Source organism: Zychaea mexicana, assembly GCF_025766255.1.
Source record: "Zychaea mexicana strain RSA 1403 chromosome Unknown BDB00scaffold_86, whole genome shotgun sequence".
In the NCBI taxonomy this organism is placed as follows: Eukaryota; Fungi; Mucoromycota; class Mucoromycetes; order Mucorales; family Lichtheimiaceae; genus Zychaea; species Zychaea mexicana.
Genome location: NW_026516749.1, coordinates 72,576 through 124,320, shown reverse-complemented (window position 1 = coordinate 124,320; position 51,745 = coordinate 72,576). Strand labels below are relative to the sequence as shown.

Sequence of the window (51,745 nt, the reverse complement as noted above, 5' to 3'; positions counted from 1 at the left end):
AACTGTGCTTTAATCTTTTAACCATGCAATGACCCACATCTAAAAGAATGTTTACATTCTGTTTCTCTTATTCATTTTGAGATCGCTGTTCAATGTACAATAATAAACTATTCTTTTTTACTGCAGTATTCAAGTATACCGCGACATTTGAACACACACATCAGCTTTCATTTAAAGATACCGAATCTTGCCTTTTTTATATACATGATGGGTTCGGTTCTTCGATTCGATTCTTCGGTTCTACGGTTCTTGTCAGTTCTAGTCGGTTCAGTTCTTGCTTTAGACGGTTTGGTTCGGTTCCCTTCAAGAACCGAACCGAACCGAACCGGGTGGATCCCTAGTGATATGAATGATATGATTATTTATACTTCTAAAAGTGACTTTTGTTCTGATAGCTCAGATGGTAGCATGTTTTTAAACATGAAATTATTTAAATATATGCATCAGAATGACATAATGGCAGTTGATGGTGGATATACTTTATTTATCACGCAATTTACAGAGCTTGCTAATGAAAAAGGATATAATCATAGCCATGATAATTTTGTATACCCTATATGTAAAAATGTAAATGAGCCCTTAACGATTACTGAGGATCATTTTATTAAGACATTTGGAAGTTTTAGGACAAAAGTTGAGAATCAATTTTCAGAAATTGGGAATAAATTCTGCCGATTCAATAATAACAAGTCAGTTGTTAAAATGGATAACATAAAATACTATAATCTGCAATTTCGTGTAGCTTGCTTATTAAAAAATATTACAAAATTTGTAGAAATGTTTAATATTCCTATTTTACCAAACCATAAACTATGACACAGTAATGATTTTAATTTTCTAGTAGAGCATAAACTAATTGATATAGTGGTCAGTAATGATAAACAAAATAAAGATAAACTGGATAAAATGATCAGATTGCAAAATGACCTGCTATATCAAATGAAGAAATGATTGTTGATAATGAATCTGATAATAATTCAAATCGGAGTAATAGTGATAATGATGTTCCAAGATTTAATGAGCGTACTAAAAAAAGAAAGCAAAATAAAGGGAAACAACGAGCAATGGTATCATATGAAATAGAAGAGATTATTAGGTATAAAACTGAAAATGGTACATATTTGTTTGAAGTAAAATGGGTTGGATATAGTGCTGATGATAACAGTTGGTTATCAATTGATAAATTTAATCAAAAGGATTTATTGAAGGAATATATCAATAAGCATAATCTTGGTATATTATAAAATTACATACTCTGGGTAAGGGAATTAATCTATAACAATTAAATATAAGAGATAATTATTAATTATCCTTATATTATTGATTATAGTTAATTCTTTAGGGTGAAAAGAATATAAAAATATTATAATAGTTTAAAAAAATCAAGAATTTTACTTCTTAGATTTTTTAATTATTATAAATGTTTTTAATTCTTAGGAATTAAATTGGTTTATTATGATTAATCTAGAACAGGCTAGGAGGTACGACGACGCCCAGTTCAATAAAAAATCAATGAAGTTAGATTTTTTTAGAACGCTTGATATGAAATCCTTAACTAAAATTAATTTACTGTTTACAGTAAAATTAATTGTTATGGATTGAATCTCTAATATATTATTGATACTATATTATTAATAAATATTGATTGTATTTTAGGAATGATTGAATTGAAACATAAATAAAATGGGTTTCCTATAATAACTTTAATAGGTTTAGTTTTTTTCTTTTTCTTGTTTTCTTTTTTTTCAATTTTCTCATCTTCAGTGTTATTAGATTTATAAACAACAAGTTTTTTATTTTTAGGAATATGAAGCTTACTATGTTGACAGCAAAGGTAATCCTTTTTACCATCAGGTAAATTTGTTCTGATTTTTCTACCACAAAACTGACCATCACGTTTTCCTTTTTTAAATTTATGGGTGCAAAAATCATTATTCATGCTCAAGTATAAAAAGTAGTCTGTTGAAAACAATGACTTTATTTTATTTTGTAATTTCATTTTTAATTTCTCTACAATATTTTTACTAATGTAAGAATCCAATTCATTTTCCATAAATACATCTAATTCTTTGTTAAGATTATTACGTAATTGGATATGGTTGATTGGGAGGAATTCATTTAATGCAACCATTTTTATTGAATCTTTGAAACAATTTCTTTTTTCAAATATAAAAATTCAATTTTTGTCAAAAAAGTAATTGAGTTTGAAATTTATTTCTTGGTATAAATTATTTATTTCTTGGTATAAATTAATAGTTTTCTGATAACATTTCTATTAAGAAGAATAAACAATATCTATAAATTTTGTTTTAAATAACAAATTTATGATATCTTATTATTCTGTCAAGCGTTCTAATAAAAATCTAACTTCGTTGATTTTTTATTGAACTAGGCATCGTCATTCCTCCTAGCCCGTTTTTCCCCAAACCTAATAGTTGAGATTAACCCTAATGGTTGAGAATCTTATAGTGTTTGAGAAATTATTTTTTTAATTAAAAAAATTAATTTCATGATTTATTATAAACACTTGTAAAATTATATTACTTATAATTTTTTACATGGTATTGCAATCAACCCAAAAGTCGTCAATTGCAATTTTAGAGTGTTCAGATATCAGTCAAGGTAAACTTATAAAAGTATTCACACTGTCATTTTCTACTTACTAAAAATAATTCAATCGTCAAACTTTCAAAACACTTCAGATAATCGCAAACTGGGTACTCCAAGCAAAAGTATGTATCCATAGTCATTTTACTCTTTTACAATCTCTAATTTTTTACATCTACATAGTCTTTAAAAGACGTCCAGCTCCTACCATCTCATCTACACCACTTTCCGCCCAGGCATCTCATCGCCAATCAGCTCTGCCTTCATCAACATCGTCATGTACCCACCGTCTACACTAAAAAATTATCGATGCAAACATACATGATAGCGGCAGTAACTATAACCCTAGTCGTTCAGCACATTCCTCAACATCTAGTGGTTCAGAAAGTGAATCTAGCAACAACAGCGGTACTGAAAGCGACAGTACAGAGCCGGGTACATCGCAACCTACACAGCATTCAGGTGTTCTTTGTGGAATTGAAGAGTGTAATTTATATTTTTCTTCAAAATCTGCTCGTAAGCGACACATTCGCAAAACACACCAGAAAAAAGTAAATGTCAAGTATCCCAACAATAACGGTATGTATCCTTCCTATGATGTTTACCTTTTATATTACATTGAAATATTGATGACTTTATAGGAAACGTAACTGCACTTCTTGTCGATGCTAAGCGATATGTCCAATGCCATTGTGGGTTCAAAACTACCCACTTTCAAGTAATGCAGCGCCACTGTCAAAACTATGATTTGCCAGTAGCTGCACCAACTGAGCAACCAACTGTTACTGTACCTGCACCAGATGTTTCATTATTAAGCAACCATGAAATCATTGCCAATGCTTTTACTCGTCTGGAACCTGCCTTTGGCCAAACGTCAAACATTGATACCGACTGTAAGCTGATCCCATGGTTTTTTGTTCACACAAAGTGGTATGACATTGTCGAACAGTGGAAAACAGGTACTTTCTTTTTACTTTGATAGCTATTCTACATTTATAGCATTGTCAACTTGCTCACTATTCTCTTTATAGCATACAACCAACACCAACAACAACATCCTAATCGCACATCAAGAAACATCCCTGTCACTATCTATGATTTAACAAAGAAAATCCATGCAGAGGAAAATGTACTAAAAGTTGTAGCAAAAGTTAATAAGTAGCTTTTTGTCCGCCTGCACAACTCTATTCACGAAAAAGACTATACCCTTCGTCGTTATCTTAAACAGAAAAAGTAAGTGTCGAAACTATCTACTATGTTTCAGTCATCCACTCTAACTTATTTGCTTTTCTTTAGGCTCTCCGAACCACTCCCTGATCATGGATTCAATCAACTTGAGCGGCCCACTATCCAACGGTATACCCAAACTGGCGCCAATCTATTAACCTTCTTACTTCGCATCTGTCGTTCTCCTCACTGGTCTTTTGTTTTGGGTACCTGGTCTTCCACTATTTCTACCATACTCACCAATAGCGCAACACTGTCCGCAAATGTCAATCCAGCCCAATTGTCATCACACACCGCCGCACAGATTGAATCAGAAATCTGTAAATTGTGGATAGCATTATTGAAAGAAGAAAAACGTTTCGATGTCGCAACCAATGGATATACTATTGCTCGTTTCATCATTGCTTCATCCTTGTAGTTTAATGGGCAATTTAAAGACGTAACCTCTATTGCACCTTTAATCTCCCAAGTCAAGTACTGGTTCCGCTTACTTTTACTTAACGATATTTACACACGCCATACAAATCAAAACTTAATTACAGTGTAAGTTCTTTGCTTTTTCCATTCTACATTAAACCTTCCACACTTGCATAACAAACTCTTTTTTAGCTTTACCACAAATTACCAAGATTACTTGATCGATGGTAAGTCGTCTGCATATGCTGCTATTGCCGAATACAGCTGGATTGCATCAATCTCTGACTCGTCAGAGTTTGTCACTGACAAAATAATATGGACACCACACACAAACCATCTGTCACTTGCTATGGTCGAAACAAACGAGCGCATTCATGTACATGATTTGCGTCTCCTAGTCACCAACTTAAGAACCAGTATACAGCAAAACATCAACAAACTCACCTTTAACATCGACCTTGACAATCTCCTTCAATTCCGCAACAACAAACCAATCCATTTATACGACGATTTCAACAATCGAACCATCAACTATTCATTTTTCATTTTTCACCGACCCAAAGAACAACCTCCGGCAGCAATTCGGCCACATCCTCCATCACATACACACGACCCCACACTTATCCCGTCATTATATTCAACATATAACAAACAACAAAACAACATACAATATATCCGCCATTAAAACATCACAACAGCTGAACAAATCCAACGTGATTTGTTTATGCTCATGCACCTCACATATGGCCAAACAGCTCGGGCCACAGAGCTAGAAGGCACTTTACTACAAAACACGACACACGCAACACGCAACTTATACTGGTCAAATGAACATCAAACATTGATGCTTCTTACAACATACCAAAAAACTCGTAATATTAAACAACGTGACCAAGCAATTGCCCGTTTTATCCCTCACTCTCTTATCCGCTTGTTTCTTAAGTATATCACCTTCATCCGTCCCATAGAAAGGTATTTACATTTTAAAAGTCTACCATGCAATGTCTAACTCTATTTATTTCACTAGCCTCTTCATTTATGAATGCTCAAATTCCGACCAAAAAATGCTTGATACGATGGCATACTTCTTTGTGCGCAATGGCGTAAAAATGTCAGCCGACCTTCTCCGCACATATTTTCAAGCCCGCTGGCATCAACTCCTTCCTTCTCGTCTGAGTTTCCAAGATTACCGCCATGTATCAGTCGCATTTTCAAGATATCACATCCAACATTTGCTGGCTCATCATGGCTCAAATTATACAGTGGACCTGCAGGCAGGCCACTCGTCCAGAACTCCCGCACATAACTACGCACAAGCATCGACCGACTCAAAAGCACTTTCTTCAGTAGCAATAGAAGAGTATTTTATTGCTTCTGAAATGTGGCATGATTTTCTTGGTATGTTATCTACGTCCTTATAATTTCACAACCATTCATTGATATATTCACCATTCTTCTATTGCAGGTGTCCGCCCTGGGCGTCATCTCTTTCCAGGTGCTATTCTGCAGGCAGAGCAGGATAGAGTTGCTGTCCAACACGGACAATTTCTGGCAAATGTTGCTGCTGCTGAGAACGTTGCATTGCTCGAGATGCAACACCGTTTGTAAGTGCAAAATGACTTGGATAGGCGCCAGTCAACAACCACTTCCGCATCACCAGCACCTCAGCAAGGTATATCTTTTTTTTTATCAACCTTACATGTAAAATCATAATTAATATTGATCTCTACATAGGCACATTTATCACACCACAGCTGCTTAACGCACTTGGTAAAGCCACCAACTCGCTGTCGCCTTCCTTCCGCTCCTTTGAACAGGCACAGCTCATTACCACCGTCATCTCCCGCAAATCTAGCATACTTGCTATCCAACCAACTGGCTCTGGTAAGTCCCTGCTATTCCTCGTTCCTGCCCTAGTAGAGCCGCACTTGACTACTGTCGTCGTTGTCCCACTTGTCGCACTTTTGGCTGATATGAAACGCCGGATTCAGCAAGCTGGGTTGTCTGTAATAGAATATACTCCAGATATCACTATACAGCACCCCTTGCCTAACATCATCATCGTCCAAGTTGAACATGCTAGCAGTCAACGGTTCCTCAACCTTGTGCAGCAAATCAACGACCATAACCAGCTAGCCCGAGTCGTAATTGATGAGGTGCATACAGCAATCACATGGCGTTCATTCCGTCCGGCATTATATACACTCATTTTCCTCCGTTCACTCACCGTACCATTCCTTCTTTTATCTGTAACAATTCCACTATCATTCGAATCCGACTTACATGACATGTTTGGCGCAGACCTTTCAATCATACGACAGCCGTCAATGCGACCAAACCTCTGTTATCAAATCATCAACACCACTACTCCGCAAGCTGCGGCAATATCACACCTACAAGCTCAGTATTTACCATCATCATCACCATCTTCAACGATCATCTACTGCTCTGCAGTAGATGCAACAACATCCATCAGCAACAAGCTTAAACAAGCACTACCACACCAAGCCAGAAAAATATCATACTTCCATCGTAATCTTTCAGTGGAAGAAAAACATGAAAGAACCACTGCCTTTGTTTCCGGCGATCTAAAGACTATGGTTGCAACAAGTGCATTTGGCGCCGGTATCGATTGCTCTACCATCTCGATGGTAATTCACCTTGGCGGCTCTGCATCAATCCTTGATTATGCTCAAGAAACTGATCGCGCTGGTCGCAATGGTTCTCCTGCTCGGTGTCTGTACTTTGTTGACGTTGAACGCCAACAAAGACAAATACAAAGTCTGAAAAGAGTAAGGCGGCACCTATCCCCGTGGCAAGCATTCAACGATGTCATTTTAGCATCAAAGTGCATCCGGCAGATACTTGCAGAGTCTTTAGACTCTCAAGTTACTAACTGCTTTGGGTACGGTAATGTCGAGCTTTGCTCTTATTGCCAAAAAATCAAAGGTATATACACATTTCTTTTCAGTACTTGAATCATTAATGCTCTCAATGATACTTAAGCTTCTAAGAGCACCTGCAGCAGTCGCTGTTACGAAACTGTTAAATTTCAGAGTTTAACAGCCCGCTTAACAGTGCGTAACAGCTTAACAGGGCATTTCATGCAGCGGTTACTGTTACGAAGTTGTTAACTTCACACGTCGTTGGTTTTAATGAAAGCTTTGCCCTTTCTCCTGAGCAGGGGGCAGCGGTAGAAACGTCAGACAGGCGAGTAGCGTTAGAAGTAGCGTTGTTCAATTTGAAGAATACAAACAAAGAATGAAGTGAGATATAGCTTTATTTTTCAAGTCCTTTTTCTCGATTCAAGAAACTGTTAAATTTAGATGAATAAATGGTTATTTATATATATTTTTTTAATTCTAATTTGAAGGAAGGTGTTGGTAATGTTAATTACCTATGGAAGGCTTGCCTCCCTCTGCAACCTTCCATCTCTAAATATCATTGTCAAGTTAGGCTGCGTCCAAGTTTTCCTTGCCTAAAGAAGGGATATGCTCATTACTATTCCGCCACCACTAATTAATATATTGTGTTTTATTTTTTACTAATTTAATATTATCCTACAAAACAAAATTATAATTATAAAACAAAAAACTTATTTTTTTAAATCTAAAAGAAAATTAAACATGAAGATAAATAATAAATAAATTATAATATTTTTTTCTAAGTATTTTTTTTTATCAACAATTTTAATATATAAATATAAATATATAAAATATCTATTTCAAATAATAAACTACATAATATTTTCTATATATAACTTATTTGGATATTTTACTATTACTGATTATCCATCTTAACAGTTTTTGTTCGGGCTGTTAAATTTAACAGGACGTTAACAGCAACCGCTGCAAGGTCTGGCTGTTAAATAAACTGTTAAATTTAACATAACAGGTTCTTAACAGCGACCACTGCAGGTGCTCTAACCTACATATAGATTCTCCTCTCCCTCCATCAACTACTGTCCGCCCTTCAACTGATTGGATTATCGATCACACACCACCATCGATTGTACGTATATACAAAGTCTTCTTTGTAATTACTCTGTCAGCATTAGTACTAATCAATACACCCTTCCTTAGCCAACCCCTACTGATGCATATCTTGGTCTTTCTCGAAAGAGAAAGTATATATCGGATGCTGACAATTTCAAGTCAGTTATGATGATAGCCAAGGATCACTGCATACCTTGCTTGTTTACTTTTGGCATAGCCGAAAGTGAGCATACAACCTCTCTCCAGTGCATTGCTCATATTGGTCAATGTTTCCGTTGCTTTGGTGACCACTATGTCTCTAACCCAGCATGTATAAAACCAGTAAGGGAGGGCTTTTGTAAGAAATGCCTTATGCCTAACCAGTGGAACCAAACCATCTTCCATGATGGTAACTAGTCGAACTGTAGTGGTTCATATGAGGACCTTTTGTACTGTCTCTGCTGGGCAGCCTATCGGCGTAAGCCCCAATTCATACGCCAAGCTGGCTATAGCAAAAACCACCTTACGGCAATCGAAATACAACAAGACTTTGCCTATTGGCTTATAGCTGCTGGGCCCCATACATATCCAAATAACGCTATGTATTTAGGCCATATAGTTTTATCACACTTCTTCATCACATAGAACCTTTACCTCTCTTCTCTCCTCTTTTCGATTTTTTATATATACTATTATTATATCTTCTTCTCTGCTCCCCTTTTTATCTTTTATATTAGATCTCTCTTGTCTCTTTTATCTTGTATCCCTTTCTCTCTTTTTGACTCTTATCCCTTTCTATTCTTATATTCTCAAATATATTTTACTTATCAAATGGATTTATACTTTATAAAAAACGTTGGGGTAGACCTAGGTCTACTAGGCATACTTAGTTGAGATTACCCTTTGCTCAATATTAAATGGCTTACATCTCTACAACGTATTAATGAAGTAGGACTTTTCATCATAGTAAATCGTGTTCCTGGACCATTTCTTTATCCAAAGATCAAATAAACAGTATGAGTATACCTGGGGTATACCTAGGGTATACTGGGCATACTTAGTACAGATTGCCTTTGCTCAATAATAAATGGCTTATATCTCCACAACCTATTAATTGAGTCGGACTTTTCATTATAATAAATTGTGTTCCTGGACCGTTTTGGTATCCAAATATCAAATAAAGATTTTGAGTATACCTGGGGTATACCTGGGTATACCAGGCATACTTAGTAGGGATTACCCTTTGCTCAATAGTAAATGGCTTATATCTCCACAACTTATTAATGAAGTAGAACTTTTCATCATAACAAATCGTGTTCCTGTACCATTTCTTTATCCAAAGATCAAATAAAAATTATGAGTATACCTGGGGTATACCTGGGGTATACTGGGCATACTTAGTACAGATTGCCTTTGCTCAATAATAAATGGCTTATATCTCCACAACCTATTAATTGAGTCGGACTTTTCATTATACAGGATTTTTCATCTCCTAGCGGACGTTTGAACTTTTATTTAGGCAGAGTGGATATGAATGTTAATCTGAGTGGACATGAATGAAAATCGAACTGGACATGAATGAAAATCGAGCTGGACATGAATGAAAATCGAGCTGGACATGAATGAAAATCGAGCTGGACATGAATGAAAATCGATCTAGACATGAATAAAAATCGAGCTGGACATGAATGAAAATCGAGCTGGACATGAATAAAGATTGATCTGGACATGAATAAGGATCGACCTGGACATGAATTAAAATCAATCTGGACATGAGTAAAATCAATCTGGACAAGATAATAATCAATCTGTACATTAATGAAAATCAATCTGGACAAGAATAATAATCAATCCAAACACAAATAATAGACAACCTAGACATAATAACAGTCAGCCTGGACATAGTTTTAGTCAACTAAGACTTCAAAAAAGTTGAAGAAGTAGATAATATATTAAGTGTAGCAGAGCAGATCAGCAGAATTTGTAAGTACTTAAGATTTTAAATTCAAGTCAAGACATAATAAAAGTTAAGTAGTACAAAGCCAAAGTCAAGTAAGATATAGTATGGCTGTTTCACTCGTGATAGGAAGCTTTCAGGCTAACGTACAGGAAATGGCAAGAGTGCGTTAGAGACTCACTGTGTGCACAAGCCTACTATTTTACTGTGGGAACAGCGTCTGAACGTTAAATTGGAGGGTGGTGGCTGAGGTAGGTGGAAAGTGTGGGGTTTGTTAGCGGAAGCAGGGAGGAAAAAACAACAACAACCAAAGATCCGTTTTTTTTTTCTCATTACCATTCGCCTTGCAAATCAACAGCTGCGACGCACACTTGTAAATGGCTCCTACTCTCTTCACGATGAATAGAAACAAAACGGCACAATCCACAGATTTCTTGAAAAACGAAATGAAGGTAATTGTTTTCTTAAAAAAAGCACGTGCTCAAGATTTGTAAGGAGTAGACCGCCGTTACTGCTCAAAAAACGCCGGGTAAGTGAACAAGGGAAGGAAAAGGTTATCGGTTGTGCTTGGGGTATAGCTTTAGTGGACATATGCTCATTCAGAATTACTGTTTCTTTCTCTTTTTCTCTGTATATACTTGATGCACCATCTTGCACCATTCCAACTTAAAACTTACGTGCGTAATACAACATCGTCTTCGACTCGCATAATCGATTCGTACTCACAACAACAACGACGCAACAATCTTTTTCTCCATTACTCAAACACAATTATATACAACATGACGCTGATCCGCCATTGGCTTGCAAAACATACAACCTGACGCGATTACTTTGCTCCTTTTGCATATACCAACATTAACATCGCCGGTCTTGATGGATAAATGAGCTGTAGATAGCTGGAAGGATAACTGACGGGTTTCTTTCCTTTTGTGTTGATGTGGATTGGATGAAAATAAAGTATGATGACCGTTATATAAGAAAGATAACAAAGAAGGTTTTACAAGAGTTATACAAGTGCGAAGGATGTTGTTTCGTGGATACGGATGGTTATTGTAATTTTTGACATTGCGTGGCAGAGCGTCTGGTGCCATTCACAGTCTCGCGTTTGTGAGCCCATTTGTATCCACACAATTCCGAGATGCGATCCTTGAAGATCTGCCATTGAGCAGCAGGAACGCACACGATTTCATCAGGAATGAGTGCAAGAACGCCAGGTACAGTCGAGTGAGAGAGAGCGTTGCGAATGTTGTCAAGGGTAGTAACTTGTCGCTTGTTCATAGTTGTTGTAATAGCAAAGAAACTTCCTCCTTCAAAACAACATACGCCTTTTCTTTTCTGTCCCTGCCATATAATCATCGCCGTTCCCAACCATATCTATAGGTTCTAAGAAGCACTTGTAATGACATTCAATCCCATCTTACACCCGTAATGCAGACAACTGAGATATGATGACGGCATAATGTATGATCTTTTACTTTTTTTTAGCAACCATAACATCTGCAATAACAATAATATAATCACATTCCATCCATCAATATATATAACTACTTTATCAATCAGGACCGGCAATGTTGTTGGTATATGCAAAAGGAAAAAGGTAATCGTCGTTGCCATCGTGTGTGTGCAAGTACAGTGAATTGCAGAGGAGGATTATTCCTGTGGTGGTTTGTATGCATCATAAGAAATATAATTATTATCGCATTAATGTATGTACACACAGTAAAAAAAGAGGTGACCATCATTATGATGATGATGATGATGATGTGCGTGTGCATACAAGTATGAAAACAAATGACCGGCGTCATAGTCGTCATCATGTAATGTGGGTGTAGATGATAGTAAAAGGAAAAGGATGCCTGCGTATTACAGCTTTTATATGCATGTGATTTCCGATAAAATTTTTGTTTGCCTCTTTCTCCCAAAGTCCATCCGTGCTCTATAATGGCAAAGGTCAAGAAGCAATCATCTCCAAAACAGCAGCAACAGCAAAAGAGAAAGGCTTCGGCAAGGAAAGGATCTGTGACAAAACCGAGGCCGACTAAGGAGCAAATCGAAGAAGCTGCACGTGGACTGAAGTCCTTGAAAAAATATATCGCTAAGCAACAAGCCAAAACATCCACCGCTCTTAACGATGAAGACCGAGCTCCTAGTCCAATTGCCCTTGTAACTGAAGCGATACGGAGCCTAACTTTGGAAACTGGTACTATGATTGATATACTGGCCAATTTTATAATGCTCTATGTTTTCTGATATTCTCTGTAGCCCCCAACATCTGTGAAGAAGTTCCCGTTGCAAGCACGCATTTAGTGGATGCAGCATTAACAAAGGACAAAGAAGTAGTAGAGAAGGACAAAGAAGCAGTGGCGAAGGAGGAGATAACAGTGCTGAAGTACAGAGTTATTCCTTGGTCTTCGTTGGGACCACACGGAAGAGTAGTGTCAGAAGTTAGAAACAGAAGACCTGCGACAAGGACACATGCACAGAGGAGTGTGTACTATAGAGTTCTTTAGGCGTTTCTTTATTGGGCTACTCTATAATTGTATAAAAACACCTATCTCGTCAAAGCAAAGCGTCGTTTCTGTTTCTCTTTCTCCTGCTGCTGCTGTACAAACAACAAGAACCATATCTCTCCCGAACGCACTGGATTACTCTAACAGAAGAAGATAAACATTCAAAAAAATTGGATTATAAATGTGCGACAGTCACCTGTATAAGTTGAGCTGCTGGCGTTTCAGGTTCTGCGCCTACATGTTCCTTGTTTCGAGAGTTCCGCGACAAGGGCGTGATGAGCATGATGGAAAAGTAGAAAAGAGATGAAGATGGATAAGAGGAAATAGAATTACGAGAAGAAAAGGGCATATAGAGAGATAATAAAAGAGAAGCTCAGGAAATGAGGTATTTAATTAAAGGTTGTCTTCTTTTGCAAGGCAACGGGGAAAGAAAGTGGTGGAGTGCGTGATCCATGCAATATAATCTTTCACTGGGACGCGGCCGATTGCATTGATCAGACGTTTCTTCCAATCCGGAGTTTTCTCTTCTGTTGGCTGATCTTCTGTTGGCTGATCTTCTGTAGTCTGGCCTTCTGCTGGTGCGTCATTTTCGGCGTCATCCTTGATGATCGCCTGTTTGTAAAGGTTTTTTACCTTTGAAAAGAACTCTTCGATTGGGTTTAGAAAGGGAGAGTAGGGGGGAAGGAAGACAAGGTGGTATCCGCGCTCTTCTACTGCTTGCGTGATATATGCCGGTGTATGGATTGGCGCATTATCACAGACAAGGTAATACCCATGGTTTTCTTCCTTGTCAAGATTATCCATCACACTTCCGAGGAAAGCCAGAAAATCTACTGCCTTTGTTCCTCCTTTGCTGTTCTAATGGTAGCCTCGACAAGGCCAGTATGGCCGATGGCTGCGAGCAAGATTTTCGATGCAGTCCGCATTGCCGGAACGTTGACATATGCAGCTGTGCCACGAATCGACCAAGCTGAGTTTCTTGTCATCGTACCAGTAAAGGACGCTTCATCGATGAAAACACAGTTCGACAAGTAGTCAAGTTTACCATCTTGTATGTGTTCAAGCATATAGTTTTCCCACTTTTCCTTGGTCTCTGTGCTTGTGCGCGCTACTGGATAGCGCTGTGCCTGTTTCAGAGTCAAACTGCATTTGCGTAGAAGATGTCGGTAGATGGTGGCTGAAGAAAGAATGACATCATGCTTCTTTTGGTACGCCGTGCGCATTTGCTCAAGTGTGGCCGTGTTGTTGGTGGTTACAAAATCTTTCAAAAATATATGGCCCGCATCGGTAATGACTGACCGCCTTACTGGCCTTGCATCGTCTGCAGAAAATGTAAGTTCACCAGTATTGTATTTTTGCACGTACCCACCAACAGTTGATTTGGGCATGCCATACAAACGCCCAACTCGCGATAGCGACATTCCCCGTTTAGCACCTGGTTCACAGCTAGTAATATCTCCTTCTTTGTGTATCTCTGGCGTTTTTTGACCAAGCGAGTTTTCTTGCATGGGACGGGCTCACTGGCTGTTGGTGCGCTTGTGTTGCTGATATATCATCCTCAGTTGAGGGCGGTCGAAAAGTGATAAATGGTAAAAGAGACTTCAAAGTGGACAAGGTTGTGTTTTCAGTATCCACTTCCATTTCATCAGCGGATTGCTCGCTAATATTATCATCGCATTCTGATCATTAACGAAAAGCACAACCTCGCCTGAATCTAGATATCATATAATTTAGTAGTCGAAAAATAAGAAACAATTAAAACAGACTTACCCGGCTCTGGTGCGTTTGTATCTAGTAGCCATCTACTTGGCTCCTCTTCCATACAAGATTTGATGCAATATCTTCGTCATTCTCTATATTTTAAGGTTAGAATAGCCAAAAGTAGATGGTTTTGACATACTAACCAGATGTATTATTGTCACTATGCGTTTCAGACACGCTCAGCTCGTTTATCCCCTTAATAATGGTGGGGACGTCCACTTTCGTGGAGCGTGCTTTACTTCTCTTTTGCACTCTGTGCGATGAACGAGAAGCAGGTATATGCAATGAACGAGAAGCACGGGTTTTTGACTTATGTGGAGAGCTGTTCATGTTCAGGTCAAGGGTTCAGAGGGAGTATAAAGCGAGAGAGAATGCTATAGTTTCTGAAATAGGAGAAAGGTTTCAATTAAGCAATCGATCCACAAATCATGTGTTGTTCTACGGGACCCCACATATTACAACCTGGTTTGCATTTAGAATTAGAAGCGACCACACCAAAAAAGGGGAAGTGTCACCTCTAAACCTAGGCCAATACATTACCGTCATGTTTGTAAGCAAATAAGATCCAAGTACTTAATAAAGAAAACATAAGTAAACAAAACCCATAACAGCAGCAAATAAAGGATTAACATGTGCCATCTGTTGTCAGATCGACAGCTGCGTTTAGAGATAGAACCCATCAAATTCGAAATTTTAAGTAGTCAATATCACCTACTACAGTATATCACCATTCAACCTTCGTTTTTAAACTATATCATAGCTTGCTATATGCATGAAGTATATGGAGTATGAAAAAGTTTAAAAAAGGTGGAGGATAATAAATACATGTGTCTCAGCATTTGGGATGTTTGTAAACAAAGGACCCGGTCCAGATGATTGAATAGACACGTATCAGTTTGTAGTTGCTAAGTGTGTAAGTAGAAATGGGTTTTTTATAGATGCTTCTGTATACTAGGCTAACGTCGAGGTAGTTGAAATTTAACTATTGCAGTCGAGCCACTCTTAAAAAAACCGGATATGACTTCTTTATGATATCATTTACTCGAATTCACAAGAGTACTAGCAAATTTTACCATATATGAGCGTTTTGGTCTGCTACACAAGCTATAAATGCACCAAAATACTAACCAGGTTCATCACCACGAGCTTCACTCATTGCATCCATAACACGGATATAATGGTCCAACTGCTCGTTGAATTCTCTCATTATTTGAGCAGCAGTATCATCTGATATTCCAGAAGCCCGGGCTGCTTGTTCCCACGTCCTATCGTTGCTTCTATAGAAATACAGATTGATAAATTTGTCTCGCTGTTTCTGCGTACAAAAATCAATACTTGGAACAACAGCATCTCCACCTGAGAAAGACGTAGTGATGGTGGGAACAATTCTTGAAGACATAGTTCAAAATTAAGAGAAATGTGATGATAGTAATCTAGCTTTTAAAAGAATTCTCTCCATCCCCTTACCTTTGTATACGTGTACTACCCAATAAAAATTACTAGACCAACTGCAAAGCAAATATTGCTGCAGCCAACATATTTGTCTAAACGTGATATTTTTCGCCTGTAATACTGCATTCATAATTACGCCTGTTTGCGCCTGCACTATTTGTCGCCTATCGTTACATTTTGTGAATTTCAAGTACCTTTGATAGCTCCTGAGAGCATTACACATCCTTTTGGATACGTAAAGTGACCATGGAAAATTGAAAGATTTAAGCAACAAAAGGCAAAGCAATCTGATTTATGGAATCACCCTTTTTGATAATATTTCTGTCCTTAGGATTAAGAACTATCGCCTTTGGATTGTTAAATTATCAATCCTGAGATTATAGACTTTTGCTTCCAATGAGAATCCTATCTTGATTATGACTATTATTAATGATCGCTGCTGCTTACGAAGAATCTATTTTTCAAGTGTCGTGTGCCTAATGTACTCCATGTTATCTGTCATACCTTCCACATAGCAAAGGAATGAGAATAAGAACTCGATACATCAGACCTGTCATTGCTATATAGAACTACCCAAACATTTTATGCCATGTATTTAACGCCAACCTCTGATCAGCATGTGGTTTACAACTGGACGACAACCACAACTCACCAATGCTAGAACACAGCACGCACTTCATATACATACTCTCACTGCCCTACTACTTTTTAGGCGCTATATACAGAGTATAAGATTCCTTATTGAGTTGGTTCGCGCATCTGACTGCAACGTTTTTAATTGCCATGGCAACCATTATGCAATAAGCCAATACAGTTTGTTTTTTGTGATTGCCGCATCACTGTACTATGCTCTATACTGTAGAGCGCACTCCTGTGGAACGGTGCTTACATTTGAGCCAGCTTCTGTTATACAGCAATAGCATACGACGAGATGGTTCGCTCTTATGCGTTGCACATTGCGTAGTTCGAGTAAACGATTATATGGATCAAGTAAGTTACGCGTAGAAGCAGCGTACAGCTGCTCATAGTCACCCTAAGGAGTATAGACTGTGGTCATGCCGAAACAGCGAGCACCTTTTTTCTTCCTGATACCCCTTCCCCTAAGAACTTGAAAAGATACCTGCTTAGTTTTTACCCATTACCGACATGTCATATAGTCTTGCAGCCTTTTTGATACTTCAACTACTATAATAGAGAAGCTAGGGTTGATCGAGCAAGTTCATGCAAAAGCAAAAAGAAGCAGGTGAGAAAAAAGGATTGATAGTATGGAATGAAATGGGTAAAAAGAATCAAGGGGGAAAGTAAAAAGTTGCAGAGAAGAAAATTTTTAAGTGGTTTCTTCGTTTGCACTCAACATCCTGTACGTGTAGCCGATGGTTGCTTTTATATCTTCAGCTGACAGTCCACGAAGTACGTTACTGAGTCGTTCCGAAGCAGTATCCATATCGTTTAGCTCATCAAGACCTTGACGCGGGCAATCTCTTTGCGCAGTGTCGAACATGTCGTCCACCGGGTTCATCGATGATGAACAACAAGTAAGAAAAAACACGCGGTGGTTTCGCTCCATCACCTTCGTGGTTATCAAGGTCTTGAAGTCATCTGAAACCGCATCGAAAACTAGAACGCGGTTGAGCTGACGTTTTTCGTCAAGCCAGTCGAAAACCTTCTCAAGGAAGGAGACGACGTGTTGAGTAGTCGTTTTGCCATTCGTCACATGTTTCTCTATGGCTAAGAGACCCTTTGCTGAGACAGCAGCAAGTAAGCAGAAGGCGGGGAGGCAATCACCGTTATTCGTCATCATCCGCTCCTGTTCCTTCTCTTTCATCGGGTACATCCTTCTTGCACGGATGAAAAATGCCGCTTCACCAATGAAGATGCAGTTGCGCAAAGGGTCTACTACATCTCGAATCGACATTTCCTCACAAATTGCTCCAACCGACCCAGTTCCGCTGTCACTAGTTGCCTCTGGAAACGATTTGAACTTTTGCATAGTAATGCGCAAGTTCTTGCGCAAGTACCTGAGCAAAGTCCATGGTGCTACTTTGTCGACAAAGTGTCGCTTAATGGCATCGACGAGGTAGGATACCGTGGCATCGGGGTTGCCATCTATAAGCGCTCGGAGGTACTTGTAGTGGTCCTGTGTAAGGACCGTTACAGTCTTGCGGCCTCTTTGCTTGCGTTGCAGCTGGCCCTTGTTGTAGTGCGCAGTGATAGTGCGTATGCTGCCTTCTGGCACATTCAAACGCGTGCCCAGTTTCTTGGATGACATGCCCCTGTCTAAAGACAGAGACAGCAAGTGCTGGAGCTGAGCATCGGTTATCTTGTTATACTTCCGTCTTTTGACGGAAGTAGCCTTCCGACTGCCACTTGGCTAGACATCCCTGGTCTGGTTTGAGGGGGTGTCCACGTCGATGTCTTCCACAGAAACTTATAGGTACCTCAAGTTAACGCCATTCAGATTTATATTACAAGATGCAAGTAGTTTAAAATCCAAACATACCATCCTCATTCTCACCCATAGTGTTTGCACCTTAGTCATGGTGAGCATCGTCATCTTTATGATTTACCATAACATCGATGCATTGAGTCAAATATGAAGTGCATAATGTTAAAATAAATCAACTGATGAAACAATGTACATACTGATAGCAGCTGTTTCAGTCAGGCTGACATTGCTAAAGTTTCTTATGAGATTGCTCTCATTGTCTTGCTCGTAGTTGTTAGTAGCGCGACTGGATTCCATGGTGTATAACTTGAAGTTGATAAAACGGATTGGGGTACAAGCTTCTCTTATATTCATATATTTGCCTTTATATTTAGTATTTGTTTGCTAAAAATTAATTACGGAAGATTGTGAAACATTTTTTTTTGGTAGACTTCAAATCTCAGACCACCATTTGCACCTTTTTGGACCTCACAGGTTCTTGTAATTTGTATCTTTGTGTAGTGCAGACGACAACTGGCATTTTGGCTTTCATATGTTACATAACAGAATGCAAGATAATCACCTGCAGCGCAGCTTAAGGGAAGCTACAGATAGACTTTCACACAATAGTACTTCTCTTACGCACATATTCCAAGATTCAGTTAGTAATATTATGCGTTGCATATGTACTGAGTGCTATCGTAGCTTATACCGAGGTCAGTTTCAGCCAAGAACATCGATCCTCACTATCAATAATACGTCCGGGCGACGATATACATACTGGTTATACGAGGAGATAGAGGTAAAGAGGTGTATTCAAGCACAACCACATCCCTTATCCATTAGGACTGCATACGCACAGTGAACGTGTAGTACAACGCTTTTTTTGTTTACATTGCCGATTAACCAATGATTGCTCAGATAGTTCTTTCTTCCTTCCTTTTTTTACTCACAAGACGTCAGCTACGCGAAACTAATATGTAGCTCAATAAGAAAGGGGATGAAGCGCCAAAAGGAAAAGAGTTAGCAGCAACAAGTACAGGAAAAGAACGGCCTTGTGTTTTGTACAGTAACAGAAGGATTAGCATCACAGGTCTACAATTCAAAGTAACTTTTTGACAATGGGCCACAGCTAGCCGTAGCTAATGGAGCATCAAAATCAGCAGTTTGTTATGGTAGATGGCGAGTCAAGATTGACATATGGTATAGTACTGTGGAGCGTCAGGACTGGCCCGTAAAAAGTCGCAAACGTAGCTCTTGCTTTAAAAAAACGAAGTTCTTAGAGTATTGTCGGTCTTTATTTAATATAGTGGTACTTCTTGCTTTGCATGCACAATCTTCACTCAGAAAATGGGATTGACGGATGTACCCACAGTCGCTTTGCGAGGCGATAGAACGATAGAGACAGCTAGACTGCTGGATTGGGAGCGTGTTTGTTGTGTGCTTACCAAACGCACGTGGAAACAAAGGGAATACAGCCAGATGACTACTATCTGCAATGTTGGATATATAAAAGACTGATCATTGTTGGGAAGGTTGTATACTCAAGAACAGCACTCACTACGATATTGCTTCTTATTCACTAGTGCCTACATAGATTGCGCCATCAAGACAGACACGATGTCACTAACCATTAACTTTCCGCCAATACGACCACCACATTATTCGCTCAGTAAACGATCGGCACCCGTATTCTACAATCATCCTCTCTTTTCAGCAAATAGCACCACCAGATTCCGATAATTATACATAATCCAGAATGATTATTTGGTGCTGCTTATCGCGCTACCAGTGTTTATTGGAGGCAATAGGTTGAAAAGATAAATTTTTATGGATCAGGATACACATTGTGTACAACTAAGTTTAAAGGAATAAAGATAAAGAAGGGACAAATGATGGCTTCGACGTGGAAGCTTAGGCTCTAAGTAAACTTACAACCTGACACGATTTCCTTTTACTATCATCTACACCCACATTACATGATGACGACTATGACGCCGGTCATTTGTTTTCATACTTGTATGCACACGCACATCATCATCATCATCATCATAATGATGGTCACCTCTTTTTCTACTGTGTGTACATACATTAATGCGATAATAATTATATTTCTTATGATGCATACAAACCACCACAGGAATAATCCTCCTCTGCAATTCATTGTACTTGCACACACACGATGGCAACGACGATTACCTTTTTCCTTTTGCATATACCAACAACATTGCTGGTCCTGATTGATAAAGTAGTTATATATATTGATGGATGGAATGTAGATTTTATTATTGTTATTGCAGATGCTATGGTTGCTAAAAAAAAGTAAAAGATCATACATTATGCCGTCATCATATCTCAGTTGTCTGCATTACGGGTGTAAGATGGGATTGAATGTCATTACAAGTGCTTCTTAGAACCTATAGATATGGTTGGGAACGGCGATGATTATATGGCAGGGACAGAAAAGAAAAGGCGTATGTTGTTTTGAAGGAGGAAGTTTCTTTGCTATTACAACAACTATGAACAAGCGACAAGTTACTACCCTTGACAACATTCGCAACGCTCTCTCTCACTCGACTGTACCTGGCGTTCTTGCACTCATTCCTGATGAAATCGTGTGCGTTCCTGCTGCTCAATAGCAGATCTTCAAGGATCGCATCTCGGAATTGTGTGGATACAAATGGGCTCACAAACGCGAGACTGTGAATGGCACCAAACGCTCTGCCACGCAATGTCAAAAATTACAATAACCATCCGTATCCACGAAACAACATCCTTCGCACTTGTATAACTCTTGTAAAACCTTCTTTGTTATCTTTCTTATATAACGGTCATCATACTTTAATTTCATCCAATCCACATCAACACAAAAGGAAAGAAACCCGTCAGTTATCCTTCCAGCTATCTACAGCTCATTTATCCATCAAGACCGGCGATGTTAATGTTGGTATATGCAAAAGGAGCAAAGTAATCGCGTCAGGTTGTATGTTTTACAAGCCAATGGCGGATCAGCGTCATGTTGTATATAATTGTGTTTGAGTAATGGAGAAAAAGATTGTTGCGTCGTTGTTGTTGTGAGTACGAATCGATTATGCAAGTCGAAGACGATGTTGTATTACACACGTAAGTTTTAAGTTGGAATGGTGCAAGATGGTGCATCAAGTATATACAGAGAAAAAGAGAAAGAAACAGTAATTCTGAATGAGCATATGTCCACTAAAGCTATACCCCAAGCACAACCGATAACCTTTTCCTTCCCTTGTTCACTTACCCGGCGTTTTTTAAGCAGTAACGGCGGTCTACTCCTTACAAATCTTGAGCACGTGCTTTTTTTAAGAAAACAATTACCTTCATTTCGTTTTTCAAGAAATCTGTGGATTGTGCCGTTTTGTTTTCTTTTTTCTTCTATTCATCGTGAAGAGAGTAGGAGCCATTTACAAGTGTGCGTCGCAGCTGTTGATTTGCAAGGCGAATGGTAATGAGAAAAAAAAAACGGATCTTTGGTTGTTGTTGTTTTTTCCTCCCTGCTTCCGCTAACAAACCCCACACTTTCCACCTACCTCAGCCACCCCCCTCCAATTTAACGTTCAGACCCTGTTCCCACAGCAAAATAGTAGGCTTGTGCACACAGTGAGTCTCTAACGCACTCTTGCCATTTCCTGTACGTTAGCCTGAAAGCTTCCTATCACGAGTGAAACAGCCATACTATATCTTACTTGACTTTGGCTTTGTACTGCTTAACTTTTATTATGTCTTGACTTGATTTGAAAATCTTAAGTACTTACAAATTCTGCTGATCTACTCTGCTACACTTAATATATTATCTACTTCTTCAACTTTTTTGAAGTCTTAGTTGACTAAAACTATGTCCAGGCTGACTGTTATTATGTCCAGGTTGTCTATTATTTGTGTTTGGATTGATTATTATTCTTGTCCAGATTGATTTTCATTAATGTATAGATTGATTATTATCTTGTCCAGATTGATTATTATTCTTGTCCAGATTGATTTTCATTAATGTACAGATTGATTATTATCTTATCCAGATTGATTTTACTCATGTCCAGATTGATTTTAATTCATGTCCAGATTGATTTTCATTAATGTACAGATTGATTATTATCTTGTCCAGATTGATTTTACTCATGTCCAGATTGATTTTAATTCATGTCCAGGTCGATCCTTATTCATGTCCAGATCAATCTTTATTCATGTCCAGCTCGATTTTCATTCATGTCCAGCTCGATTTTTATTCATGTCTAGATCGATTTTCATTCATGTCCAGCTCGATTTTCATTCATGTCCAGATCAATTTTCATTCATGTCCAGTTCGATTTTCATTCATGTCCACTCAGATTAACATTCATGTCCACTCTGCCTAAATAAAAGTTCAAACGTCCGCTAGGAGATGAAAAATCCTGTAATAAATTGTGTTCCTGGACCGTTTTGCTATCCAAATATCAAATAAAGATTTTGAGTATACCTGGGGTATACCTGGGTATACTGGGCATACTTACTAGGGATTACCCTGTGCTCAATAGTAAATGGCTTATATTTTTTTTTTTTGTTTTTTTTATGGCCTGGAGGCAAAATTTTATTTCCAACAGAGTGTCCAGAGGAGTGACTGACTATTGGGTGTGAATACATGTATGAGAAAATGAGGAACAGAGAAGTGATGGAAAGAGAAAACTATTTATATGTGCGGTGATAGATGGCAGTGGTATGAGCAGCTACTACCTGTGGAATGAAAGGATGGTCGTCGAATATGAAAGACTAATGTGCTGACCAGATCGCTTGAATGATGGCGATGCAGAGAAGAGCGGTTTTGGGTTGGGAGCAAGAGCGGCGTGCGAAGATAGCAGTCTTCATCGCATGTGCGATAGCCGGTAGGTGTGGATCGGCATAGTGAAACGGTGCCCAAGCCAGTCGCCACACTAGTTCTTTTTTCAGGCAATAATACAGGAAGTGATTAGTATCTTCGATGGGCGCAAGGCACAAGCGACAGCTTGGTGAGGGAAGAAAAGCTGGTGCTATGCGGTGGACTCTCGAGGCTGTCGGTAGGTGGTTGTGAAGTAGGCGGTACCAAATGTTGCGGCCTTGGTGTTCTGTTGGGATCTGCCAGAAGTTGGACCACGCAATGTTGACGTCGGGTGATGTGGCTGGAGTGAGGAGGTTGCGGAAACCCTGTGTGGTCCAGCCTGCTGTTGCCATTCTGTTGCAGAAGTGGTAGGAAAGAGCCGTGAAGTCTGCACTGCTGGTTGAAGATGTTGGCGAGTGTGTTGCAGTGTCGGCTTCATGTGTTGGTTCGGTCAGTCGACGAAAGAAAGGTCGGAGACGGAGGCGGTGGTGATGCAAATGTTGTCGTAGCTTGGCAAGTAAGTAGCGGGAGGGCGTACCATCGTCACAGCGGCGAAGTCGGAGGTATCTAAGAGCAGGGTCGAGTATATAGAGGTTCTTCACGAGAATGTGTTTGAAGCCAGGTTGATGAGGTAGACGGGTCCCAGGGATTGGTTCCCAAGCTGCGTTGAAGGGTAATTCGAGACACGTAGTGGCAGAGAGGTTGGTCTGAGTCCAGTCTATGGGCATGCTGTCAAAGGCACGGAAGATCAATTTGGTGATGGACATTGTGCTTGTGCGGATGTCTTTACGGGCTGATGGACAAAACAACAGAGCAGGCAAATCGACTGTTGGGAAACGGCTGCATTTGAGCAAGTGCTCGGACAGACAGGCAATGTGATAGGGCGGATGTGGTGAAAGTTGCACCAAAGGCTCGATCCAACGAAGCTGAAGGACGTGTTGCTGCGTATGTGGATCAAGAATGCCGAGACCACCATGTTTGCGGGGTTGTCGAAGAGTAGCAAAAGCGATCGGTAGGAACATCCGGTGGTTGACAAAGTGGCTGATAATGGACGTGATGCGACTGAGAAACTTGGTGGTGGTCAGTGTCAGGCGAAGGACATGCCAAAGGGTTGCTAAGATGAGTGAGTTGGCGATGGTGGCGCAGCCACGAACCGAGAGTTGCCGGTGTGAATGTGCATCACAGCCTTTTTGGATGTTGTGTAGGAGCTGTTCCAGGAACCGATCAAGCTGTGCTTGAGAGGAGGCCAAAGGGAATCCCAGGTAGCTTACTGCTTCGTTGCTAGTGCGATCATGTGGTTGTGGGATGCCGTGAGCTGCCAGTGCTGAGGTCCAAGCTGGCAGCGGTGCACCAGATAGGCAGATAGCTTGCGTCTTGTGTCTGTTGAGTTTGGCGTTGGACGCTTGCTGATAGCAGTCGAGGTGAGCAAAAAGGCGAGTCAGATCAGTTTGATTATTCAAGAATACCATGACATCATCGGCATATGCCAGTACTTTCAAAGGAGCTAATAGAGTTGAGGTGGCCCTAGAGTAGTGCCATGGCGTGATTCCTTGGAACTGCTCGTCGGCTATAATCGCGCGTAAAAGTGGCTCGAGGGCAATATTGAATAATGTTGGCGAGAGCGGATCCCCTTGTCGTAAACCACGATTTTGCTGGATGGGACTTGCGATGTGGCCGTTGATATTCAGATGGATGCTAGTCGTTGAGAAAAGTTCAATGATGCTATGCGTAATCCTAGGAGGAAAGCCAAAAGTATCGAGTACTCGGGTTAGGTAAGTAAGATTGACTCTATCGAAACCTTTTTCGGCATCTAAGGCTAAGCAAAGACCGGAGCTGTCATCGATTTGAGCTTGTTCCATGACCAGGCGCGTCAAGAGTCCATTGTTGGCGATGAAGCGATTGGGCATGAAGCCGCTTTGAAAAGGCGTGATGACATCTTTGGCGGCAGCGAGCATGCGGCGGTTGAGGATCCAGGTGAAGATTTTGGCGTCGCAGTTGATCAAAGCGATTGGTCGCCAGTTTTTCAAAGTCGTTAAGTCCCCCTTTTTCGGGAGCAGGCACATGCTGGTGGCTGTCCAGGAACTAGGGTAGCGAGCATGGGTGAGAGCATCCCGGAAGACTTCTTTGGCTAGTGATTCATAAAGAGGATGTTTAAATACTAGGTACCACACACTATAGGGTAGCCCATCCGGTCCTGGACTGCTATGTTTAGATGTGCGTTGGGCGTTCATTTGTAGGTCCTCAATGTCAAATTCAGCGGTTAAAGCGTCTTGGGAGGCGGCGGAGAGCTTGGCAGTGTTGGGGATGGCAGCAAGCATTAATCCGACGCTTTCTTGATTGATGACGTCCGGGGTATAAAGGTCTTGGTAAAAGCTTCGTGCAGCGTCTTGAAGATCGGCTGTCTGGGTACAAAGTACGCCGGTGTGTGGATGTTGCAATGACGTGATGTTGCGGGCTTGCTGTCGTTGCGTGATGGTACGTTTCAGGTAGCTAGCTGAGACCTCCCCTTGTTCGCGCCATCGTTGGCCGGAGCGTAATGCGTCGATATCTGTGAGTTCTTCTTATAGCATGGAGATCTGTTTTTCCATCGCGGGCAGGCGCCAGTTGCGGATGCCCATTGGTGGGTTGGATCGAAGGAAAGCATTGCGGCGGGATTGGAGCTTGGCCAACTCGGCTTTTCGCCAGTTGGACTTCTTGCGGGAGTAGGACTTCATTTGGTGTTGTAGAACCAGCTTGAGCGCCTCCCATTTGCTTTGAGCGGATGGGAAGGTTTGCAGACGAGGGAAGTGGTCGGATAGTGCTGTCGCAAGTTGTTGCTGGAAGACATGGTCACGAAGGATCAGCGGGTTACCTCGCCAGTAGCCCTTTCCAGATTGGGGCGGGCCTAGACAGATGGTAGTTGATAGCAAAGCATGATCGGTCCAAGATGGTGACTTCACGGGAGCGCAGCGAATTACGGAAGGAGTTTGCTGCGTACAGGTAGTCGATGGCTGATGATACGGTCCCCCTACGAAACGTGGGGAGAGGTGCTAGTGTGGGATCGGACTTGATGCAGTCGATAAAGCAGTCCTCGAGCCAAGCAAACCATGACGAAGGAGCGTTGAGATGAAGTTGTGGTCGACTGGTGCTGTAGTTAAAGTCGCCTGCAATGATGAGGCGGTCGGTGAAGTATGTGGTGGTGCTGAGAGTGGTGAGTGCTGACTGGAGTGTGTTGAAAAAGTAGCGGCGTTGCTGAGCAGTTGTTGCCGGGGCGTATATGTTGAGCAAGAAGAATGCTTCAAAGGCGTTGTGATCGTGTTGAAGTCGAACGAGTTGGGCCCGGGGACCAATCGATAATGGTATTTCAGTGAGAGTGATATCGGGTGAAAGCGAGACAATGCCGCAGTGCATGGTCCAAATAGAGGAAGTCGCGTAGAATTGTTTGTGGAATGTTTCGCGAAGTTTGGTGGTGGTGGCGTGCGTTTCTTGTAACGCAATGATATGAGCTGATTGCCGCCGTAGAAAGCGGATGAGAGAGGAGCGGGCTTGTGAGTTGTTGGTTTTTGTGAGTCCATTACAGTTGAGTGTAAGGACGTTAATATTGTTTGTTTTTAAAGATATCATGATTGAGTATTTAGTGATGTGAGTCAAAGGATTAGTTATAATCCAGCTTCGGTTGTCTCGGTCCGGGCATGTACGCTCTGAAAGCGGATGTAACCCGAGCGTTCGATCGTTAGTAAGTGATCAGCTGCGCAGCTATCAGATTGAGCCATCTGAGTCAGCTTGGAGAGGAGGAGTGTAGCGAGCAACTTTTCTTCATCAGCGGAGACTTCGGATTGCTCAAAGATGAGCATGGCGTCCTCAGACATTGGTAATTTGCGGAACCATTCGCGATGGAGCTGAATGGTCGAGACTTATTGTTGTATCTTAGGTGTGACCAGTTTCGAACGGGTGGTATCATCGAGGAGCTCGGAAAGTGCTTCATCCATGGACGCCTCGAGTTCCATGGACGTGTCCATCAAGACGTCGGCATCAGAGGTCCCAGGGTTTGGCTCTTGAATGCCATTGCTAACGTCTGGTTCCAACGATGGTGTGGAAACGTCAGATGCTGGTGGTGCGCGTGCGGGTGGCGTCGCCGGAGGCGCGTCCGATCTTTTGTTGCGGTTTCGTTTGCGGTTGGGAGAAGAGGAAGCTTACTGTTCGTTCTCTGATTGTGGGTTGGTTTTGCGGCGAGTGCCTGGTTGTTTGCCTGACACATATGCATGTTTGTCGGGGCAGTGATAGGACAAGTGGCCTTTTTTGCCACAGGACCAGCACTCTCATTGGTTGCTGCGGCGCAGCAGGCATTCACGAACGACGTGAGAAGCAGAGTGACATCGGGAGCAGTGTGGTTTCATTTCAGAAAATGTGCCGTAAACGAGGTTGTTTTCATCCCCGCACCAGGGGATATGGTGGTCCAAAGTGGTGAACGCTTGTTCGCGTTCCAGCAGCTGTTGATCAATCACTGCAAAACCGTTTCCCATGAAGAGATTGGTTGTTTGGTCGCGGTAGACACCTACGTCCATGACACGGCCGTACATGGCCATGGTCGTTTGAAGACCTTGCACTAGGGCCTCGGGACTCAGGAAAGGTAGGCGTGTCAGGCAGATTTTCTTGATTTGGGTGGTAGGGTAGAGGCCAGGGGTGCCGTGGATAAACGTTTGCTTTGGGAATTCCAGGCCTTGTTCGAGAGCACGACGGTAGTCGTCTGGTTGCTGGAAGTAAACTTCGAGAATGACGCGAGGACCTTCGGTGTGGTGCTGGACGCCATTGATGTGTGCGTATTGTTCAGTCAAAGTTTGAGAATGTCAGTGACTTTGCCGGGACGAGAACTAACATCGAAGAAGACAGCGTTTGGCGATCGGCCCACGCGCCAGACGTGAGAGTAGATGACCGTCTGCTGTTGGCGTGATGTATCTTGAGAGACGGAATAGGAGTTGTGGAGAAGAGACACCCGCTTCTTTTGGGCTACTTGAGCCCATGAGAGGCGAGGGTCGAGCAATGGTGTAGGGTTGTCCGAATTGTTGCCTGAGGGCGTTTCAGGCATTTTTAAAAATTAGCGGAGAAACCTGAATGAAATGGCTTATATCTCCACAACCTATTAATTAGGTCGGAGTTTTCCACATAATAAATCGTGTTCCTGGACGGTTTTTCTATCTAAATATCAAATAAAAAATTTTGAGTATACCTGGGGTATACCTGGGTATACTAGGTATACTCCACCTACTAAGTAATCGCCGTGGCAATTCTATAAACTGTGAGCAGTCATTGCTTGATCGTGAACTATATAGAGAAGAAGGGCATATCGAATATCAATAGTATTTCTGGGTACGCTTCACTTATAATAATCATCTTTCATATGAGAAAATGTGTCAAACCGTTATAAATTGCGCTGATGAAACTGTGAGCGGTCATTGCTGGATCGTGAACTATATAGAGAAGACGGGCATATCGAATATCAATAGTATTGCTGGGTACGCTTCACTTATAATAATCATCTTTCATATAAAAAAGTGTCAAACCGTTATAAATTGCGCTGATGAAACTGTGAGCAGTCATTGCTTGATCGTGAACTATATAGAGAAGAAGGTCATATCGAATATCAATAGTATTGCTGGGTACGCTTCACTTATAAAAATCCATCACGATCCCCACGTTTCATAAAAGAGATTGTCAAACCGTCATAAATTGCACTGATGAAATTGGCAGCGGCCATATCTTCATTGTCAACTATAAATAAAAGGTCATATCAAGTACCAATAATAATATTGTTGCTACCCCCTCCCCCTCACGTATGCCTTTAAGAATGTTATCCAAACCAATATATATCACCTTGAAGGACTGGTCTCGGCTGTTTCGTGATCGCCAACTATGGCTATTAAAGAAAAGAGAATCGTAGCAATCAATGGCAATAACAATTATATTTCTCCCCTCACGTATGCCTTTAAGAATGTTATCCAAACCAATATATATCACCTTGAAGGACTGGTCTCGGCTGTTTCGTGATCGCCAACTATGGCTATTAAAGAAAAGAGAATCGTAGCAATCAATGGCAATAACAATTATATTTCTCCCCTCACATATGCCTTTAAGAATGTTATCCAAACCAATATATATCACCTTGAAGGACTGGTCTCGGCTGTTTCGTGATCGCCAACTATGGCTATTAAAGAAAAGAGAATGGTAGCAATCAATGGCAATAACAATTATATTTCTCCCCTCACGTATGCCTTTAAGAATGTTATCCAAACCAATATATATCACCTTGAAGGACTGGTCTCGGCTGTTTCGTGATCGCCAACTATGGCTATTAAAGAAAAGAGAATCGTAGCAATCAATAGCAATAAGAATTGTCGTGCAATACAACATCAAAACATATGAGAACCCTCTTGTGTAACCATAGTCGCGAAAGCCATTGTGTCTTGTAAAAAATCCGTATGTGCGCTTAGCATAGAGCTCTATGGTATTTTAAACAGAGATCCGTATGAGAAGTTAGCATAGAGCCCAAAGTCTACAACGCAGCATGTTGTGTGTTTGGAAAGTGGCTGTACAACTGTCAAAACAGCCAAGAACTGATCAACTATGTATATAAAAAAAAAGAAAGTTATATGAATTAGTAGTAATAAAGTTCATGGTGACGGGCTTCTGTCAAAAGCTTGCTTCCCACGCTTTCAGGCTGTACCCTTCTCTTCCTTCTGCCATTCACCAACCGCAATGACTTGAGACTTTTGTTGTCGTTTGCAATGCTAGATTCAGTAATGTTAACTTTGACATTGTTCGTTATAAAAACTACTTTATATATGTGCAACAAAGATAGAATAATACTCACACAGCAACAAGAGCACCTTTTTTCGAGTGACGGACCCGCTTTACACAGAAAGAGAGGGCATAAAGAGCTTGCTACCCTTCAGGTCGTACCTGTCCATTCATTCCACCATTCACCATTCGCAATTGTTTGAGATTTGTGTTGCCCTACAGTGTACAATTCCGATTGCAATAAAGTTAACTTTGACATTGCCTTTGACATTGTTCGTTGTAAAAAATACTTTATATGTGCAACAAAGATAAAATAATATACACTTTCGCTGACACCGCGACTCGATCAGCTGCAAAGATTGCTGTACACAATGCACAAATTGCGTACTGCCACCCACGTTGAGTGTCTGTAAGAGCACCTTTGTTCCAGTTACAGAACCGCTTTATACAAAACCACAGGCGATCAAATTATACTTTATGCCGTAAAATCGACGTCCGTGCGCACACATATTGTTCTTTTTTTTTTTGTATACTTTATTGATGACGGGGAACCAAAATGGTACGCCCTGTAATTGAAAATTTAAACATAAAGAAGAATAATGGGGAAATTATATAGAATACTAAAGTGGAAGACTAAGCTGGTAGAAGGTTCACTCCTCGTCTGAAGACTGCACTCCCATGCTCCTTGTGAACTCGGCTAAGTGATATCAGGCATTCTTGGCGACGACGCTGGCTCGGAACCGTTGCTGGTCAAAAACAAAGCACCAATAGTGGCACCAGATGCTATGAATTACAATGCTGATCGTAGTGTCGGAGAGTGGATGATGTGTACAGGTGGGGGGTTGGAGGGTGGTGAGGTATTGTATGATCTCAGTAGTACTCCAATCACAGTTGGTTTGTTGACAGATGATACGCCACACTCGCAGCTTGATAGGACAGGAGACAAAGAAATGGTCAATAGTGTCGACATGAGAATTGCAGATTGGACATCGATCTGAAGAAACGATTGCTGGCATATGTCTATTAAGAAGACTGCGCGTGGGGATATGTTTGTGGAGAAGGCGCCACCAAACCGTACGTGTGTTGTGGGGGATCGGCGCACGCCAGAATTTGAGCCAGCTGCGGGCTGGGATGGTCGTGACAGAGGTGGGATCGGGATTGGGGGCTTGGATGGTGCGGCGTAGAGTAGCGGTTGATAGGTGATCGATTGAGCGTAGATTTGTGAAACGGATTGCATTGGCGAGGGGTTCCTCTGCTATACAATGTGATGGTATAGAAAAGGCGGTGGGGGAGAGCAATGCCACCAGCCATTCCGGAAATAGGAGTTGTGAAGACAGAAAGGCCCGTTTGAGGGCCAAGACGGTGTTGCAGTGGTTGTCGATTTCATTGTTGTGACGAACACGTAAAAATCCGCCAGGATCAAAGACAAAAGGATCGAATAGATGAAGCTTAGCTAATGCGCGCGTGGATACAGGAATCGAAGATGAGGGTAATAGCAAGAGTCTGAGGGGAATAACAAGAGCTGTTCCAGGGGTAATGTGTAGGGGTTGGTGGAAAAAAGTGAGGGGGATAAGTGAATGACAAGCTTTGATGATGGGATGGAGTAGTTGGGGAAAGAGCGATATAGGTTGGCTGGTGAAGAAATCATAGAATATAGAAGGTGACTTGGAGTGTTGCATAACTTCATAAAGGATATAAAACGAGATAAGAGGGGGGGAGGTACTACTGAAAATTCCGTGTATCCATCGTGATTGGAGTGCAAGTTGTTGGAGGGCGGGGTCGAGGAGACCAAGACCACCTTTGGATCGCGGTTGACATAGGTTCGACCAAGCAGTTTTTGGGTAACCAACGGAGAGAAATTCGCGGGCGACTGTACGAACTAGTCGAAAGAAGGATGAAGGCACCGCCGTGACAGTGAGAACGTGCCACAGCCTGCTGAGGATGAGTGAGTTTAAGACCATGCCTTGACCTCGGATTGAAAGTTTACGTTGCCGGATGAGTTGACAATGTCGTTGTATTTTGTTGATGATGTTGTCGAGGAAGGCTGCTAGCTGTTTAGGATGAGAACTAAGTGGGTAGCCAAGGTAGCGGATGGCTTGGGCAGAGGTACGATCGTGGATTGCGTTTATTCCGATGTCTGCAAGAGCCGGCATCCACTCCGGGAGTGGGGCACCAGAAAGAGATACGACTTCTGTTTTGTCAATGTTAACCCGGCTGTTCGAGGCGCGACTGTATGTATCAAGGATGTTGAGGAGTGCTGACAATTCCTGAGGTACTGGAAGAAAAACGAGAAGATCATCGGCATAGGCTAAGAGTTTTAACGGCGGAGGAGCAGGGAGAGAGTTTTCTAGACGAAGGTGCCTAATAGGAGAGAAAGAAAAACCAGTGAGTAGTGGTGAAGATAGAATAGAACGTAGACAAGGTTCAAATGCTAAATTAAATAGGAGAGGGGATAGTGGGTCGCCTTGCCGCAGGCCGCGACCTTGGGCGAAGGGATGGGAAATATGACCATTAATATTGATGTGAACATTTGTAGGGTAATATAGGGAATGTAAACAGGAAATCAATGGATTGGGCAAACCAAAATTCTGCAAGACTTGTTGCAGATAATGTGGATGGATACGGTCGTATGCTTTTTCTTGATCAAGAAGCATTGCGACACCAGGATGCTGTTGAAGTGAGGCATGCGACATTACCAGCCGGGCAAGAAAACCATTATCGGCAATTGACTGGCCAGACATAAAACCAGTTTGAAGAGGGTTAACGAGAGTATTCAAGGGCATACGCCTAGAGATGATTTTGGTCAGTAGCTTGGCGTCGCAGTTGATTAGTGATATTGGGCGCCAGCTTTTGAGGAGAGATGTATCCCCTTTTTTTGGCAGCACAACCAGGGTGGTTTGCCGCCAGTAGGTTGGAAACGTGGCTGTGGACAGTGCTTCGTTGTAGACTTGTACTGCGAGCTGGGCGACATATGGATGAGTAAGTGCGTGCTGCCAGAAAACAAATGGAAGACCATCCATTCCCGGGCTGGAGTTCTTTGGGGTATGCTTAAGTTGCGTGACAAGTGTGTCAATGGATATTGGGTTAAGTAAAGTTGATTGTTGATGAGGTTGAAGGTGTACGTCGGCGGGTATGTTGGAGAGTAGCTCGTCAATGGCGGCTTGGTCGATGGGGTCAGGTGTATACAGCCGTGCATAAAAACTGTGTGCATGGTGTAACATAGTCTCGGGGGTGGTGAAGAAGGTTGTAGATGTAGCTGTTTCTCGTAAATGCAGCATATATTGTTTTTGTTGGCGTTGAGTTAAAACTCGGTAGAAATACTTCGTACTGCGTTCACCCTGTTCCTGCCAGCATTGCTTGGCTCGGAGGGCCAGTGTGGCCATGTCGTCTAGCTGTTTTGAGGCGATGGTTGACTCGATTGCTTGTAGGCGGTCTCGATTTGGTTGTTGTTTCCGAAGGATTCGAAGACGTTCACGGTATAGATGTTGGGTTTGTTGATGAGAGCGTTTCAGGTGGCGCCCATAGGTGATGCTAAGTTGCTTTACAGCTGCTTTGAGGTTGTCCCATTGATCGTGCGGGCTGTGATTGTTAGTGGTTGGATCATTTTGAATAACATCAAACAAGTAGTCTAGTTTCTCAACATAGTCATCATGGGTGAGGTAATAAGGGTGGAGGCGCCAGATTCCTGGGCCTGTTCTGAAGGGGAGGGGTAAGGCTGTGGTTACCAAACAGTGATCAGTCCACTCAGATGAGTTGAGGTAATGCACGTTGGGTGTAGTTGAAATTAATTCAGAGCTGCGAAATATGTAATCGATGGTGGTGCGGGCGCAGTGGCTCCTAAAAGTTGGGAGTGGTTTGTCTCCCGGTTCTGTGATGCAATCGGTAAAATGTTGAGAGATAATGTCGCGCCAGGCTGGACAATGGTTGGTGCGTCGATGCAGTTGAAGGTTAAAGTCGCCCATGAGGAAACAGCGACGGAGAATGCTGGGGCTGGCAATAGTGGACCAGGTGGTGCTTAATTCGTGGTAGAATTGACGGCGTGGTGAATATGTTGCTGGAGCATAGATGCAGATGATGTAGAAGGGATCGATGTTGTTGTTGGTATACGTTACCCGAGCCAGTAAGACACGGCCAGAGAGGCAGCTATTAACGAGATGCAATTGGATGTTGGAGTCTAAACTAAAGAGTGCACAGTGAGGGGTCCAAAGGGATTGATGGGATTGGAGGTGTAAATCGATATTATGGTAGTAGGGGGGAGTCACGTTGTGTTCTTGAATAGCTAATATATGAAGGAGAGGGGAGGGGGAAGAGGAGCGTAAGTATCTTAGTAAGTGTTTTTTTGGGTTTTTTTCTTTATTATATTCAGTGCGAGCTATGCCTTGAAGGCCTCTCACGTTGAGAGTGCCCAGGAAAATTGATTGTGATGTTGTATCACTCATTTAAATGTACGATGAAAGATGAGGGGGAGTCTTGATAAGACGCCCGCTATGAGACCGGCGTTCAGCATTGCCAGTGTTATTTGGTGAAGTGGGAGGTGGAAAAGCAGACTCCCGATCAATGTCCATGTTAGTAGCATGAGAGGGGTTATGGGGTGAGGCCTAGCTGCTCACATCAGGCGTTTGATTCGGTGGAGTTGGTGATCGGCCAGTACCAGTGATGTTCTCTTGTTGTGGTGAACCAGTTGTTGACGGAGAGTTTCGTTGTTGTTGATGCTGTTGTTGTTAAGAAATGTCTTTCAGACGATTGTTGAGTTCTTCATATAGGCGAGCGTCTTCGGCCCAGTCAGTGACGGGGGAGGTGGCTAGTGGATCGCGCGAACCATATTGTTTGGGCGAAGAGAAACGGTTCATTGCATCGTCTGTAGTAGCGGGGGCATGTCTGCTATCCCACGCAGAGGTGCCAGATTTGGGGTCGGCCATATAGATGTCCGACGTCTTAGGCTCCTGTTTAGTTTGTGGAGGGATGGGAGTCGCAGCTCCTGAAGCAGGCGCCGAGTTGATGGGGGTAGGGTCGGGGCTTTGGTGGTTGATGCATCGTACATCAGTTTCGTTAACATGACCGATGGTGTTACAGCTGGTGCAAGCCGTGGGCGATCGTCGTCGCTGTTCGTGTAAGAGTTTGCATTTATTGATAGTATGGCCGTCGGTCTTGCAATAGACGCAGAACGGTGGCATTCCCTTCGCTCTGACGAAGGCACGAGAGGGGAAAGGTGAATTGAGGTGAAGATAACGGCGGATTGTCGGGGCTTTCTCGTAAAGTGAGACATCGATTAATGCGGTGGCCTCACCCCTAAGAACATGGTTCTGGCGAGAGACATAGGCTCAGATTTGAGCGACTTTACCATAGGCCGTCAAAGCTAAACGAAGTTCTTCAGTTAACTCAGTTGGGTCACATACTGGAAGTTGATACAAGTTAATCTTAACGAGGTTGGTATCGGCTGCTACATGGGGTAGGCCTAGGATACGTTCATTTTTGACTATGACACCCGATTCAAGTGCCTTTTTCTTTTGTTCTTCAGTTTTGAAAAGTGCTTCAACGAGAAGTTGTTTCTGTGAGCTTAGACGAGTCGACAAGGCGACGACTGTGCCGAGTTGTTCAACGAGGATGTCCTCTACTTCGGAACTGGTGCAGAGTTGTTGCATGTTGAAGATGATGCTGTTGGGATTTTGCGATCGGGCGATGGCGAGCATGGCTGGGTCGGTGTTAAGGATTGCGTCGTAATGGGGACCGTTATATAAAACGATGGAGGTGTTGGGGGAAATGGATTTCCGGTTGCTGTTTTTAGTGCTGGTGGAGCGGCGGGCTGCGTCAGCGTACCCTGTTAGGCGTTGAGATGTAGCCGTTGGAGTCGGCGACGATTGTTGAGATCTCGGAGATGGCGATTCAGGTGGCATTCGCGAAAGAGCTCCCCACATATTGTTCTGCTTGCTATACTAGCCATGTAAAACAAAGTCCGCTCCAAAGGCACAGCACTGTAGAAATCTAGAAAAAGTATAAAGCACGTCATGACGTTTTCTGTTGCCGGCATTAGTACCTTCCCATAAAGAATTCGGCGGCAGTCTTTTTTTTTATGATCAAATATGTATGTTTGTAAAATAAATGTAATATGAAGCATACTTTCCGTGAAACCAACCCAAACTATTGTATGCTGCCTTGAGGAGATCGACGGCGCCCGTTTTCTATGATCAACTATGTATATAAAATCAGAAAGTACTATCAGTGACTAAGAGTAATAGCAGTCAATAGTACTAAGAACTATAATGCACTCTCCCTCGACCGTATGGTTGAAGATGTCACCCAAACCACAACATATTACCTTGAGGGCGTAATCGCCGGCTGATTACGTCATCGTCACCTACATACATTGAAGAAAAGAAGGTCATATCGGATATCAATAGTATTGCTGGGTACGCTTCACTTATAATAATCATCTTTCATATAAAAAAGTGTCAAACCGTTATAAATGGCGCTGATGAAACTGTGAGCGGTCATTGCTTGATCGTGAACTATATAGAGAAGAAGGTCATATCGAATATCAATAGTAATACTGTTGCTGGGTACGCTTCACTTATAATAATCATCTTTCATATAAAAATGTGTCAAACCGTTATAAATTGCGCTGATGAAACTGTGAGCGGTCCTTGCTTGATCGTGAACTATATAGAGAAGAAGGTCATATCGAATATCAATAGTAATACTGTTGCTGGGTACGCTTCACTTATAATAATCATCTTTCATAAAGCAGAATGTCAAACCGTTATAAATAGCACTGATGAAACTGTGAGCGGTCATTGCTTGATCGTGAACTATATAGAGAAGAAGTTCATATCGAATATCAATAGTAATACTGTTGCTGGGTACGCTTCACTTATAATAATCATCTTTCATATAAAAAAATGTCAAACCGTTATAAATGGCGCTGATGAAACTGTGAGCGGTCATTGCTTGATCGTGAACTATATAGAGAAGAAGGGCATATCGAATATCTATAGTAATACTGTTGCTGGGTACGCTTCACTTATAATAATCATCTTTCATATAAAAATGTGTCAAACCGTTATAAATTGCGCTGATGAAACTGTGAGCGGTCCTTGCTTGATCGTGAGCTATATAGAGAAGAAGGTCATATCGAATATCAATAGTAATACTGTTGCTGGGTACGCTTCACTTATAATAATCATCTTTCATAAAGCAGAATGTCAAACCGTTATAAATGGCGCTGATGAAACTGTGAGCGGTCCTTGCTTAATCGTGAATTATATAGAGAAGAAGGGCATATCGAATATCAATAGTAATATTGTTGCTGGGTACGCTTCACTTATAATAATCATCTTTCATATAAAAAAGTGTCAAACCGTTATAAATAGCACTGATGAAACTGTGAGCGGTCATTGCTTGATCGTGAACTATATAGAGAAGAAGGGCATATCGAATATCAATAGTAATACTGTTGCTGGGTACGCTTCACTTATAATAATCATCTTTCATATAAAAAAATGTCAAACCGTTATAAATGGCGCTGATGAAACTGTGAGCGGTCATTGCTTGATCGTGAACTATATAGAGAAGAAGTTCATATCGAATATCAATAGTAATACTGTTGCTGGGTACGCTTCACTTATAATAATCATCTTTCATATAAAAAAGTGTCAAACCGTTATAAATGGCGCTGATGAAACTGTGAGCGGTCATTGCTTGATCGTGAACTATATAGAGAAGAAGTTCATATCGAATATCAATAGTAATACTGTTGCTGGGTACGCTTCACTTATAATAATCATCTTTCATATAAAAAAATGTCAAACCGTTATAAATTGTGCTGATGAAACTGTGAGCGGTCATTGCTTGATCGTGAACTATATAGAGAAGAAGGGCATATCGAATATCTATAGTAATACTGTTGCTGGGTACGCTTCACTTATAATAATCATCTTTCATATAAAAATGTGTCAAACCGTTATAAATTGCGCTGATGAAACTGTGAGCGGTCCTTGCTTGATCGTGAGCTATATAGAGAAGAAGGTCATATCGAATATCAATAGTAATACTGTTGCTGGGTACGCTTCACTTATAATAATCATCTTTCATAAAACAGAATGTCAAACCGTTATAAATGGCGCTGATGAAACTGTGAGCGGTCCTTGCTTGATCGTGAATTATATAGAGAAGAAGGGCATATCGAATATCAATAGTATTGCTGGGTACGCTTCACTTATAATAATCATCTTTCATATAAAAAAGTGTCAAACCGTTATAAATTGCGCTGATGAAACTGTGAGCGGTCATTGCTTGATCGTGAACTATATAGAGAAGAAGGTCATATCGAATATCAGTAGTACAGGATTTTTCCTAATGATTGGCGGGGCTTTTTTTCCCATCATGGCGGGGCTTTTTTTTCACTTTGTCGTTGGGGGTGTTTGTGATTGGCGGTGTGATTTTCGTGAATGGCAGGAGGAAAAAAATACAATGGCGGCCGAATTACAGGTTGATGGCAGAATAATAAATTCATAATGGCGGCCGTAATTTCAGGTTGATGGCAGAATAGTAAATTCATAATGGCGGTTTGAATTATATCATTAGCGGCATCATTTTTAAAAAATGACATTAGATACTAAAGCAGTTCATCTCATTAAATACATCACAAACATGGGAAGATGTATGAGACATGATAATAGGAGTGGCAAGTTTCTACTAGATGATTAGCACATCACCCTTATATAGCAACATAGATGCTCTGAGAACCATAAAAGAATCGCAAAAAAAGATATCGCAAACGAAAAATAATGATCATGTGTATGTAAAAGGTTTTATTTACAATACAAGAGGTACTTCACATCACAAGAGAAACTTCAATCTTGCGAAAATTTCTTCAATCCACAAAAGCCGATCCTGCATTAGAAGCAATGTCCAGCGGACTTCATTCCATTCGGCCAAAACTCGGTGAACGGTTCTTTGGTCTTCACTGGCAGCTTGACTGGTCGTCGCCAGATTACATCCAGCAGCTCCTCTCCATCTATTTCATCTAGTAGGAAATATAGTTCTTTGTCGAAGTATACGCGATATTCGAGATCTGTTTGATGGCGCTCTATAATAGAAGTATTAACAAAAGAAGAATAAATAAGATTAATAAGAATAGATGTAATACCTTTTATTTGCAGAGCTGTGACGATGTGATACGACGTAATGAAGTAACGCCAGAGATTAAGCGACATCTTGAGAATGAGTGAAACAATTCTTGCCATTGCAGGTATGCTGCTTTATATGTTTTTAAAATGTAACCCAAGCTCAATCTCACATGTCACTCACACCCACACCCACACTCATACCACAATATAAATCTATGGTTACAGGAATATATAAAAATAGTAAGACTAGATGTTATATCATATTTTTAATTGATCATTATTGCTATCTACAACCATTTTGTCCCTGAATATTCCTATAGTCCTACTCACTCATACCACCACCATTTATCTATGACTCAAACCAGTCAAAGTAATTTTTTCCAAGAAAGCTTATTTATTTATTTTTTTTATTTTTTTTATTTTTTATGTATCTTTGTGCTGTTGATTTCGGGATCTTTGCTTCCTCCGCTGCCTTTCGTATTGACCACCCCATATTATAGTAGAGGTGGATCAAGTATGCTTGTTTGGAGTCAGTATGAAAGGTTCTGTTAACCCCATAATTGTTGTTGCTGACCTGGTCTTCCTGGCTACCTTGATTATGGACCAGTTGACCTAGACAGAAGATATGTTTTTGTTACATCAGTAAACTAAAAATTAACAAGTTGCACACATCTTTTGAATAATGGTAAAATGTGTTTGGGACGTACTAGTTTCCATTTTGTCAACTACAAGGTAAACTAGGTTGCCCAGGTCTTCTTCCGGAAGAATATCCGTAGGTGTAGCTATATATAATGGAAATAGATGAGTAACGCGCTGTTTTTTGATAGTAATGTTTAGTTGAACTTACTCGGATCGAATGGTTCCAACATGGATTCATCCCACAATTCAAATTCCAGAAATTTTGTAAAGGAGATGTTGTTGTTGTTGTTGTTCATTGTTACGAAAAAGATAGAGTGATTTATACATTCGGAAAATAGACTTGTCTTTGGTTTAAATAGTTTATGGTTTTCTCTTATGTAACCACATGCTTTCAGGATACAAAATAGTTACAAACGGCTTAGTTTTCTTACGCATATGCCGTTAAACTATATTGCTGGTTTGTGACACCACCAAAAAGATCCAGTAATAGATGTTTGTAAGGTTATCTTATCCAGTATTTGTGATGATTCACAAAAATAAAGAGACAGACTACTGTATGAAGAAAAAAAATTATTTTTTGACAAAAGAAATGCATTTATTTGGTTTTCAAATGATGCTCTCGCAAAACTGCTTGACCTTCCTCAGTATCGATAAATTGCATAACCCAGCGATGCATTGTAGCTGCTGGAACTTTGGTTCTACCGTAGTCGCGTCTTTCAAGGGCACAATCTTTAATTGCTTTCTTGATTTCTTCATCATCCTTGTTCCATTTAGTATATATTCGTTTTTTGACAGTTGTCAGTGTTGTGATTTCTTCTTGGAGCTGTTCCACCAGTTGCACTAGATCTTGAACTGCCTTAACACAGGGGAGCTCGTCGACTGGTTCGTAATCTTCTTCCAGCCGCATTGCATCTAAGGTTCTTATAAATTCCTCTATTAAAGCATTAGAATAGTGGCCAAAGGATATAATCTTCGATTATATAAACATACCAATGTAAGGGTCTTCTCCCTCACTGACATTGACAGCTTCACGTATTTCTTTATGAGAAAGGACAATGCTTGCCATGCTGGAAAGGACTACGTAGTGAGAATTCAGACAGATAGAGTAAAAAGAAAGTTTATAATCAGAAATTTTCAGGTAGGAAATAAATAAGCTATAAGTAAGATATGATCCTTGCAAACCTACAGTACTGTAGAAGAATAGGGTAGAGTATCCACATGAAGATCTAGTAAGAAGCATAATGAAATGTTGCACGAAATGGGGCGGCATAAAGTACAGAAGGTGATTTCATTCCATTATCTGTATATGAAAATAAAATATAACGAAGTGTTGCACGAAATGGGACAAAAAAAATCACAGCAAAGTTTAATAGCTTGTATCCATATGAAGATCTAGCAAGAAGTATAATGAAGCGTTGCACGAAATGGGACAAAAAAAAACCACAGCGAGGATCTAGTAAGAAGTATAAAGCGTTGCACGAAATGGAATGCAATCACCCTCCGCTATTACTTTATGCCGTCCCAGTTCGTGCAACACTCCATTATACTTCTTACTAGATCCTCACACATACACGTAATTATACTTTGCTGTCGGTTTTTTGTCCCACTTCGTGCAACGCTTCATTATACTTCTTGGTAGATCCTCACGCATACACGCTACTATGCTTTGCTGTTATATTTTATTTTCTTATTCAAACAATGGAATGGAACCACATAAGATGGAATGGAATCACCCTCCGCTATTACTTTATGCCGTCCCAGTTCGTGCAACACTGCATTATACTTCTTACTAGATCTTCACACATAACGTAATTATGCTTTGCTGTGATTTTTTTGTCCCATCTGGTGTAGCATTCATATATACTCTATGTTGAAACTTCAAGTCTATGCGTTATAATGGAATGTTGTCATCTGTTGTAGATACCATTGTGGATTGCTTAATTATATATATCTGTAGGTACGGAACAAAAAAGTATATAAACCGATGATTCAAATCCATTGCTTGTAATAACTCATTCTAAATTTACTATTAATCATGTCCGATATCATTTCTACAAACGACTCCTCCCTCGACCTCATGCAGTTTGAATTAGATGTGGACATGCAAGGCAGTCTCGATGTATACAATACTCAGGAATTGAGCAAGGCTCTTCCTTTTGGTGACTTTGAAGAAGACACTACAACATCACCATCATCATCATCATCATCAGCATCGCGGTCTCCATCCTCCTCCGCCTCCTCTGCCTCCTCTGCCCCATCATCGCCATCACCACCACGAAGACGGCAACGAGCACCCCGCCGTGGGTACAACCAAGACGAGGTCGTAGTGGTGCTGCGCGCCTATTTTTGGGATGGGCTTACAATCGAGCAAGCCGGCGCCAAGGTGAAGATGCTGAAGGGAACGGCATCAAGACTCATCCGCATCTACCGCCCCCACATGCCACCACCACCCAAACGGCCCCGTGCTCCCAAGAGTAACCACTTCTTGACGAAGGTTAATGATGGTATTCTGGAGGCAGCTTTACAACATCCATAGTTTTTTTTTATTAATAAATATTTTTTTCTCTGCTGGTTGTCTCTAAACAAATACTTGCTTTATGTAACAATGGTGGGATACTTTTTATAATTAGCTACAAACTGTATCTTGCTTAGTGGGTTTAACATGGGTGACATTATTGCGAGTTGATCTAATGGATTTAAAAAAACTACTGTTTTTTGTCCCATTTGGTGTTACCTTACAAGTTCTGTTCAATAACAAATTCACAGAATTGAAAAGTATGAATCATTTTATTTATTGTACTTGTCCATACAGTATTATTATCACTCGATTTTTTACATCAACTATCACCATATTATCCATCAAAAATTTAACGCTACCATACAATACTGACGTTGATATGCATGAAGAGGAGATGGAAGTAGACGACGTGTACCAAATCGTATCCGATGAATTTAGTGGCCATACTGGTGGTGTACACTCCCTTGTATCGATGACCAAGATAAAAACTACATCGCAGGTACTTACAAAATATATTGGTCAATAATTCTGTAGAACATGATATGTATTCTATATATTTTATCAATTAATGGTTGGTAATTCACAGGAAATTTCTACATCCAAGGTAATCGATCCTCCAACGTCCACTTCGCCTGGTACTGAAGCCGCAGAAAACCAAACGGAATCAGTGAAAAAGGGAAGGGGAAGACCTCGCAAAAACCCTCCAAAAGAGCCTGTCATCCCAAAAAGTATGCTACTTACTATTACTAAACCTTACTTAATAACATTAAACCTCTAGTTGCTTCTGATATCTAATCCAAAACTCTTAATTCCTATAGGAGCTCATCGAGTGTATTGAGATCCAGAAATTATCCAATTGATCGATAGAATCCAAAATGTCACTTTAAACGCTGCAGAGGCTGGGCGCGACTTGTTGATCCCTGAACGAACCGCACAGCGATACTGGAAACGATTTGTCGACGGTGAGCCATATCTCCCAAGTACAATGGGTAAATCTCCCGGTCCTCCACCAACCTTGACACCCGAACACACAGCATTTCTCCAGGCGTATTACGATACCAAGTCAGTTGCGACCCTCAAAGAAGCACAGCAATCGCTTGTTGATCGATTCGGCATCAGCATCACTCAAAGTGGCCTCCAGAAGCACCTTGTTAGCAAATGCGGGCTTACTATGAAGAAGTTGGAACGGATCTCTGAGTACCGCAACTCCGATGAAACGATCGCTTCCCGGATCAACTGGGCACACGCATTTGAAGCCAGTGGCATTAATTACCACAAATGCGTCTTTATTGATGAGGCTGGCTTCAATATGCACATCAAGCGTAGCTTTGGTCGATCGAGACGAGGTGAGCCCGCCAAGGCCTTGGTTTCTAAGTCGCGTGGGGTCAATATTACGATCTTGGGTGCCATCACTGGTGAAGGTGTAATCAACTTGAGTCTCCAGAGACCTCAAGCGGTTGTCGCTTCCAAGAAACGCAAGACGCGTGACGGTGAAGAAAAGGTGATGGGCAAAATCGGCACTCGGGCGGAGCATTTTATCGAATTTTTGGAAGTGATGATGAAGGTGCTCACCGAAAATGGTATGGGTGGAAGGACCTTGGTATTGGATAATGCCGCTATCCACAAGACTGATGAAGTTCGGGATGCCATTGCCAAGCAAGAATTCGAGATCCTCTTTCTCCCGCCCTACAGCCCATTCCTCAATCCAATTGAGGAATTTTGGTCAAAGCTCAAGGCAGGTGTCAAACGCCATTTACTGACCACAGACGACACCTTGCTGCCGCGCATCATCAACTCCGCCCATGAAGTCACCGCCCAAGATTGCCAAGGATGGATTCGCCACTCCCTTACGTTTGTGCCTAGGTGTATAGAAGGAGAGAAGATGCTGTAGTTTTTTTTCATATTTTATATGTTTTTTTACTGCCCTTCTATATTTTTTCCTTTTACTTTTTTTTTCATATATATATATATGTTTTTTTTAATAAAATATAGAGTTGTCGAAAATCATTAACTGTCATGCTGAGAAAAAGAAGGCAAAACGATTACCATAATTACCCAACCGCCATTATGGATTTACTATTCTGCCATCAACCTGAAATTACGGCCGCCATTATGAATTTATTATTCTGCCATCAACCTGTAACTCGGCCGCCATTGTATTTTTTTCCTCCTGCCATTCACGAAAATCACACCGCCAATCACAAACACCCCCAACGACAAAGTGAAAAAAAAGCCCCGCCATGATGGGAAAAAAAGCCCCGCCAATCATTAGGAAAAATCCTGTATTGCTGGGTACACTTCACTTACGTTGCCATTACAATCGAGTCCGGGTGCACTACAAAAAGTGCCTTGAGAGTGCCTGTTGACGCCGTCACATCGTAATGAATGATATAATTCTAAGCTTTCAGAAAGTCCAGCAACAGAGTAAATTCGCTAGATGCTCCTAAAGTACCGGTGGTCTTGTAATAAAAGTTTTGCACATCCTTAGTCGTCATTACAAATCCATCATGCTTTTTATCAATGATATGCACAACTTCAGGTGCTGGGACATTACGGCTCATAGATGACAGGGTTCGGACTACGGGCTCGGTGGGTTTACGATGCTAATGATACACCTTGGACAGAGCCTTGACGTCTTGGACAAGTGGATGGTTGTGGTGCACCACGTCACTGGAGTCTTCAGTTGAGACAGTGGTCTTGCCTTTCTTGATACTGTATTTCTCTCCAGAGTAGATATGTACATATCGAACTTCCCATTGTGGTTCTTGGCCCGACACTTGGGACTTCTTTGGCAGCGAGACGGTTACACGCCAACAACAGCCTGTCTTCTTGGTACTCTTGTTGCGCTGACGTTGATCGCCTCGTTCATCGATATACTCCCCTTTGCACGTGCACTGACAGTAAACCATATTTCTAAGACCGTTGATGCTGAAATTAACAGCAAAACCATGTGTCTTGGCGTACATTTGAACGTCCACCTGGATTTTCTCGTAGCTGAAATATCTTCTGCTGATAAGCTCACTCATTCGGATTTGATAGTATTTTGGAAGTATAAAGAAGTGATAGAATAAAAGAAAAGAAAAAAGAGGGCAATGTAAATATTCGAACGACTCGACAGTATATATAATGTCTATTCCCCACGGCCCGGCGGAGAGAAACTTTTAACATTTTCTTAAAACACATGCTTCTGAATATAATATCAAGTAGCAAACCATGTGACATTTATTAGTCATATAGTAAAGTGTCACGGTGCGTTAAATATATGACTCAGCAAATAGAGTACACAACATAAAGTAGCTTATGTAGTGTGCTATCGCTCTATAATATTGTTACTGTAATGAAGTAGTAAAGGAGTACTTAAACTTACTATTACTTCCACTAAATATGTTAGATCAAAATCTTTTTACATTTAAAGAGTATATAGTACTTGAAAGTACAGTAAGCAACTATCCTATGAGACTTCAACTTCCTGTGGAGCTGTTGAATGGTTTTCAAATAACAAATAACCCACTGTAACCAGAATAGAGAAAACTCGTACGCGTAAGCAGATAGCTGTCAAAACATATCCCAGCTACTTATGATTCACGTGGAACCAGGATAGAAAAAACTCGTACGCGTAAGCAGATAGCTGTCAAAACTTATCCCAGCTTCTTATGATCCACGTGGAACCAGGATTAAAGAAACTCGTACGTGTAAGCAGATAACTGTCAAAACGTGTCCCCGCTACTTATGATTTACGTGGATACATGTTAAAAAAACTCGTAAGCGTAAAAGAGCACTGCTCAGAGCTCTTTTATAAGTGATTGTTACCTATGTGGACTCAGTAGAAAACTCCTTCACATGAACAAGTGAGTTGCTTGATTGATTAGAGTCCTGATATCGCTTGGTGTGGCATCAAATATTGGGGAAAAGGCCAAGAACTTAAAGAAAAGAAGCGAATGCAAAACTTATATATGCCATTACTGTATGGTGGCAGAACAGACGTGTAAGATCTCGAAAAGAACAGCGTAAATAAATCCATTGCGCCCATTTAATGAGCAGTTTGTACATCAAGAAGTATGATAATAGCTATTTATTTTGACAAGGCCATTCAAAAAAACGGAAGATTGATGGATAGACAAAAACTCGTACGCATATACTGTTCAGTTCCTTTAGTAAAAAGCTCGTATGTGTAAGACTGGCAATTGGATTGGCTATACAAGGTTTCATAACACAACTACTTTAAAAACCCGCTCAGAAAAACTCGTATGCGTAAGAAAAAAAACTCGTACGCATAGTACTTCTCATAAAATATATCCATTTCTTTAGAAGAAATAAATAAACCTATAGTTAAAAAAACAACTTTACTTGTTTCTCCATTCATGATTATTCTTGTACAGTCAATGCATTCAATGGCAATGACACTACGAATCTATACTCGGTTCCTCGGTTCCAAGCAAAGAGAACTGAGTCGGTTCTGGTTCAGTTCTTCCATGGAACCAGCCTGACCAGAATCGATCCGACCCGACTTTTGGATCGGTTCTTCAGTTCCCATAAGGATCCTTAAGATGGACTGCACATGATTTTGTAGAAATCTGTCTCTGAAAGGTTGTATTAGATAAACAAATATTGGATCGGTATGTGTTTTCTTTGTAATTCAAAGCAATTGCAACATCATTAGTAGCAGCATGACAGTACCAGAATGCTGTTGCTGTTGTGATGTATACTGTAATCTTTACGCTAGGAGCAGGATCCAAAAGATTCATGAAGCAAAGAATTCTTTCTTAAGAAAAGTATGGATAGATAGATGAGCAGATCAGATTACCAGATGTTGGATAAAATGAAGAACCCTAGGCCATGATCTACGGCAGTTGTAGCTAAGTTAAGCTCAATTGTCAGTGATCCATTCATACTAAATAGCAATGTGAAGTAAAAGTAAATTTGCATGACACCTACTTGATGCAGTATATGCGACCATCTGGTGTGAAAACAATGACCTGTCATATATATAGCAGTCTGACAGCCACCCATTGTAGTATGCATTCTAGATATTGCTTTTGCCTGGGTTCTCAATTCTCAGGTTGAGTCCATCCATGAAGCCGAATACATGTTGCAACGATGGTTCGACATACTGTACTATTGATGCAAATTGAGCCATTTCTTACTGTGATGACCAACGAATTCGCCATCGCCTGTCGTTCATGTTCAAGAAGACCTTGTACAGCGTCTCTAGGCCAAAATTCCTTGCTTTTATGGCAGTAGCTGGTATAGCATCGTAAAGGGAACCGATCGTCTCCTGTCTACTGTATGAGGACTAATCAGTTTATTACTATATAACTTGCTATCACCAAATCTTTAATTATCAGCTGAATTTTAAAAATCGAAAAAACAAAATTGAATTTTTTTTATAATATAAAAATATAATCACAATAATATTAACTAATAAAAAAAAATGGTGTTCCTCAACACAGAAATCGTTGTATGTAAACAAACTATGATAAGCTCAATGAAAGATATCATAACTCAAGTTATGGATAAATATTTTGATGATGAAATTCTATATTATTTGAAAGAAAAAAAACAAAAACTGATGAAAAATATCATAAAGGAAAAATTGGAAAAACAATTTTTGGTATATCAATAGCAGTAATAATATATGTTCATATATTTATAAAAGAGGAAAAAAAGAAGGATATATGTGTCATCGGAAAATAAGAACAAATATTAGTGACAATAAACCTGATTTTCTATGTTCTCAACATAGTAAACTACATGTACCTAAAAAAAAAAGAAAAAAAAGAGAGATAACAATCTATAAATTTTGAAAAAAAAGAGAAAAAATATCAAAAAAATTAAAAATATATATATATGTAATGAAGGAATATTAGATTTAGCTATAGTGATAAAAAGTTTATTACAATGACAGCTGACGTTATTCATTAACTTTTCAAATATATGCTACATAAAATAAAAATAATTATGATATTTTATTATGAGGGGAGACTATGTCTTTGTTGGTTTCGAAATTAATATTATTTCTTTATAAATTAACAAAATCAGAATTAATGACTTTAGATATTAATTAATTTATAATTTATTGTGATAATTTTATTGATTATTCTGTTTAATATAATTATGTTTTAAATCTTTAATAAATGTATAAATATGAATTTAAGTTTTTATAATGTTTAAAAAATTATATTATAAAATATAAAAGTTAAAATTTAAAATTAAAAAAAAAGTTAACAATTTATATTATAAAGTATAAGTTTTTAATTCTTTTTAAATATGAATATGAAGACTAGTCGAATATTTTATAATAGTAAGATATCTAATGAAATTAAGAAATCTACTAATCATTAAGATTTTAAAATATAAAAAAATAAGTCTTATTTTTTTTTATTTTATTCGATTTATTAAAATCGAATCGATAGTTCTCTTCCTAATGTTTGGGGTGTGTCTGAAAAAAAAAATTAATTTTTTTGAAGAGGTCTGGACTTTGACGAAGTCAAACCTAAACAACTGGTAGGTTGTTATCTAGACTTAATTAGAAATCCGAAGGATTTCAATAAGTCTCCTATTATATATTTTAATTATAACAAAAACTTTAACGTAAAAAAATTATTAGCACAAAATTCAAAAATATTACATTAATATAAATATCTTCAAATTTCTAGAAATCCTTTTGATACTGACTTGTCTCCTATGTATGGAGCCAGGTCAGAGTGAGAGCCAAGACAGCTTCAGAAGGCAAAAACCGTTTAAGACCATGCTGCTTTGGAGTTAGATAAAAGCGCACAAACTGGCAATGCAGGCGATCAAAAGCGGCAACAGTAAATCCAAAGCAACTAATAAACTGACGGTCAACCTGGTTGGCTAAGGTAATAAGTGCAAGTGAATCCTCATAGTGATTTGGAAGCGTAGAGCAGGTTATGTGGTAGCGCATATCACACTGTCTTCTACTCCAGACATCGACGACAATAACAAAGTAAAGATAGAAGAAGGTTGCAGCATAAGTGGCAGTAAGAATATCGTCATCTATAGCTGAAGGCTCGAAAAAATAGTAATGAAAAAGAGAAGATTTCTGTTTTCCTTATGAATGCGCTTTTGATGGATTTTATCATCGAGCTAAAAGCATCATATGTAGATGCAAAGTGATAGAGCAGTGTGGTGCATGTACTCAAAAAGGAAAAAGATGTCAACTCAGGTGGAAATCCACAAGTAGAAATACTATTGTTCTAGCATCCGCCAGTTGTTGACACATGAAGACTTTACTTCTTCACTGAAAAAGGTAACTGCTACTGTTGTATCCAATATGATCAATAACACATACTCATTAATCAGTCATTAACGATTACTGTTATTTCCCTCATAGCCTCACTTGTGCGGACACTTCTTTATTCATACACATCTTGGTGAAACACCGATCAGCTATACTCAGGAAGAAGTTGCTATTATTGGGATCACGTAATTCACATTAGCTACTATCTGAGGCATTTACCTGGATGTACCTTTTACTCACACATCATATATTACTTAATCCTATATGATTGATTTATAACATCAATTAATCTGTTCAATGCACATGCTGTAGTAGTTGCCAAGGATAAGCCATTTCTTATAAATAGTGAGAACTTTTGTTATCATAATAAACCATTTTCAATTCTTTTCGGGTCTCATTAACTTATTCTGTCTCCTTTGGTTTATTGGATATTACAGCTACAACTCAGTCAGTTTTTTTTAAAAGGGAAGAGAGTAATATCTTAGCCGAGCTCATATGTAAAGGATATACTGTAAATAAAAGGACCTAGGATATCTCATTGTTGCTACCATTATTTTTCATATCCACATTTCCTCAACCCTACTTTTTAAACCCATAATCCACGAACACTTTAACAATGGCTCGCACCAAAGGTTCTCTGACTTTTAAGAATGCTGAAACAAAAGTTCTGCTCGATCTTATTGAAGCATGCTTGCCACTTGGGGGCGATGATTGGAAGACAATCTGTCAGTGGTTCAACAATAATGTTCCTACAGATTGTCAATGAACCGAACCAATGTTGAAGGATAAGTTCAATGCTTTGTGCAAGGCAAAGAAGCTGACAGAAAGCGTAGCAGTCCTGGACGAAGTGTTGCATGCACACAAGCTGCAAGACGAGATATGATCTTCAGCAAACAGCACAGTCTTGTAAGATGCAGCATCGCCAGTTGAAGAGATTAATGACCTCGACGACGATGCCATGGGCCAGGAAGAAGACTAGGTCATAGACGATTTTGCCGACGAAGATGACAGTTATGACAATGGCGATGACAACGATAATAGCAGTAGTGATATAGAGAAGCAATTCTTAACTATTAATAATAATAGGTTTTATTGATAAAAAAAAGTATAATAGTTTAAATTTATGATATAAAAATTAGTTTAAATATAAATTATGATGAAATACATAATTTAACTTAGTTTAATTTTCAAAAAACGTTTTTTAAACCTTATCTGATTTTTTAATTCTTTAAAATCATAACATTTTATAATGATTAATCCCAAAGGCTAGGACAAAGGACAACGCCTTACTAGTTCAGATATTTTTTGATGAAATACAAAAAATACTAGAACGCTTGACATGATATACTTAATAAAATTAAATTGCTATTTATAGCAAATTTAATTATTAAGAGCAAGTCCAGCGGACTAGCTAAATTTTCCTCTATTTTCACCACTCGCTATTCCAATTATTCTTTTTGGCGAGTCAATTTTTACAGCGGACTAGCTATTATTGCCGACTAGCAATAGCAGACTTAAATTGTGTGATTGTCTTTTTGCGTTCCTGCGTATTTGTTTGTTTCCTGCTTTCTCTCTCCCATCTTATATTAAATATGCCTAACTTGAAACGCCTCATGAACCTTATTGTTGACGAAGAAGAAGAAGAGCAGCGTCGCATCGCTGTGTTCAAACGTCGTATGGAAGAGATCGACCATATGATCCAACAGGAGTATGCGACAAAGAAGAAGCATCGTGGATCTGTCCCTGGCTGTTAAACGACTCACTGAGATCGCATCGCAATAGATGCATGTCTGTTCAAAGACTATTTTGCCGAAGATCCGGTGTATCCGGCGCATATATTCAGAAACCAGTATCGAATGGATCGAGACCTGCTGTTGCGCGTGATGGAGGGTGTGAAGCAGCAGGACGATTATTTCGTCCAGAAACGCGACGCCGCTCACAAACTCGGCCTCTCGTCGTATCAAAAAATTACTTCAGCGATGAGACAACTCACATATGGTGTCCCAGCAGATGCAACCGACGAGTATGTGTGCACGGGCAAGTCGACGGTGCTCGAATGCCTCAAACAGTTCTGCGCTGCAGTTATTGCTGCTTTTGGCAACGAGTACTTGCGCACGCCAAACGAGGATGATATCCGCAAGATCTTGGCCTTCAATGAGAAGCGTGGCTTTCTAGGCATGCTCGGCTCAGTGGACTGTATGCATTGGAGATGGAAAAACTGCCCCACCGCATGGCAC

General features: G+C 40.3%; 10 protein-coding genes across 10 annotated transcripts; 2 read left to right on the top strand and 8 right to left on the bottom strand.

Moving 5' to 3' along the window:
- Nucleotides 1-12,126: 12,126 nt before the first annotated feature.
- On the top strand, nucleotides 12,127-12,695 carry BDB00DRAFT_791033 (uncharacterized protein; the record flags this gene model as incomplete). Its single annotated transcript, XM_053121013.1, has 2 exons — nucleotides 12,127-12,385; nucleotides 12,448-12,695. 2 exons carry the CDS (start codon nucleotides 12,127-12,129, stop codon nucleotides 12,693-12,695), a joined length of 507 nt encoding a protein of 168 aa, XP_052975789.1.
- A 393-nt stretch (nucleotides 12,696-13,088) lies between these two features.
- Nucleotides 13,089-13,471, bottom strand: BDB00DRAFT_876287 (uncharacterized protein; the record flags this gene model as incomplete). Its single annotated transcript, XM_053127464.1, has 2 exons — nucleotides 13,089-13,307; nucleotides 13,454-13,471. The coding sequence occupies 2 exons, from the start codon at nucleotides 13,469-13,471 to the stop codon at nucleotides 13,089-13,091; spliced, it is 237 nt and encodes a 78-aa protein (XP_052975788.1).
- Nucleotides 13,472-13,525: 54 nt separating this feature from the next.
- Nucleotides 13,526-14,203, bottom strand: BDB00DRAFT_876286 (uncharacterized protein; the record flags this gene model as incomplete). Its single annotated transcript, XM_053127463.1, has 1 exon — nucleotides 13,526-14,203. One exon carries the CDS (start codon nucleotides 14,201-14,203, stop codon nucleotides 13,526-13,528), a length of 678 nt encoding a protein of 225 aa, XP_052975787.1.
- A 3,746-nt stretch (nucleotides 14,204-17,949) lies between these two features.
- Nucleotides 17,950-18,448, bottom strand: BDB00DRAFT_980950 (uncharacterized protein; the record flags this gene model as incomplete). The annotated part of the gene is made up of 2 exons (XM_053129977.1): nucleotides 18,409-18,448; nucleotides 17,950-18,323 (listed from the first exon to the last, which is right to left on the bottom strand). A coding segment is annotated over exon 2 (228 nt), but the record flags the coding sequence as incomplete, so codon positions are not given.
- Nucleotides 18,449-23,262: 4,814 nt separating this feature from the next.
- On the bottom strand, nucleotides 23,263-23,466 carry BDB00DRAFT_747560 (uncharacterized protein; the record flags this gene model as incomplete). Its single annotated transcript, XM_053118565.1, has 1 exon — nucleotides 23,263-23,466. A coding segment is annotated over one exon (204 nt), but the record flags the coding sequence as incomplete, so codon positions are not given.
- Nucleotides 23,467-26,829: 3,363 nt separating this feature from the next.
- On the bottom strand, nucleotides 26,830-28,256 carry BDB00DRAFT_876283 (uncharacterized protein; the record flags this gene model as incomplete). The annotated part of the gene is made up of 5 exons (XM_053127462.1): nucleotides 26,830-27,069; nucleotides 27,109-27,322; nucleotides 27,368-27,419; nucleotides 27,522-27,969; nucleotides 28,047-28,256. 5 exons carry the CDS (start codon nucleotides 28,254-28,256, stop codon nucleotides 26,830-26,832), a joined length of 1,164 nt encoding a protein of 387 aa, XP_052975784.1.
- Nucleotides 28,257-29,756: 1,500 nt separating this feature from the next.
- On the top strand, nucleotides 29,757-30,184 carry BDB00DRAFT_842773 (uncharacterized protein). The gene is made up of 2 exons (XM_053124912.1): nucleotides 29,757-29,789; nucleotides 29,892-30,184. The coding sequence occupies exon 2, from the start codon at nucleotides 29,953-29,955 to the stop codon at nucleotides 30,166-30,168; it is 216 nt and encodes a 71-aa protein (XP_052975783.1). The 5' UTR covers nucleotides 29,757-29,789; nucleotides 29,892-29,952; the 3' UTR covers nucleotides 30,169-30,184.
- Nucleotides 30,185-33,312: 3,128 nt separating this feature from the next.
- Nucleotides 33,313-34,404, bottom strand: BDB00DRAFT_770484 (Endonuclease/exonuclease/phosphatase; the record flags this gene model as incomplete). Its single annotated transcript, XM_053119882.1, has 1 exon — nucleotides 33,313-34,404. A coding segment is annotated over one exon (1,092 nt), but the record flags the coding sequence as incomplete, so codon positions are not given.
- A 683-nt stretch (nucleotides 34,405-35,087) lies between these two features.
- BDB00DRAFT_920312 (uncharacterized protein) lies at nucleotides 35,088-36,064 on the bottom strand. Its single transcript, XM_053128745.1, has one exon. The coding sequence runs from the start codon at nucleotides 35,878-35,880 to the stop codon at nucleotides 35,287-35,289; it is 594 nt and encodes a 197-aa protein (XP_052975781.1). The 5' UTR covers nucleotides 35,881-36,064; the 3' UTR covers nucleotides 35,088-35,286.
- An 8,786-nt stretch (nucleotides 36,065-44,850) lies between these two features.
- Nucleotides 44,851-45,273, bottom strand: BDB00DRAFT_791027 (uncharacterized protein; the record flags this gene model as incomplete). The annotated part of the gene is made up of 1 exon (XM_053121012.1): nucleotides 44,851-45,273. The coding sequence occupies one exon, from the start codon at nucleotides 45,271-45,273 to the stop codon at nucleotides 44,851-44,853; it is 423 nt and encodes a 140-aa protein (XP_052975780.1).
- Nucleotides 45,274-51,745: the final 6,472 nt, after the last annotated feature.

Coding starts and splice junctions, on each gene's coding strand:
- BDB00DRAFT_842773 (XM_053124912.1), top strand. CDS start 29,953: ATGCTAGATTCAGTAATGTTAACTTTGACATTGTTCGTTATAAAAACT.
- BDB00DRAFT_920312 (XM_053128745.1), bottom strand. CDS start 35,880: ATGTGGGGAGCTCTTTCGCGAATGCCACCTGAATCGCCATCTCCGAGA.